Raw genomic sequence first — 72,089 nt, 5'->3', positions numbered from 1 at the left:
GAGTCCTTTTAGGATATGATTAAAGAGTCTTACTTGGGGACCAAGTTAGATTTCTCTTATAAATAAAGTGTTCCTCTTCATTGTAAATTAATTCATCAAGAGAAATAACAAGTCTTCTCTTCTTTTCTCTCTAGTTTCTTCTTCTTATTCTATAATTTTATAACAGGTAATCAGCACGAGACTCTAATTTCTCAAAAGTGAAGGTTAGATTTGAAGAATTAATAAAGGTATTATTTATTCTTTTGTTTTTAAATTTAATGGCCAATCTTACAAAACTAGAGTTCACTGCCCTTCAAAGTTCGGGCAGGAACTACCTCTCATGGGTGTTGGATGATGAAATCCACCTTGATGCAATGGGTCTTGGAGACACCATAAAAGAAGAAAATAAGGCATCAAATCAAAAATGTGCATGAGCAATGATATTCTTGCGTCATCATCTTGACAAGATTCTGAAAATCGAATATCTGACAGTTAAGGATCCACTTGTTTTGTGGAAAAACCTAAAAGAAAGATTTGACCACTTGAAGATGGTCATACATCCAAAGGCACGATATGATTGGATGCATCTAAGGCTACAAGACTTTAAGTCTATACATAAGTATAATTCTGTCATGTTCAGAATCACTTCTCAATTGAAATTATGTGGAGAAACGGTTAGTGAGATTGATATGATGGAAAAGACATTCTCCACTTTTCATGCCTCGAATTTGCTCTTGCAGCAACAATATCGAGAGAAAGGTTTCAAAAAGTATTCTGAACTAATTTCTCATCTTCTTGTGGCCGAGTAAAATAATGATTTATTATTGAAAAATCATGAGAATCGACCTACTGGATCTGAACCACTTCCTGAAGTGAATGAGGCGTACGCCCACCATGATAGGCGTGGAAAAGGTCGCGGTCCTAATCATGGTCGTGGACGTGGTCGTGGTCGTGATTATGGTCAAGAACGTAATTCTATTCCTGGCATTAATCATTCATCAAATAAAAGAAAAAAAAAGAAAGGATGAGAAACGTGAAGCAACTAGGGAAGGTTGTTTTCGATGTGGTGGAAGAGGTCATTATGCACGTGATTGTCGTACTCCCAAACACTTGGTTGAGCTTTATCAAGAATCACTAAAGAAGAAAGAGAAAAATCATGAGGCAAATTTTATCTCTGAAAATCAAGTTGACATCAGGCACTTGGATGTAGCAGATTTCTTCGCACATCCTGAAGGAAAATAGATCACTTAATTGGTGATGGTTCTGTGAACATGGAAGAGTAATATTTTTTTGGTAGTTGTTTGCATGAGTATTAGTATTTTAAATTAGTTTAGTCGTTCATTAGCTTGTTCCTTAATTCTTAATAAAATAATATATATTTTTCATTGATTTATTTATATGATTTCAATATGATAGAGCTAGTCAAATACTAAAATTTATCACGTGTTTGTATTATATTAGGTCTTTAACTTGGTCTAATGTTAAAAACATAAATTCTGATATTAACTAGGATTTATCACGTGTTTGTATTATATTAGGTCTTTAATTTGATCTAATGTTAAAAACATGCAGTCTATTACTAACTGGGATTAAATAATGATTTTATTTTATTTTTCTAACAAGTCGTTTTTGACTTAGAGGAAACAATAAATTAAGGCTTAATTTCTAATATTTAATTATTAAGTTATTCCTTTGAATATATTGTACCCTTTTGACAACACTAATATTTAATATATATTTATTTTGTGTATGTCATTTCATGTGAAGATACGTATAATTCTAAGAACATATTATCGAAATATGAAGATATTTGTTTGATTGATTCTGGTACAACACATACGATATTCAAAAATAAGAAATCTTTTTCTCGTTTAAGTATGGGTAAAATAAATGTTACTATAATTTTTGGTAGTACTAATATGATTGAGAGTTTTGTAAGAGTCATTGTAATTTTGCCCAAGGGAACTAAACTCATCATTAATAATGCTATGTTTTCTTCAAAATCTAAGAGAAACTTGTTGAGTTTTAAAGATATCCGTGAAAATGGTTATCATATCCAATCAATGGATGAAATAAATCTTGAATATCTTGGTATCACCGAGTATGTCTCTGGGCAAACATATGTTATAGAAAAGTTTCCTACTTTATCTTTTGGCTTGTATTGGAAAAAAATTAGTGCAATTGAGAAACATTTTATAGTAAATAAGAAGTTTACTGATTCCAATACATTTGTACTTTGGCATGATCGTCTAGGACATCCTGGTTCAATAATGATGAGACGAACTATAGAAAATTCGAATGGACATCGACTAAAAGACCTAAAAGTTCTTTTAAATGGTGAATTTTCTTGTACTGCTTGTTATCAAGGCAAGTTAATTGTGAGACCATCACCAATGAAAGTTAAGATTGAGTCCCCTGCGTTCTTGGAACGTATACATGGGGATATTTGTGGACCTATTCACCCACCTAGTGGGTCATTTAGATATTTTATGGTTCTAATAGATGTTTCTTCTAGATGGTCTCATGTGTGCCTATTGTCATCTCGTAACTTGGCATTTGCAAAATTATTGGCACAAATAATAAGGTTAAGGGCACACTTTCCTAATAATCAGATTAAGTCCATTCGTCTTGATAATGCTGCAGAGTTTTCATCCCAATCATTTCATGATTATTGTTTAGCGACTGGTATAAGAGTTGAACACTCTGTTGCTCATGTTCATACTCAGAATGGTCTCGCAGAGTCATTAATTAAACGTTTGAAATTAATAGCAAGACCATTGCTTATGAAAACGAAGTTGCCCACTTCTGTGTGGGGACATGCAATTTTGCATGCTGTAACACTTATTCGTCTCAGACCGCCAAGTTATCATAAGGTTTCTCTATTGCAATTGGTTATGGGTCAAGAACCTAATATATACCATCTAAGAATTTTTGGAAGTATTGTACATGTGCCTGTGGCACCACCAAACCGCACTAAGATGGGCTCTCAAAGAAGGTTAGGAATATATGTTGGGTTTGAGTCACCCTCCATTATTCGCTATCTTGAACCATTGACTGGAGACATGTTTACTGCTAGATTTGCAGATTATCGGTTTGATGAGACAGTTTTCCCAAAATTAGGGGGAGAGAATAGTGAAATAAAACGAGAAATTTTGTGGAAAAATTTATCACTGTCTCATCTTGATCCATATTCTTCCACATGCAAACAAGAAGTACAAAAGATTATTCATCTGCAGAAAATTGCAAATCAAATGCCAGACACATTTACAGATTTGAAAAGAATTACTAAATCACATATTCCTACAGAGAATGTCCCAATTCGAATTGATGTCCCTAAAGGACCATCGACTAGTGTCATAGCTAATGAGTCAAAAACACACCTAAAGCGTGGTAGACCATTGGGGTCTAAGGATCAAAATCCTAGAAAAAGAAAGATTAAATGTCAAGATGACACTATCTGATATTCATGAAAGAATCAAGAACTTGAAACTCAAGGAAATAATGAACTATCCATAAATTTAAGAGATGTTGAAACTAATATGGATCGATTAGAAATAGTGGTTGATTATGTCTTTGCATATAATATTGCAACAAATATCATGCAAGATAATGAGGATCATGAACCTCAATATGTTATAGAATGTCGACAACGAAATGATTGGCCAAAATGGCAAGAAGCAATTCAATCAGAGTTGAATTCACTTGGCAAGCATGAAGTTTTTGGACCTATAGTTCAAACACCTAATGGTATTAAACCTGTTGGTTACAAATGGATTTTTGTGCAAAAAAGAAATGAGAAAAATGAAATACAAAGGTTTAAAGCACGCCTTGTGGCACAAGGATTTTCTCAAAGGCCTGGCGTCGAATATGAAGAGACATACTCACCCGTTATGGATGCAATAACATTGGTTTATCTCATTAGTTTCACAGTCCATGAGCAACTTGAAATGCATTTGATGGATGTGGTTACAACCTACCTTTATGGATCATTTAATAATGAGATATACATGAAAATTCCTGAAGGATTTGCGATTGCCTAAATCATGTAATTCAAAATCTCGAGAAATGTATTCAATTAAATTGCAAAGATCATTATATGGTTTGAAGCAATCTGAGCCCATGTGGTATAACCGTCTTAGTGAGTATTTAATTAAGGAAGGTTATACAAATGATGCAATTTGTCCATGTGTCTTTATAAAGAAAACAATATCGGAATTTGTTGTACTTCCTATTTATGTTGATGACATAAATCTTATTGGAACTCCAATAGAGCTTCAAAAGGTAATTGATTATTTAAAGAATGAATTTGAGATGAAAGATCTAGGAAGGACAAAATTATGTTTTGGTTTGCAAATTGAGCATTTGACAAATGATACTTTTGTTTGTCAATCTGCCTACACAGAAAAAATGTTGAAAAGATGTTGTATGGATGAAGCGCATCCATTAAGTACTCCGATGGTTGTTCGGTTACTTGATGTGAATAAGGATCCATTCCGACCTCAAGAAAAGGATGAAGAAATCTTGGTTCTGAAGTACCATATCTTAGTGCAATTGGTGCACTAATGTATCTTGCTAATACTACTTAGCAAGGTATAGTTCTGCTCCTACTAGGAGACATTGGAATGGGATCAAACATATTTTGCGATATCTTAAAGGGACAACTAATATGGGCTTATTTTATTCTGTTAATTGTAGCCCAAATCTTGTTGGTTATGCTGATGCGGGATATTTATCTAATCCACACAAAGCTCGATCCCAAACAGCCTATGTGTTTATATGTGGGGGGCTGCCATATCTTGGAGATCTACAAAGCAGTCCATCGTAGCCACTTCATCTAATCATGCTGAAATAATAGTTATTCATTAAGCAAGTAGAGAATGTGTGTGGTTAAGGTCTATGATACATCTCATTCGAGAGAAATGTGGTTTGAAATGTGATAAAGTACCCACCACTCTATATGAAGATAATGCAGCATGCATAACACAACTTAAGGGAGGATTCATAAAAGGAGATAGAACAAAGCACATTTCACCGAAGCTTTTCTATACACATGAACTTCAAAAGAATGGTGATATAAATGTGCAACAGATTCGTTCAAGTAACAATGTGGCTGATCTATTCACCAAGTCTCTACCAACTGCAACTTTCAAGAAGATTGTGCACAAGCTTGGAATGCGAAGATTCAAGTCTCTGGATTGATGTTTCATTAGGGGGGAGTGAGTACGCGTTGTACTCTTTTTCCCTTACCAGGTTTTGTCCCACTGGGTTTTCCTTGTAAGGTTTTTAATGAGGCAGCCTAGATGCATATTAATAGATATGTGTACTCTTTTCATTTACTAGAGTTTTTATTTTCTTAAAGTTTTTTTTAGTAAGGTTTTTGATGAGGCACATCATCTATGAATTAGACATTCAAGGGGAGTGTTATAAAGTATTTGTATGATAGTAAATGTCTATCATGTGGAGTCCTTTTTAGGATATGATTAAAGAGTCTTACTTGGGGACCAAGTTAGATTTCTCCTATAAATAGAGTGCTCCTCTTCATTGTAAATTAATTCATCAAGAGAAATAACAACTCTTCTCTTCTTTTCTCTCTAGTTTCTTCTTCTTATTCTATAGTTTTATAACAGAATTCAAATTGGTATAAGAAATTATTATTCTAAGCCTATTTGCTTTTAAAAAAGTATAATTTTACATATTTGTATAAAATGTAATTAAAATTGTATTTGGGCGAATACTTCATATAGAACATAAATAACAGAAAAAGTTAACAAAAATGATATTAGAAAACGATTCAATACTGTTGTTGGACAAAATTGAACATATTCTTGCCCTTTCTCAATCTTTTCTATTATTTTTCCCTTCGATCTACTCCTCTTTTTTCCTATCAGTTCATTGATTTTGTTGTATTTTTTTTCGTCCTCATTATGACAGTTCATTGTTACTTCTGTGGACTCTATGCTACACTTAAAAACATCATCGCCACCAACTAATCTTTGAAGAATGTTTTGGGATTGCCAAAAAATGTGTATGTGGTAATGAATGTGGATTTTTTCGATGGACCGATGCAAATTATTGATGGACAAATGATTCAACATGACAAGAACAATACAATATGAATAATCCATCAAATTCAGAGTAAGGAAGACATGAAAGACAGGGGGAATTAAGGACTAGTATTGATATCACTTGTGATTTGGTTTATCGTTGTTATGTTACACATGTATTGATTTGTATTATCAATGTACAATGAAAATGAAATGGCATAATCAATAGTTAACTACATTGGCTTCAAACACAAATTTATAAACAAAAAAACAATAATGAAGTGTACAGAATAAGAACTTTACACAAATTTGAATAGCAACTTAACAAAGACATTGAGTTCAATGGTTGATTGCATTGATTTCAAATACAAATTCAAATATTGATCAGTTTGTGGTTGTTTTTATAGATGATATCTTAATATATCCCAGAAATAGTGAAGACCATGATAAACACCTCCATATTATTTTTTTGCAGATTTTGAGGGAGAAAAAACTTTATGCTAAACTTTTTAAGTGTGAATTTTGGCTTGATGAGGTGTTTTTTCTGGGACATGTTGTATCAAGTGAAGGCTTGAAGGTGAATCCTAATAAGATACAAGCAGCTGTTGAATGGAGACCTCCCCAAATTTCGACTGAGGTAGGAAGTTTCTTAGGCTTAGCATGATACTATAGGAGATTTGTGAAAGGCTTATCCATTATTGTCTCCCCTTTGACTAAATATTGCAGAAGGAAGTAAAGTTTATTTGGAATGAAAAATGCCAAGAGAGGTTGTATATACTCGTGAACAAGTTGAGGACCTTCATATGTTAGTTGGTCTACGGTTTGAACTCTTGAAGTCGTGTTGGACTGTTTCTTTGCTAAAGCGTCGAGGTTTGTGTATAAACTTGTACTTGTACTATTTTTACCTGTTGGTATATCTGAAATATTATCTTGGTACCTTGGTTACCTCTTGTCACTTTGCATTGTCGTGTTGTTGTCATTTGTGACGTTAAAGACTCTTGTGTAACTCGTCCACTTGTACATATTGTTTGATTACTTGACATTCTTGTTGGGACCTTGTCCTTCTTGTGGATGTGACTTTGTCAGTATTGGCATGCCTCTTGATTCAGATTATTTGTCATCTTGACTCTGAATTTTTAGTTCGTCTTAAGTATGAGAGTTGTCCATTTTAAGTACGAACCAGAAAGCCATTTTTAAAATGGTTCTTGGTTCTCTTGATTATTGGGCTTTGACCCTTCTTAATACAGGGCTTCAACTTGATTTTGTTCGTGCTTGGTGTGACAACATGATGTATATATTGGGCGAGTCTTGTTATTGGAACTCTTGAAAGATGGTGCTATGAACGTTATTGACATTTGGAGCTTTAAATATCCAACTTGATACTCTTTGTATATTGTTTACTTGATTTACTGATTATGTTTCAATTTTTGTTGCCCTTGTCTTGAGAATGATGACTTGGTGAATCTAAGGACTCCAGATCTATAGTTTTTACACCACTTAGCTATATGTTTGGCGATAGTTTTTTCTATCATAGGGAATGTTCGAGAGGACGCTTGAAGTTGGCCATTGAAGATGGAGATTTTTGAAAGTCTTAAGGAAGATCACACTTGCATATAGCCACATATATATTTTGTATAAACCTTGGGACTTGTGCACGATCTATATGTTGTATATTTATATGAGATTTTGAAGGCTGATTTGGTCATGTTACCATGAGTTGTAATATAAGTATGGCTATACGTTTTTATCTTTTTTGAGGGGGTGTGTAAACCCAAGTCTTGTAATATAATAATTTACTATATGTTTTGTAAGTTGTGTGAGGAATGAACAGGCTGATTTTTACTACACGGAAGTTGGTAATATTATTGTGATTTCGTCATTAAATGTGAGGACAATATATGCATGAAAGCTTGTCAGTTATTTGCTTAACAGATTTTGAAAGGCTTTTTCGTCATTAGTTAAAATTTCGTGCCATATAAATTTTGACATCAAATAAATATTTAAAGTGGGCAAGATGCACATCCTTAACTAAATTATTCGTTATTAACCTAATCCCTTAACTAGATAAAAATCAATATGCTTTAGTTGATCTCTTTTAAATGTCGCAAGTATTAAATTAGGTTTCTTGTCAAGTTATTGTATTTCTCGAAAAGGGGATCTACAACTAGATCTAACAAACCAACATGAATGCATTCACATAAATGGACATATTTGAGGAGGAAACATCAACTTCAAGCTAAATAATGTTTAAAATATCATTTCATAAGGTATATATGCAACTCATATTCAAATGCACATATATATAATTAAATAAATCAAGTTAACTCATTTCCTCAAAATTTAAGCTTGTCATGAGTATGCATGAATGAGAAATCTTGGGAATATTCAAGACACATGAAACCAAAAGAGTGAACCACGAGGAACTTATACTTCAAGCAGAACTAATGAAAATAGATGAGTATATCATGATATCATTTCGGTTTCAACCTCCCAAGTAGCACCATCATTTAACTAATTCCTCAAAAAAACCTTTACGAAAACAACTTCTTTAACGTTTCTCAACTTCCAAACTTGTCGGTCCAAAATCTCAATCGGAACTTCTTTATAAGTAAGACTATCCTTTACCCTAAGGCTCTCCAATAGTACCATAGATGTCGCATCAACAACACATTTATTTAATAAGGAGACATTGAAAACTGGATGCACCGAGTTCATAAGCAACTTTATCAATACGCCTCAAAATCTGATATGGGCCCACATAACGGGGACTAAGCTTTCATTTCTTCCCAAATCTCATTACACTTTTCATGGGTGAAAATTTTAAATAAACCCAATCATTCGCATCAAACTCAAGATCTCTTCTTCTAACATCAACATATGGATTTTGTCGACTTTGAGCCGTTTTCAGCTTTCTCTAATAAGCCAAACTTTCTCCATAACCTCATGTACCAGCTCAGGACCTATGAAAACAACTTCACCAATTTCAAACGAACCTATAGGATATGTACACCTCCTACCATATAGAGAGACATACCAACACTTGAATGATAACTATTATTATATGCAAATTCAATCAAAGGCAAATGATCATCCCAACTACCCGTGAAGTCAAGTAGACAAGATCTCATATATCTCCCAAAATTTGAATAGTACACTCCACTTACTCATCATTTTGATAATGAACGGTTGTACTAAGATTAACACGAGTATCACACCCTTTTTAATCGATAACCCAATCCGACCTTTTATATATAATTTCTATTTTCCAGAGTGACGAGCTCCCGAGGTAAAATAACAACGGACACTTCACACCATTTAATCGATAACCTTTATACATGAGTGGCTCACCAATATCCCATCCCTCTTTAACACAACCACTATACACACATCAAAACACCTCAAAACAATACAACAACTAGGTTGCCCGCAGCCAAGATACTCAAATGCTGCCTCGTGATTCAAAATCAACAAAACAAAAAAATATAAAAACATGAGGGAGGTGATTGGAGAAAACCTACATTGGTAAAAAGATTCTATTTATCGAGCACAACAATCTAACTCAAGGGTCCAACACCATCCCAACTCTTCAACTTTAAGAAAATACACCAAAACAAATCCTATATAGTAGGAATTGGTTTCCAACTTAAAGCATTAGATTCTAAGTAGGTGGTAGTTACATACCTCAAAGTAGCTCAACTATATACTTAACTTAATAAAAATTTCTTCAATCACAATGAAAAAATGACATAAATTGAGATGAGGAGACCTTTCCTTGGAACATGATTCGAGGAAGAATCAAGCTAGAAGGAGGTGTTTTCTTACCTCAAATATCTCGTAGCTCTCTTCAATGGTTGACTGACATATTTCCTTTAAGAAAATGTAAACGTTTTTTAAAAGTTAAAATCACCTTATAAAGGCGATCAAACCCAATTCGTATCTGTGACTCAATTTTGTCAGAACAATCTGTGCTAAAATGGTCATGACTCTTTACTCTGATGTCAGATTGATGAACAATTTTATACTTTGAAGCTAGACTCATAGTCCTTCGATTTGATATTTAATATCTTTTTAAATTCTATATATTTATTGGGAGATATACTCCCCCAAATTAGTACATTAAGAAGATCATGTCAAGACTTCATTTTAATAATTTTGTCTTTTAAGATTTTTGTTTCAAGGCACCCCTTGGCCTCTAACTTTTGTTTAAGAATTTCAAGTGACTTTATATACTTGGTATAACCACCTAATTTCTATTATTCTTCCAACATCTCAATGAAGGTTGGCGTAAAATATGATAAATTAATTTTTTGAACCTAAGCTTGTATTTTTAAATGTTACAAACTTATGGAGCGTTATAGAGGGTGTGAATAACCGCATAATTTAATAGAAGAAAATCTTAGCTATTAAATCAAAATTTAAGAATATTTTTTATATTTTTCCTTTGTTTTATGCAAAATTTACCATTGATGCTGTCTAAAAATACTACTATGCCACTAAAATGGAGATAATTGGAATATGTTCGTTTTCGTTTGATCACAAAGATTTTTGTACATATATCTTAAAAAGTTGCAATATAGTTGAGCGTATTTAAGCTTAGATTATCTGTATATCTACTTTTCTTTTACTTCATCAAGTGTTGAGAGGGACATTTTAAAGTGAAATAATAAATGATGCTATAGAATCCTTTGAATGTTATCACCTTCAACAATAGTAGGCATTTTGGAGAAAAAAACAACAACTAAGGACTACTCCTTTTAAGTGAATTATTAAGATTTTTTTAATAATATTTAAAATAAATATTTTTTTTAAAGTCCAAAATGATTACTAAAACTCTGAGTGATTACCCATAGTCACCATGTTTGAGAAATTACCTAGGAATATCACTTATATTTGTTTTAGGACTACAATATCACTCAACTTTGTCTATTTTTCTCAAAATATATTTGAAAAAATACATTATTTCTCTTCTTCTAGGGTGTCATGTCACATTTTTTAACTTATTATTAATATTTTTCTAATTCTTTTAAAGAACCGGAGGAGCCCACATATTTTCTTGAAAAAGCGGAGGAACTCATATTACAGTTCATAATGTAATTTTTTTATTGGGTATAATATGTGGGTTTATCCATTTTTTTAAAAAAATATATCTATATATAATTAAAGAAGTAAAAAGTGTCACATGTCAGCACCACCAATATTCAATTTTTTTTTTAATTTTTCAAAAAGCATTTTAAATATGCTCTAAAAAAACAATTAAAAAAACAAAAATTTTAATATAGCTATTTTAAATAGAAAATAAAAGTTCTTTTGTTAAAAAAAAACCGTAAAGGCGAAAAATGAATAATTTTTAAATGCCTCTAATTTCAATTTTAAAGGAAAAAATGAAATTGAACTATTCTTTTTATAAAAACAGTAATGACTATTACAGGGAAAAAAAAGACAAAGAAAGATCTTTAAATGCTTCAAATTACAATTTTTAAGGTTAAAAAATGAAAACAAAAAATTGAATTATTTTATAAAAAAAACTGTAATGTCTATTTATATTTATCACATTTTGAGTAATTTTAGGAAATGCTCCAACAAAATAGAATGTCGAAATATATATCTAAATAGGAGAAGAAAAAGTGCACCATAAAAAAACTACAATTATTATTTAAAAAATTAATTAAAAAACTTATTAACAATATTAATTATCATTAAAAAATCAAAAACTTTTTTTTAAAAAATAGTTAAAACAGTCCATTCTTAGTTAGTTGTAGAAATATAATACTTTTTTCATTCATTTTTAAAATTTATCTTTATATATCTAAAGACAAAATATTTTTTTAAAAAATATTAATAGAAAACAATATTAAAAAAAACATACTGCAATCTAACGTTTAAATAGGTTCAAAACGTATTTTTTTAATAATAAAAAAATAAATAATGTGACATGACATCCTAATTGGAGAGAATGATATATTTTTTGTGTCAACTGTCAAGTATAATTTAAGGAAAATAAGTAAAATTGAATGATATTATAGTCCTAAAACAAACATAGATGATATTTCTAGATAATTTTCCAAACATGAATGACTATTTAGGAAAATTACTCCTAAAACTCTTTTCTTCTTATATATAACTTTTTAAAAATGAGTTTTTTCAAAAAAGTATCCGACATAAATTAGGAGGATAGTTTAAAAATAACCTTTCCTTTTTACATTCTTAAAATATCAATAATTCACATGAACTAGGTGTATATATATAAAAAAAATGTAGATTTAATTTTCTAATATTTTTATGGTCCACAATATGGTGATACGTGCTCCTACCCTCAAAAAATAAATTGTGGTTTCCATCAATTTGGGTATAGCTAGATCTGTATTAAATTTAAATATTAATACTCTTTTATGTCAATAATAACAAAATAAATTAAAAAAAAGACTCGGAAAAAAAAAATACACAACATCATCATCATTATTTTTTTTAATCATATAATCGCCATCAGAGACAGATATAGGTCTCAAGCTCTCCAATTTTCTCTCTCTGTTGATTTTCAGCTTTTCCTAGAACATCCCACATTTCCCCTTTTTCCCTTCTTCTTCTCCTCTCCTTTCCTTGTTGTTGCATTTAACTTACTCTACAACCCTTTTTTTTTTAATTTCTTTGTTTCATCAAGATTTGACCCTTTTCGTTTTTGATCCATGATCATACCTTAATTTGAGATTTAAACGCAATTTGGGGTTCCAAGATTGAGTTTTTTTGGTTGCTAAAGCTGAAAGAAGAATTGGGTATTTTGTTTGTGGGTTAATTATTGTGAGAAGACAAAAAAGAAATGCTATATTTGGAGCAACTCAAGTGTGTGGTGAAGTTTGTTGGTATGAGTATATGTATCGTTCGATAATTGGATTTGGGTTTTCCTTCTTTTTGGGATTTGAATGCTGGAATAGTTGGTTCCCGAGCCAGGGGCTCGGGTGTTGATTGTATCATATTGGGGGTTATCAGTTTAGTTATCAATGGCAGCGTGTGATATGGAGAAACAACAACATCAACAGGAGCAAGACCTCTTTTCCTCTCCTGCTCAGCCCTCACCAATTCAGAAAGGGTTTATGCAGAAATTCAGGCTCTATCAAACTCTGTCGGTAATAATGTATCCCTTTTATTTTAGGCATAATTAAGAAAGTGAACTATGTAGATGAGGGTAAGAGGGATTTTGGGTAGTTAAAACTGTGTTGCTAGACATGAAAGATGGTTCAAAAGTTGACAGCTCTCAGTGGTGAAGAGATTGCATTTTCTTCTTCATCTCGTTACTTCGAATCTTAGTGGCCTTATGGTCAAGCTAAAAGAAGGCTGATTGATCACTTGATTTTGCGAATTGGATCAAGATCTTATGATATTTTTAACCTACCTCAGGGATAAAAATATTTGATGATGGTAATTAGTATTGATTCATAGGATATGTTATTAAGCTGGAAATTTTATGGAGTTCATTTGCTAATTTGAAATGCTAGATTTAATAAGCATGTTAAATCTCCAATATTTATTTGATAAGATAAATCACGTTGTACTGCTGCACAGTTCGATAAAGATGTATTCGGGTGTATCTGGCAGAAAGTAGTTGCCATTGCTTTCTATGATCAAAATTATTGAGTATTATCGAACAATGGCACCTTGTGTGTGTATAATACGATTGGGGTCCATTGCTGCAGTGTCCTCTAGTTCTCTTGTTTCATTTCAACTTTGCTTTTGGAGGAGTACTGGCCTCTTATGTTTTGTATTGTTTCCCTTTTCTCTCATTAAGTTTTCTCAATTGACATACTTTTCTTCATTGGTGAAAAACTGTCACAGAAGTTTTACATGATAGGAAGGGACAAGAGTAGAACATACTGGAGAGTGTTGAAAATTGACAGGACGGAGCCTTCTGAGCTGCACATGCGTGAAGATTCAACTACCTATACTGAGCGCGAATGCACTGATTTGTTGAGAAGGATACATGAAGGGAACAGGTCTACAGGAGGTCTGAAATTTGTCACTACCTGTTACGGCATTGTCGGTATGTGGATTCTTGAGTGTAACTTTTCTTATGCAAGAAACTCATTTTTCTGATTTCAGTTTTCCCTATGCTATATGTTAGGGTTCATCAAATTTCTGGGGCCTTATTATATGCTGCTTATCACTAAAAGGAGGCAGATTGGTGCTATTTGTGGTCATACTGTGTATGCTATAACTAAGAGTGAAATGATCCCACTTCCAAATGCTGCAACAAGGTCAAAGATAGTTAATTTCAGGAGTGAAAACAGGTTTGTCTTTTTTATGTTTGGCGTCTCTTTCTCTGATATGAATGTTGTGTATGGTGGTGCATCACTTTAAATTGTGTGAAGTCATCTATATGTTCTGTTTGTTTTTGGCACCCAATTATGTGGTCTAGTGGTCAATGAAATGAGTTGAGAACCTCGACGGGTCAGGTTCAATCCCAACTACGAAAAATTATTGGCTGATTTCTTCCTGTCTTCCTAGCCTTGGTTGACAAAGTTATCTAGTACCTGTTGTTTGTGGGAGGTGACAGGTTTCCGAGGTATTAGTTGAAGTGTGTGTAGTCAGCCTGGACACAATGGCTATAATTTTTTTTTTTAGTTGTTTTTATTTGATTTGTAACTAGTGGAAATTGGCATTTTTACTCCAATGATAGAAGATTGGGCTGCAAAATAATGTTGAAATGAGTTTGAAAGTTCTCACTTCATGCAAGTGAAGCTGGAGGTTAGGCACCATCTACCTTCTCAGTTCCCTTGCATTGGTAGTAAAGAGTTTGAAAGTTCTCATTCTTGTAAGTGAGGCTGTAGGTTAGGCACCATCTACCTCTCTCAGTTTCCCTGCATTGGTGGTATACCTAGGTTAATTGTATTTTTTTTTTTTTTAAAAACAACAATTTGTATATATTTATCAGGTTGTACTGAAACCATATTTACAAGTGAAAAAGAAGATCACACTGCTTCATCAGCCTAACAAAAAACAAGGGTGTCTATCATTGAAGCAGTATCTTCTATGTATCTCTGATTAACCCAAAAACAGAATAGTCTAAAGCAGTTCAACTTAATCCTCTGAACTGAACTGCTAACGTCTTGAAAAACATTTGGAATTTCTCTCTTTCCAGATTGTCAACCAAATGCAAGCGGGGACAATCCTCCATCTATCTCTGTATGTCAATCCTCTACCTGCTTCTTCCCAGCTGAGCAAGACCCCAGTAATCTTTTTGCCATTGCCCAAAAAATACTCTGAGCCTAATGAAGATCTCCATAGCATGTCTGTGATCCTATAATTTAGGAATAGATGATTGACTGTCTCAGTTTCTTCACCACACATGTAGCACTTTGAGCCAAGGTTGCAACTTCTCTTGCTAAGGTTGTCGTGTGTCAATACCTCTTCTCAGCCTAACAACCAGTTGCTATATAGGATATTTTAACTTTCCATATGTTCTTCCAAGGCCAGTTGGCAGTTGTCTATCTATTGAAGGTCTCTATTGAGAAGCTTATAAGCTGAACCAACTCTGAAGCACTCTCTACTGTCCATTTCCACCGAAGTCTATCAGGACCTTCCTTTGTGCCGTTGAATTCTTCTAAGGTTCTGAACAATTCAACTACTGTATCCACTTCCCAATCATTTAGCTTTCCTCTGAATCTGAAGTTCCATCCATGTGTCGACCATGCTCCTTCTACTGTTTCCTCTGGCTGTGGATCCAGGCCGTAGATGTTAGAAAAGAGATCTTTCAAACAAGAATTAGCAAGAATCAGGTCAATTGCATACAACCCAGTGCACATTACACATTCTCGATATTTCTTGCCTAGCGCACAATTATGAGATTCGGTCGACATGAACCTAAATTAAATATCATTGGTTCAGCTGTTAATGCAAGATCATGTTTATTATCTTGACAATGAGCTTGGCGTTGTTTGAATTTTATAAGGCATAAATTTTTCTTAGCGTAGGTGTTTACATCTCCAGCTGTTCTTGCTTATTTGACAGCTGGAATATGGAGTTTCTGTTTTGTGCCTCTTGAGTAATTATGCCATTTTCAGTGTTGAAAGAGTTCATGCATTAAGGGATTATTTGGTTATTGGGATCAGAAAAATAATGTCACATACAATTTGGCAGTTTGTATTGTGTTTGGTTGGTGCTTTGTTTCTGGTATAATTCTACTGCAATGCTGACATTTTTTTGATTGAGAAAATCGTTTTTGGAGCAAACTCTTTGGGACAACCGCATCTTTTGAAACTCGGGTCCTTCCTCTACCCTCCTTTTTTCATGACCGCGGTGTCTGAGCCAACTTGCGCGTGCCACAAGGCCCACAACTAGTTCTTTACCTGCACATGTATCGGTTAACGGGTAACTCTTCCACCAAGGCTTGGACAAAGAAGAAATCACCTACTATTTTTGTCTCCGCTTGGATTTGAACAAGAGACCTATATGGCTCTCAATCTACTTGTGACCACGAGATCACACTCTCCCCTCTACTTTTCTCCTCTTAAATATTGAAATTAGTTCGCTTAGCACAAAGCCCAAACTTGTGATTTAAGACACAAGTTCCTTATTAATTGAGCCAACCCATTTTAATTTTATTTTATATAACGAATTCAATACGAGATGACTTATATGAGGATGAGCTTTATGACGATATAGAACTTAAAAGACCAATCAAATTTGTTTTGTCCTTTTACTTTTTATTTAATTTAAAAGGATAACATTTTAAACTTCTGCGCTATGCACCGGACATCCTTTTTAACTCAATGAATCAAGTGTCTACCAAAAATCATATGCACTAAGGGGCGTTTGGTTTGAAGAGAAGTTATACATGAATTAGTTGTACAAGGATTAGCAATACAAAGATTATTTGTTGTGGGGTGTTTGGTTCATTGCACTAAATTATGATATGAGATATCATTTAAAATATTTATGTAATTTTTAAACTAAAAGGTAATGAGTTTACAATTATACCCTTGAATATTTGACCTTCATTGGTTTCTAGGAAAAAGATAAAAGGTGGTTTTGTCCTTTTGCTATATTATTCATGTATAAGTTATACATGGATTATTTATTCCATGTTGTTGGTGGTATAAAGTACCAATTGATGTTAAATTATACATGATTCAAATGACGATCAAACATTGGATAAAATACCAATTTTTTTTTTTGAAACAGATAACTTGTATTCCTCAGCATTAAGGGCTATGTTGGCCATCTCCAAAAAGTATTAACAGAGAAGAGAAAAAATTATACCAAATTATATACCATGATTATTTTCCTCATACATAATATGAATGACCTCTAAGTGGTTATTAATCTTTGTACTACAATCCCTACATTATAAACATCGTGTAACTTTGTCCGTGAACCAAAAAAACTTTAGAGGTCTGTTTGGGAACTTAGAGCCTATTCTAATTTCACTAATCTATTAGTGAAAGTTAAGGTTTAGAAATAAAGTTTATTGCGCTGCTGCTGCACCCTTGCTTCTTGCTTTCGAGCTAGAGCTTGTTGGGTAGTGAACCTCGATGAAGGTTAAATTAGACTTGTGTTAAACAAGCAGAGTAGTCAAGCCAAATTTTTGGATCTAATTATATCTTTTAGTCTAATCTATTCAGTTTAAAGTAGATATTGATCTGGATTTACTCCAATTATCTTTAATCTTTGATAAAGTTGATTTTTAATAGTTATGTGGGGAGGTCGGAGTTAACAACCTACGTATACCTAACAAAATAATTGAAGTGTGTGCAATATCCCGTATCCCGCAAACCATTGGCATATAAAAAAGTTGTGTTGTTCCACAAGCATTTGGGCAATAAAGGAAGAGAAAAAGAGAACGCTTTTGAAGGGATGCAAAATGATTTTGTATATTTTCGAGGAATTCCCTTTTTTTCTTTGAGTGTACTAATGAGGTTCAACTTTGTTTAAATGACAAGGTGTCTTTCTTAGAGAATCATATTTCTTTGTAGTTCTTTCTTTTTGGTATACCACTTATATACAAGAGATTTTCTTTCCGTTGTCAGTAAAAGTTATTTTTCCATACAAAAATAAGTTAATAAGGAATTTTCCCAGTAACAACAACATACCCAGTGTACTCTCACAAGTTGGGTATAGAAGGATATAATGTATGCGAACCTTACCTCTATCTCGTATAGACTGAGATGTTGTTTTGAATAGACCCTTAACTTAAAATAAAGCATTTCCAAGCAGGTTGAAAAGAGAATATAGAAAAATAAGCAGTAACAATACATAACATACAATAGAAAGAACAATAAAGCCAACAAATTAATGCGATGACGGAAGCACAAAAAAATAGGTGATATCCAAACCAAATATCAAGATACTATGAGAATAGTGCTAATACCACTGTCAAGAAAGAAGCTCCAATTATTAGCAATCCTATCCCCTAGAAAAGCGAGAGAACACTCAATTGCCAATTACTAACCTTGTAACTTAATTGGCAACCTCCAAAGTCCAAACCCTCCTTTTTAAGGTCATGTCCTTGGTACGCTCAAGATGCACCATGTCTTGTCTAATCACCTCCTCCAATACTTCCTTGATTTTTCTCTACCTCTCTTGATGCCCGCCATGCCAACTTTTCACCTTCTGAGGCATCTACACTCTTCCTCTTCACATGCCCAAACCATTTCAGTATCGGGTTTCTCATCTTATATATCGTGGAGGCTGTAACTACTTCGTTCTGGATATCTTTATTTCTTATCCTTTTTATCTACCTTAACATTCTCATCTCCACAACTTTCATTTTATGAACATATGATATCTTGATCGGCCAACACTCCGTCCAAACAACATAGTCAATTCCACTGTCACTCATATAACATTATAACTTACCTTTTGAGTTTTGGCGGTACACAAGACTTGGAGATGAGCCTCATTTCACCCATTTCACCCCTCCCACCCCAATATGATGTGTGACATCGTTGTCGATCTCCCTATTACTAATAGAATTTGAAACATCCTCTCTTGGGATGACCTATGCATCAAGCTTCACTTCCACACCTTTATGCGTAGCATCACAAAACTGGCACTCTTAAGTATCTAGTCTTGGTCTTGCTCTACCTAAACCCATTAGACTTAAGAGTTTGCCTCCAATCTCCAGCCTATCGTTAACTTGCAATAAGTCTCATCAATTAGTACTATATCATTTGCAAATAACATACCATGAAACTCACCTTGGATATGTCGTGTCAGTTCATCCACAACCAATACATATAGATGTGCCAAGAGATGTTCCCTGGTGGAACACCATCATGGTCGGAAGTGCTTTGAGTCTCCTCCCTATGTCCTCGCCTTGATCTTGGCTCTAGTGGGAAATATAGGAAAAGAATATTGTTAAATTTTTGTCTCTACATTATTAGAGAGACCTTATTTATTGACACTACAATACACACTTTACAATACAATCCTTTTCTAAGAAGGACATTATGTACTATTCCTATTCCTAGTCTAAGTAGGATTGTATATACCTATTACTATTCTAACACTCCCTCAAGCTAGTGCATATAAATCATATGTATTTAGCTTGTTACAAATATAATTAATACGAGGACATGAGGAGCTTGGTGAGATATTTGCAAGTTGAACACTTGACTTCACAAAATTGACAATCAATCTCAATATGCTTAATCTTCTCCTGAAATACTGGATTTGATGCATAATGAAATACTGGATTTGATGTATAATGTCGATAATACACAGAGTGATAAAATTTCAGTGTTGAACTTCCCTAACCAAGCTTACACAAATTGTTTTCGACCATAGAGTGACTTACACAATCGACATACAAGACTACTGATATTCCCTTCAACAACAAAATTGGGTGGTTGCTCCATATAGACTTCTTCCCAATGCAACGACCGCCATAAAGTGCTTAAAATCTAGTATAAAGTATATGATCATGTTGGAATCAATAGAAGAGTCGATATTAAACAAGAAAATCACTGAAGAACTGGTCGGAACATGCTCATATGCTCGAGTATTGGATTTGATGGCTAAAAGTGGTCATAATCTACAAATAAATTTATATGGGTAGGGTCAAAATGGTGGCACGACAAACTAGAAAATAGAAATTATATAGTAAATCGAATTGACTGCATGATCCTATTGAAAAAAGAGTTTTAATATGGGTAAGGTAGGAATGATGGCACAACCCTACTGAAAGAGAGAAATTATATGGGTAGATTAGATTGATGTTACAACCCTATGCAAATCTGATTTGAGGAGTCACCGGAAAGATGAATGAAACTATGCAAAATCAAATATGAGGAGTCACCAAAAAGACACATGGTGCTATGATCTTAGATATGAGAAAGTAGTTCGAAAAAATTCACGATACTTTAAATATGAAAAGTAGTTAGAAGAGATGCATGGTGCTACACAAACAAGATATGCAAGAAAAAGAAAGTAGTCGCCGGAAGGATGACACTGTGCTACACAAATTAAATATGAAAAAGTAGTCATGGAAAAGATGTTAAGGTGCTAAACAAATTAGATATGAGAAAGTAGTCACCCGAATGATGGAACGATACTACACAAATTAGATATGAAAAAATAGCCACATGAAAGATATATTGTGACGCAACTTTTGCTAAATAATCATTCGCCAGATGGGCAACATATATCGGTAATAGCCATCCGCCGGTAGCTGAAACTCTTTGATTTTCTACCAAGATCATAGAGGCGCTGATACCATGTGAGAAATATAGGAAAATAATATTATTGAATTGTTGTCTCTACATTATTACGGAGAAACCCTATTTATAGACACTACAATAGACACCTAGGACACTACAATACAATCATTTTCTAAGTAGGACACTATATACTATTCCTATTCTTATTCTAAGTAGGAATGTATATACTATTACTTCGAAGAGCCTCCTTGGGACTTTGTCATAAGCAACCTTCTCTAGTTTGATGGACACCATATGAAAATCCCTATTCCTTTCCCTACGTTGCCTCACCAATTTTCTCACAAGATGGATGACTTATGTTGTAGCTCGCCCTGATATGAATCTTAATTGGTTCTTGGAAATAGACCCCCTCCTTACCCTCAGCTCCACCATCTCCCATACTATCATAATGTGGCTTAGTAGCTTGATACCCTTAGTTGTTGCAATTTTTTATTTTGCCCTTGTTCTTGAACAACGTAATCATCATACTACTCCATTAGGAATTATGCCTCACCAACGTAATCATCATACTACTCCATTAGGAATTATGCATCTTTGTTTTGTCTTAAAATGACAAACAAATCAGTCAGCCAGTCCAAGCCTGCCTTGTGTATGTCAGAACTCCACTAGAATCTCATTGGACCCAGTTGCGCTCTTCCCCTGCTCATTCTACGAATAAAACCCTTAAGCTCTTTAACCTTTAAAGACTTGCAATACCCAAGAAGTGCTCCATTTCTCCCAGCATAATGTCCTTGTCCTCTCTTATTTAAGAGTATGGATTTTTCTCAGTACCGTATGCAAATTATTGTTTTTGATAGGCTTGCAATTTGTTAATATGGTACATCTTGCTATATTATTTTAGCATATGATGGAGATGGTATATGCATGCACATCCATTGCCTTTCAATTATATAGAGCATGTGATGTAACAAAACTGTTTGTCTAACTCAACTCCAAAAGCTAGCTTAATACATGAGGATTGCCCAAGCCACATAAAGAGGCACCCATCCCTTTGACCTTTGATGTGGGACTCTCACACCTCTCCATACGTTCAAAACTAGACATATGAAGCGTGGCTAAATTAATATGGTGCCCAACGTTAGAAAATTCTAATTGAGATGAGTTTGGCTCTGAAACCATGTTAAAGAGATGGATCTTATGTCTAACTTAATCTAAAGAGCTAGCTTAACATCAAGAAACAAGAAAAATGGGATAAGTATTACTCAGTACCGTGTTATGTTAAGAAATGAATCTTGGACTTAACTCAATTCTGAAAGTTAGCTCCACTGGTGAGGATTGCCCAAGACCATATAAAGAGATTGAATTATCTTCACCCCACTGATGTGGGACTCAATAGCCCCTTATGCGGCTAGGCCCCCAACATTGGTAAACCATGAATTGGGATGAGCATGGCTATGATTATCATATGAAAAAGGGACTTTGGACCTTACTCTACATCTCAAAAACTAGTTCAAGAGGGGAAAATTGCCCAAGATCATACAAGGAAACCATCTCTCTTTTTTGTCCTGTGAAACTCTTCAACACCTCACCTCACACCAAGAATAGGAGAGTTGGACATCTGGAGCATGTAGCATGAACAATGTACTATAGGGACCCAACATCACGAAACCATGAATTGGGATGAGCCCGACTCATGTTTTAACCCCTTGGGCCTAACTAACACCCAAAATTAGGTCGACTTTGAGAATTTCCCAAGCCATACAAAGAGGCCGCCTATCCTTTTGACCCACGATGTTGGACTCTTCACAGGAGCATCAAAACTGAGTAAAATAAGACTCACTTTTGGGAAGACTCAATCTGGATTTAAGCTCCGATTGAGATTCCCGCTTGCATGCGCGAGCACACACTCAGAAAAAGGAAAAATAAATCAGACTTTCTGATGTTTACTTTCACTTAATTTAATTTGGGAGGTTCCTAGTCATCTTGTTTTTCGTTATGCCTTCCTTTTGTTTACTATATGCGTTTGACTGCTAAATTTTGGCTATATGGATTGATGATGATGGTTTGAACAATAAAAACAAAAAGAGTACCATGTTGGTTCTGCTCTCTCTCTCTCTTTATGATTAGGGCAGGATTGATGGGTTTCCACAAGACTAAACCTTCGTACATTTCTGTTCATTTCAACTTATATTAGTTTTATGATTGTTTAGTCTTGATGTGCTCATGGTATAGGTACAGGAAACTCCTTTGCATGGTGGACCTTACGAAGGACTTCTTCTTCAGTTACTCATACCATGTTATGAGGAGTCTACAGAAGAATATGTGCGATTATGATACTGGACCAGACCTGTACGACTCCATGTTTGTCTGGAACGAATATATGACACGGGGAACAAGAAATCTCCTTCAGAACACTATTTGGACTGTGGCATTGGTTTACGGATTCTTCAAACAGGTGATTTATCTGGTATTTAAAATTAATTTACATTGATTCTTACTCTTGTGGAATGTATAACAGGGAATCAAGAAAAGGCCTACTGATCTAGCCTATGGAGTGCAAGGAGAACCATATGATTCAACAAGCGTTCTTTTTCTCTTTTCTGTTGGCTTGGGGGTTGATATTAAGGATACGATCAAACTCGTTTGACCATTGTTTTCTCTTCCAGCTGGTGAATTATCATGTAGATAGTGCTCCTGTTATTTAGGCAAGCTGGGGCGTCTTTTTCGTGCTAACATATCTGAAAATGTTATTTCTCGATTTTGGTTTATGGGGCTTAATATTGCGACAAAAATAGAAGGAAAATTTAGGGTTCACTGTGGTGGTTTTGGAATTGGAATGGCGTTGAGTAGTAGCATAAAATAATAACAGGCAGCCATAAACAGAAGGCTGTTCTCTCCTGGTGAATAGTGAGGGAAATGATGCATGAATATGAGAAACAAGTTTCTTTTAAAAATGAGTCCAGGAATTTCATCCGGAACTCCATAGGGCTGATATTCAAAGAACTTAAGTACCTGACCTCAAGATCCGTTGTATGAACCTGGCTACCTGCCACACAATTTGCTATTTAAGAATGTTTATGGGTGAAATGTGAGGCTGTTTTGTTTCAAGCATAATACATTATTTGTTTTTACTTTTTTTTTTTGTGTTAAGTTATTCTTACTATTACTTTGATGCCTGATACATTGTCTGACTTACTTTATTTGCAACTTGAGATGTCCCATTAATGTAGTTGTTCTGATGAATCCAGGAAACTCTGTCACTCTCTGGGCGGGACTTCAAGTTGACTTTGATAGCAAGACGTTCACGTCATTATGCTGGTACCAGGTAAACAGTTGAATATATTAAAGATGGGTGTAACTTGTTATTTTTGTTATTATTATTATTTTCTTTAAGAAAGTCGAGATTCATTTCATTGATTTACCAACGCAATGTCAAAAGTACATATTGGTGAGCAGTTTTTTTTTTTTTTGAATTTTCAACTTTGATCATTGATATGGCAAATGTACAACTTTGAGTCTGGCCATGATTAAGGGATAGTAGCAGTGTAGGACTGTTCTACTAAGTATCACCAGAAAAGAAAAAGGGGTGTGTTTGTGTGTCCATATTAGCTCAAAAGCTAACTGAACACGTCATACAATTTAGGGGGGCTCGTAAATAATATTGGAGGGCTCATTGGCTTAGTTCTAAAGGTTGAGAAATTCAATCTATCCATACCTGGTGAGCAGGTATGCTACTCTTCTAACCAGTCTACCCAACTATGATAATTCTTTCTTTGACCCAAAAGTATAAATGAATTTGTTAATCTTTTGTCATCTTAAATTTTCTTTCATGTGCAACATTCTCCCAGTCCTTTCATTCTAATGTGTCCACACAGAAGGTTAGCTTTTCATGTTGTTTTCCTCTCAGGACTGAACCTTATCTCCACCACTAACATCTCTAACACTTTCAAGAAACACATATTGATACTGAATAGGGTTATTACTTGGTCCATTATTGTGAACCACTGAATAATGCAAAATTAAGTGATTTATATCTTCTCCATCATATTTGTTCATTTTAACGCGAACTCACAGCTGTTCGTTTCCTTCTAAGATTGTCAGCGTGTATTCACGCTGAACACTGTCCATTTGGACAGTACTTGGTTGAAGGTGAAAGAAAGTATTTTAAAGCTTCAGCTGTGTTTGGATATATAATTCACTTGGATGAAAGGAAAAGGAAGGCTATGAATAGACTTGAGGAAATTGATCACGGTAGGCTACATGAGGCGAAAGATAGCAATGTAACTGCTGAAAGGGATTAACTTTTCAGCGTGAGTTAGAAGAGACTCCAAAGGCAGAGGAGGCGTCATGGAGATAGAAATAAAGGGAGATATGGATAAATCAAGGAGATAACAATACAATGTTTTTTCACTGGAAACTAACGCACATAAGAGATTTAATTGTATTGATAAAATAAAAATCGCGGAGAAGCTGGATGAAGATGAGGGAACTATTAGAATTACATAGTTGGTTATTGTAAATTTGAGGCCCATGTGGCGTGATGAAAAGGTGGCCAAATTAACTGATGAGGACATGGAATGACTCCAAAGGCCCATCACTAGTGAAGAGGTTGAAGAAGTTAAATCGTGCAGTGGTGTCAAGGCTGTGGACTAGATGTATTTAATTTACCTTTCTTGCAGAGGTGTTGGAGTATAGTAAAGGAAGATGTATTGACAACAATGGATTTAATTTTTCTTTTTGATCAAGTTAAAGTATTACTTTGAGAGAGGTATATATTTTATATATTAAAAGGTATAATATACCAACTGGATAGTCTCCCAAACAGACATCTATAAATAGGAAGCTTTCTATCTATGTTCCTCTTACATGTTGTCAAAAACCTCAAAAATATCTTTTGTTTCTTCTAAACATTCTTGTTCACACCAAAATAAAGGCCCAAGCAGTCCATTTTCAACTTCTGAATATTGCTCTTCTTGTTCAAACCACCTTTGATTTCTCTCTTTCCATATTTTCCACCAGATGCATGCAGGCTAATCCTCCGTCTCTCCTTCTGTTTGAACAAAATTCCTTCTCTGTCCCAGCTGTCTAATACCTCCTTTGCCCTCGCTGGCATTACTCACTTGATTCCCCTCAAGTAGAAGTATTTCATTCATAAACATGACAAAACGGCCGTATACAAAGGCTATACCAAAGTCCAAAAGTTCAAAACTCTACAATATATGATTCTCTGCAACTGATTTTTTTTTCAATAATGAGGGTTATTTTGTAACAAAGTTTAATGCAACTCTTACTGCATTTAATACTAAAAAGAAGGGGGCTGAAAGACTTTAAGACCTATCAGTTTGTTGCGTAGTGTTTATAAAATTATAACTAAACTAGGTAAATTACCCATGCTTCGCACGGGATTGGACTATTTTATTAAACTTACATATGATTATTCGGTAATATGACTTGCAGTAAATGATTAAGTTTCATGGAAAATGAAGAATGAAAAAGGTTCATAAGAAGTTTAATTAGTGTATTTCAATTCGATTCCTCTATAGCAAAAAAACAACTATAATAGTGGTAGAAATAATAGTTTTGTTTACTAAAAAACCAAATGTAATAATTTCAACCATTTCAACAACGTTATGAGTTGTGGAATTAAAGGTGTAAGAGTATTAACGTGACATTGCAATCAAAATCAATTTTCTTTGTTTATATGAAGAAACCTGTAGAAAGGGACAAAAGAGAAGATCAATCTTCAATCATCTTCTGTGTGACTTTTAACAAAGTTAAAAGAAAAAAGTCACAAAAATAGAAAAAAGAGTTGTCATACTTACATGAATCAGTACGACTTGTAGTAAAGATTAAGCTCCATGAAATAGGAGGATGAAACTTTTAGGAATGAAACAAACTTCATAAGAAGCTTAATCAATGTAATTGAATTCAACTACCCAACAGAAAGAACCTTCAAATAATAGTGGCAGTAAATACCCTCTATTTATAGATAACAGAGGGTAGCGTGAAATAAATATTTATTGTGCCTTATCGGAAAGGTCACAACTCTTTGGAAAAGTTGCAACCATTTGGAAAGGTCACAACCTTTCATAAAAGTCACAATTTTCATAAAAATTCAAACTCTTCATAAAAGTCACAACTTTTCAGAAAAGTTACAACTTTTGATATAAAAGTTGCAACTCTTCATAAAAGTCGCAACTTTTCATAAAAGTCACAATTCTTCATAAAAGTTGTAACTATTCATAAAAGTCACAACTTTTCATAAAAGTCACAAGTCTTCATTAAAGTCGCAACTCTTCATAAAAGTCACAGTTTTTCTTTAAAGGGGAAGGCTAGTTTTGAAATTAAATAAATTTAAAAGGGAATTCTGGTTTGTGGTGGTGCCACGTTGGCGAGCCTAAGGTTTTCTTATATATATATATATATATATATATATATATGATTGCTGGCAGAAATGTTGAAAAAAATGATCGGGAAGTTTGTGGATGGTAATCGAAATGCATTCAATAAGGATAGACAAATTAGTGATGCTGCATCTGTGACTAATGAGTTTGAATTATTTAAACAATAAAAGGCATGAAAGGTGTTACCTGCAAATTAGAACTTGAAATTGCTTATAATCTCATGAATTAGGACCGTGTTTGCTCAATATGTTAAAGATGATTTGGTGAGAGATGGATTTAAGCCTGTAATTCAACAGGAAGTTTTCTGGTTTTGTTAATGGAAAGCTTTCATTTTTCAGTAACTAATCCCCGTTGGACAAGTCTGTCTCTTGTGTTTAGTGTTTCAAGTATAGCCATCCATAACATAAACATCCATTTAGGAGAGCCGTTATTATTGCCTATCAATCTTCTCCTATTCACCTTTTGAAACTCACCTTCCAGATTCTTGTACATCCCTTTAATAAAGAATCTTTCCATTTGTTGCACATCATTCATTGTAAAGCCTTCTTCCCCAAAGTTTTTTTTTAGCCGAAAAGTCTGCACCATCTATGAGGCCTTGATCCCCCCCCCCCTCCCCCCCAAACATACTATGTATCCACCCATACAACCCATAACTTCTCTTATTTTTGCATATATTGCACAGTAGCTTGCATACAACAGTCTTATTCCTCAGTAATACACCGATTTTAAGACAACTTGCTGTTTGTTTGAGGACCACATAACTTTTCCCATGACAGTAGTGCCTTTTTTGATGTCTCGGTTGCTTCAGTTCATAGAAATATTCAGTAGATCCAGAGAGGATTGAGACAGCGAATCCCTCCTCTTATCTCTTTCTTCTGATAATGGAAATTCTTAGTTCCATGTTGAAAAAACCCGAGAAGCTAGGAGGGTTGGGGGCTGTAAAATGTAGTGTCAAGGGAAGAGGTGAAAGGAATATCTCACACGTCTTATTTGCAGATGATACATTTCTGTTCTGTGAAAACTAAGAGGGAACAATTACTTTATCTTGGGGGATTCGTTGGCCTTTGAGGCAGTTTCAGGTTTGAAAATAAATCTGACTAAGAGTTACATTTTCAATATTAATGCATATAATATGATTGATGAACTAGGAGATAGTATGGGTGCAAAGTTGAAAAGTTCCCAACCATTTATTTAGTCTTCCACTTGGTGGAAAAGGAATGTCAAGAGAATGTGGTAGGGATATGATGTAGGGATATGATAGAAACATGCACAAAGAAGATGTCCATGTGGAATGAACAATATTTATCCTTTATAGGGAGATTCATTTTGGTTAATAGTGTATCACATGATATACCAACTTATTTAATATCATTATTACCTATACCTTTTTTTTTGACATTGCTAACTGTTTCTATTTCTGTAACACAGTACATGGGTTGTACTGAAACCATACTTACAAAAGATCTCAAATCTACCGTCCTATCCTTATAATGAGTCTAAGACATAATTGATAGAGAGAATATCATTAGAGTATATCTGGTTGCACCAAAAACTTTAAGTCAAAATACAATTCATCTTGACTTCTTGTATATTATTCTCCATATTCTCAAAAACTTGTAAGCTTCCTCTCCTTCCATATTGTCTACCATATAGATGCAGGTACAATTCCCCAGTTGTTTCTGCTCTTAGCGTGTACTCCTGCTTCTTCCCAACTGTGTAATGTTTCTGCTATTTTCCCTGGCATGGACTCAGGTATGGTTTTGAGACATAGGAATAATCTCCATAGTTGACTTTTGTGACCTTGCAATGTATAAATAGACGGACCATTGTTTCTGCAGTTTCTCCACAGAGAAAACATCTGGAACATAGAGGGATCCTCTTTTTCATCAAGTTATCTTGTGTCAGCTCTACTTCTTAGCCGATAACCAGACAAAGCAAGCTAAGCAAGCTACTTTCTGTGGGATTTTGGCTTTCCAAGGCCATCGGAGTATCTGCTGGTTTGGTTGATTCATCTTCCTATAGGCTGCATTTAGTTTAGAAGTCCCGTTACTGTTTCCTGCCACTGTAGAATGTCTTGTCCAGCCTTCAAATCACTGAATTGGTCGCGATGGTGTTGAGTAATTCTATTACTGTTGGTATTTCCCAATCATTGAGGTGTCTCAAACACAAAATTACACCCTTGAGGTGTCAACAATTCTGCTATTGTGCTCTGTTGATGTAAAACTAAGTTATAATTATCGAGGAATAATGTTTCCATGTTGCCTGCTTCATGCTAATCATCCTTCCAGATGACAGTTTTAACTCCATCTACCACACTTTGAAAGTGGTATTAACTTTGAATTCATTCCACAAAATTCTAATAGATTTCCGTAAGCTAACATCATAGGGAGTAGTGACCTCCTTTATCATCCAATTATCATTCTTCTCATCTTTTGCTATAAGGACTGTGACCCATAGACTTCGATTTTCATTTGAATTACTGTTGACTCTTCAGATTCTTGATCCCCAATCCCTCAAATCTTTTCTCATTGATCACTGCATTCCATTTGACTAGTCAATAGGTTGGATAGCATTAGATTCTTGATCTTAATCTCTCAGATTCTTGATCCCCAATCCCTCAAATCTTTCTCATAGAAATTCCTCCGGATGATATCCAATCTATTGATGATTCCTGGTGGGATAGGAAATAAGGACATCATATACGTTGGAAGTGCATCAAGCACAGAGTTTATCAAAGTCAATCTTTCACCCATGGAGAGATATTGGGACTTCCACCTTGCTAACTTCTTCTCACATTTCTCAATCACCCCATTCCAGATTTCCATAGACATAGACTTGGCCCCCAAAGGCAATCCAAGGTAGATAGTTGATAGAGCACCCACTTCATACCAAAAGCTTGGCATTCCTTCAAATATTACCTATACCTTAAGCAGTGAAAAGAAAATAAACTCCATTAGGAGTCATTTTCTCTGGGAGGATATGCAGAGAAAAACAAAAGATGCAAATTGACAGAAAGAAATGAGATGGAAGCTGGAGCGCATGTGGTAATAACAAGATTCTACTGTGCAAATGACTATAGAAATTTAACGAGGAAGAAAGTGAACCTTGGAACAAGCTGATTACTTTTATATATGATAAAAGATATTTCTGGGATTTTATTCCAATGATTTCATAAAGAGGAGCCAGGTTGTGAAGTTGTATTTGTCATTATGGCCTATCTTACAAAATTCCCTCATTTATATAATGGTGGAGGTTGGAAATTGGTGCAAAACTAGATTTTGGACAGGTGTTCAGGTAGGAGTCTCATGGTCTTGGAAGCTTTGGAAGACCAAAGTACCAATTGAAGTTGCTGGTTTTGTATGGATTGCTGCCCAACCTGCAGCATAACTTTAAAACTTATTGTAGAAAGATGCCCAGTCTTGCTATATTTGTTAAGTTACCTATTAATTGGGTGATTGTGTAATACTTTCTTAGCATGGTTTATTATGCAACTTTGTAGGTTTCAGGTTTTTGTTCTACTACATGGGCTTTTTTTATCAGTCTTCATTAATTATATTTCTCATCTGGACATCATGCCTTTCTTCTTTGTGCTAACTGTTCTTTTTGCCTTTCTAGATATCTGAAGCGAGGCGTAAATGAAAATGGTAAAGTTGCGAACGACGTTGAGACTGAGCAAATTCTATTTGAGGATGTCCCTGAAGATTTCCCAGTGCAAATAAGTTCTGTTGTTCAAAATCGTGGGTCAATCCCGCTCTTTTGGTTTCAGGAAACTTCACGACTAAATCTGAAGCCTGATATTATATGTATGTTCAAGCTAACTCATGCTACCTTTGTAAGAGTTTAATAATTGCTGTTCGGTTAACTTTAATGTTTGTCATTTAGTGTCAAAGAGGGATCAGACATATGAAGCAACGAGACTTCATTTCGAGAATCTTGCTGAGAGATATGGGAACCCCATTATTATATTGGATCTGATTAAGGTGAGGGATGCTTTTTTTGGTCTGTTGTTTCTCTGTAAAGGATCAGAACTATGCTGTTTTAATATCTTAAGACTTAAAGAGGCAAGTAAAACAGTGTTTCTTCTTAGGAGCAGAGAGCCTTCTTTCTTGAACACCCTGATTCCCTTATCCCTAGATCACTAGGCATGCTAATATGCTAAAAGAAGAGGGAAAAAAAAGGAAAAAAAGCATCTCACAACTGTGAAATTCTTCAATTGACAGACCCAAGAAAAAAAGCCTCGGGAGTCTATCCTTCGCACTGAATTTGCTAATGCAATTGAGTTCATCAACAAGGATCTATCTGAAGAAAATCGACTTAGATTTCTCCACTGGGATTTGAATAAGCATTCACGAAGGTATTTGGCTTGTATATTTCTGTTTCTCTAACTTCTTATTGAAAGATCTGATTTGCTATAACTTTTGCCTTTTCTTTTCCCCTTTTTCAGCAAAGCTACAAATGTCTTGTTTTCTCTGGGAAAAGTGGCTACATATGCATTGAATTTGACAGGTTTCTTCTATTGCCAAGTTACATCAGCTATAAGATCCGAGGGATGTTTGAAATTGCCCACTATTGAGTAAGTTATTCATTTCTTTACTAAATCTGCAAACACTTGAAAGGCTTTTTTTCTATACAAGTAATCTGTTTTCAGTTTTCATGTGGTAGTGCATATAGAGTTCTGTTCAATTTCTTTGATTGTTACTTCATGTCCAACTGGTCATTCCTCATCGAAGTCTTATCTTTTTATGGTACTCCATTATTTTTGATGTTTCACCTTATTCCCTCTTTTTTTTATAAATTAATTGTATTACATATCATAAACAAGGTCATAAAAAAATACCATATACAAGTGTTATACCAAAAGGTAAAGAACCTAGCCAATCAACTGATTTTCTATAAGCTCCACCCAATCATCTATACAAAAGGGGACTTTCTGAGTGCACCAAAAGAAAATAAGGAATGCTTTAACTGGGGTAAACTTGGCTCTACACCTTCAAAAACTCTTCTATTCCTCACTCCAGAGAAGCCACATTAATGCAAATGGCACCACATTCCTGCCCTTCATCTTCTCGTTTTCCCCCCGCTCGTCCAACTGAACATCAGCTCTTCCATTCTTCTTGTATAGTTGCTTTTTTTATAGTTATTCCTCTACACAGATGTCAGAAAAACGATCAATTTTGTATTGTTTCTTTACACTCATAGTCTTGGATATCTAGGATTGTTTTTTCCTCCTTGGCATAGATGCATTAAGTATCCTCCTCCAAGTTGTGATTCCTTTTTTTGTCCCTTCTGAAAAGCTTTTGAAAATTTTATGAACATGTGAATCTTGCCAAATTGCATCATAGGGATGGTAATTGTTGAAGAGTGACCATCTCTTCCAAAATTTTAAGCTAATAGAGTGAGCATACTTTAAATAATTTCTTAATTGTGTCTTTACACACACCTCTTCACCTGCGGGCTTCATTCTTTTTCATGTGTGCGATGAGACTTGAACCTAGTACCTTTACCTGCTTTGATATTATGTCGAAGTGAGTAACCAACAAATTTGAATGCTTAAGCTATTAGAGAGAGCCTATTTTTAATTACTTTATAACCTTAAGCTATTAGAGAGAGCCTATTTTTAATTACTTTAAAAGCTTAAGCTATTAGAGAGAGCCTATTTTTAATTCCTTTAATATGTTTTCAACAATTATGATCATCTTTTCTTGAGCTTCATGTATCTTGAAGTTTGGATCAGTTATTGGTTACTACATCCTAACACTCCAATAAATTAAGGACAAAGTCATATACTCTGAATTATGAAGGAACTGTAGTCTGTAGTTATGCTGTGCCTGTCATCTCAGTTGATTGGCTGGGTATATAATTGTCGTTGCGACAGCGAAAGGCTATAACTATAACTTTTGAGACATCTCGTTTTTGGTGTTTGACTTGGGGTTTTCATATTTGAAGTTCTAAGTGATCAGACCTCAAACTCGGCAATCTAGACAGGTGAAGAGGTTCACTAGACATATGGGGCTGTAGAAGGGAAACCTTGTGCTGATTTAGATTTGAATTTGTGCAGATGTGCTGCAAAAATAATTAGGTTTTAGTCCATTGTCAGATTTCATGAGGATGTGCTTATACTTGAAGAAGTTAGCTTGATATACATGAATAATTAGTTCTAAAACAAAATTACAAGTTTGATACAAGAACTATGCATATGATTTGTGGTTTCTTTTTAGATCTAATTATTCATCATCAATTAAGATCCGATTTATATTGTTTCCTTGGGATCAAATTTGATCCTATGAGGTGGGACAAAGGGGACAGATGTTTCTACATAAGTAGGTCCAGATGTCGTAGAAAAGCCGAGCTGAATGCAAAGGTGTAGAAGAACCTTTACACTATTAGTTTCTGGACACAACGTGACTTCCAATATTTTCTAATGGAGGCCCTGTCAACTATCCTCGTGCATTGATTCTTGTTCCTTTTAGGGGATTTGAATGTATCTGTTCCGAAATGATGAATACTACATGCCTCTTGCCCAGAACCCTACTGGCTCCTCTGTTTATCCATTCTTTAGTACTGTAAATAACATATTTTCTCGACCTATACTAACCGTTAGTAATTCTTGATTAAAAATAACATAGTATCTCATAGTATTCTTTCCAGTTCTACCTATCAAGAGTCTGTGGTTTTAACTCTCTTCAATGTGAAGAGATTTTCTCTGTTATTCCTTCAGGAAGCTTTTGGTCTAGTCCTACTCTTTTCCTATTTTATGATATCACTCTCTTCTCTGCGGTCCCTTTCCATTAGAAATAATACAATCGTCTGGCTGATTGGCTTCCTTATACATTCCTTGCTATAATATCTTTTGACGCTATGGAACATCTTCTACCTTTCAAGTCATTACGACGAGTAAAAGGCTCTTCCAGTTTCAGTGATGCAGCTTAGAAATTCTCACTTCAGAGTTCTCCAAAGATGATAGGAAAAGTATTTCTCTTTATACGTTGATGCGAGCTACCACTTGAAGTAGGTCAGTGAAAAGTGATAAAATTGAATTGCATGCATACATTAGCTTTTTTGTTGGGTATTTGAGCTGCTTAGAATTGTATTTTAAAAATAGTTGCAATGATGTGGCTCAGATGTACTGCTGCTAGTAATGTGGATCCTTTGAGACGTTTTGACCCTGCTGTTGAGAAACAATATAATAATGACAATGGTGAGTCAGATAACTCGGAGGGGAAAACCAATGGATGTAACTACGTTAGTGATGACTATCTTAAACCAACAATGTTCCAAAAGGGGGTGCTAAGGACAAATTGCATAGATTGCTTGGATCGTACAAATGTGGCACAGTATGCATATGGATTGGCTGCTTTGGGTTATCAACTCAATGCATTAGGAGTTACAAATTCAACAAAGATAGACCTTGATGATCCTTTGGCAGAAGAATTAATGGGATTCTATGAGAGGATGGGTGATACACTTGCTCATCAATATGGTGGCTCTGCAGCTCACAACAAGGTAATGCTAGTACTTAAAATTTCCCTTTTTCTTCTTTGCACATTATTTATGAATCAATTATTTCATTTTAAAAAAGGACCTCACCAGCAGAGGCAGATTTACATGGAGTGGGGTGGTTCATGTGTACCCATGCTCCCCTCCGAGACGGGGTATAGCAGTAGTATTTTAAATTTTTGCTCGTTAAATACTTGAATAACAGTATGTGAACCCATGCTCAAGTGAGTTCTTTGGTTCGGCGGTTGATGGGTGCAGCCTAGTCATCAGGGTCGGGGTTTGATTCCAGACTGTAACTCTTTCTTTATTGTTTCCTTTTCTTTCTTGCTTTTGTGCCTTAGTCATTCTTTTGACTTATCAATTAATTGGTTACCGTGTCTTTAGTCATTCTCCCAGTTGTCCCTTCTTTCTTATACTTCTTTTCATCTCTTTATTTGAGACATTCTTCTTATTTCAGTTCCAAACTTTCCAGAAATAAAAATACTTCCTCTGTACCTTTGTACTTGCCATACCTTCTTTTGCACATTTCCTGAAAAATTATAAATAAAAGTGTAATCTTTGACTAATTTATCCGTATTTCTTTACAAAATATGCGTGAATTTATGTGTTTAATGATATGCAGTCAATATTGTCTACTTTCAAGAACAACTAATAGTAAATGAGAAAAAAGTTTTTTTTATTTTCCTTAAATTATAATATTTGGGACCAAATATATTCTTAATAACCATTACAAACACTCTCGTGAAAATCATCATAAATAAAGAAATTAAGTAATTTTTTCAACGCATAAAGAACTTCAAAATAGATAGAGAATTTTTTAATGGTTGCTTATTTTGCGCTATAAAATAAAAGATATTTAATTGACAATGCTATAAATAGTTTTTAAACTATGAAAACTCGTCCAGGAAAACATTAAAGTTACTGATGATTTCTTGTAATGATAGTCTTGATTACAGTTTGCTCTTTGACTTTGTGTCACCTTAAAAAAGTTCTACAATCAAATCAAATAGTTATCTTAAAAGTAGTGGTGCACCCGTCCTGTAGAAATCCTGGATTTGCCTCTGCTCATCGGTGTGACATTTATGTTAAGTTGAAAACATGACATAACCCGAGTCATTTACAGACATCCATCAAGTTTGTCCAACTATCATGGCTCTGTACTTGGACCAAAAATACAAATGAAATAAGAGAACTTTTAAGGGTTTCTTTATCATTCATCAAATATGGAACAATCTTCCATCTGTAATTTTCTTTCTGCAAATTATTAGGGTTGCTAGACTGTAATGAGAACTATTTGTGATAATTTTTAATGAGGTAGATGATAAATAAGTCTTTCGGTTTTCCTCTTTGATATTTGAAATGACTGTACTCCCAAGGCAGATAAAAGTATAATAGAAGTTTTGTTTTCACAAAGAAGTAGAAGAATAAAACTATCATAGAGATTGTTACAACCAGCTTCTTTATTGTGTTTTCTGGGGTACGTGGTGGCGACTCAATGTGTTTTGTACTCCCAATTCTATTTTTTCCTTTTCTTTTCTTTTCATCCTAATAATTAAAGGTGTAATTAGTTTCTTGCATATTGAGAAAGGAAAGAACCTTTTGACTTGTAGCTAGAGCCAGTAACATAGTAGGCCTAATTCTTTTGTGAGATACAATCCAGCGATCAGAAAATGGAACTTAAGGAGCTAGAATGGTAGGACCCAAAATACAGTCATTCTTGCCTCATTTTTATTTGCTGTTGCCTGTTATCCCATATGCCTTCTTGATACTAATGGAAACAAAGGACATACACATGTATGTTCTATATTTTCTAAATTAATGTTAATAGTTTTGATCTTGGGCTAGTTGATATTGTGGGAATGTCTCCTGTAGATATTTTCAGAGAGGAGGGGCCAGTGGAAAGCTGCAATTCAATCACAGGAGTTCTTTAGGACTCTTCAGAGATATTACAGCAATGCTTACATGGATGCAGAAAAACAAAATGCTATTAATGTGTAAGCTCATTTTTTCTTTATTCCTGTGTGCCAATGCAGTTTTAGTGAGTGCTTTAGTTTATGCAAATCCTTTAAGTTCAACTTCTTTCCTTCTGATATCTGTTTGCCAATTTACCCAAGATTTCAGATAATTTGAAAAATGGCTGAGCCTGATACTTGAATTTTGATGACATTCTGTGAGCAGGTTTTTGGGTTACTTTCAACCGCTTGAGGGTAGACCTGATATATGGGAATTGGACTCCTATCAGCATTACTATGTGGGTAGGAATGGGGAAAGCTATGTTGACGACAGTGGAAGGTATAATTGTCAATGCTGTGGTGTTTTGCCTCTTTAACTTTATTTTTTATTATTATTTTTTATTATTTTTGAAACTAGTAACATTGTATACCTCAGCATTAAGGGCTATGCTGGCCACCTCCAAAAGTTTTAGTTACATAGAAAAACCAAAAAAAAAAACAGGACTACTTACAAAGCTCCTATGAAATCCACTAGTTGAATTTCTTCTTCTATGTTCATTTCTTTACACCAAAAACCTAAAGTAGTAATTACTTTCCACTTAATCTTCTCTATAGTGCATTCTTTCCCTACAAAAGTTCTCTGATTTCTCTCCTTCCAAATGCTCAACCAGATACAAGCAGGTATGGTTCTCCACCACCTCCTCTAGCATTTACCACCTCCCCTTCTGACCCAGCAACTTAGTAGGTCTGCTGTATGTTCTGGCATAATCCAGTTTAGACTCATTATATTGGTAAATAGAGCCCATACTTGTGTTGTTACTTTGCAGTGGAGAAACAGATGATTGTTGGTTTCTAGGGCCTCTTTACGAAGATAACATCTTGAGGCAATAATTTTTCCCCTCTTTTGAAGTTTATCATGTGTCAGGCAAGCTCTCCTAGTTACCAACCACGTGAAACACTTCACCTTAGTAGGGGCTACACTCTTCCATATAGCACTCCATGGCCCTGATTTCTTTCCCGCAGTTGTGGCTAGATCCCTTTTATACATTCTGTTCACAAAGAATTGACCATCAGTATGATGCCTCCATAACAATTTATCTGTTTCCAGATTTGTGCCAGGAAAATCTCCAATCAAAGCTAGCATATCCATTACCCACTCTATTTCCCAATCATTAAGAGATCTCCTAAAGAGCAAATTCCATCCATGTGGGGACCAAACCTCTTGTATTTTTCTGTCAGGATTCAGGCAAATGGAAAACAAACCAGGGAATAAATTTTCCAAGGACCCTTGACCAGTCCCAGTCTTCCTTCCAGAGCAGAGCCTTATTTCCTCGACCAACCTTTATCCTTACATTGTCTCTGAAAACCAGCCATAGGTTTCTTATAGTCCTCCATACTCCTACACCATATGTTTCTGTCACTTCCTCTGAACACCATTGATCTTCCTGACCATACTTGTTTTGAATGAGTTCCTTCCATAGAGCTTGATCTTCCAAATTGTATCTCCACATCCATTTGGTGAGTAAGCTGTTGTTGTGTACCTTTAGATTTCTTACTCCCAAACCCCCATATCTTTGGCACTGTTGAACCGCCATCCATTTAACTAAGTTGTAGCTCTTCTCAATCTTGTTACCTTGCCAAAGGAAGTGTCTTCTCAATGAGTCTATAGCTTTGACTTCCTTGCCGGGAATCAGAAAAAGTGACATCACATATGTTGGCAAAGAGTCTAAAACAGAATTAATCAAAGTGACTCTTCCCCCCAAGGATAGATATTGAGATTTCCAAAGTGCCAGTCTCTCTGATTTTTCTAGTACATCATCCCAGATGCTCACTGCTTTATGCTTAGCACCTAATGGCATACCTAGATAAACGGTAGGCAAACTCTCTATCTTGCACTTCAATATATTAGCCAAAGCTTGAATCTGTTGGACCTCTTTAATAGGAAAAATGCTACTTTTCCTCCAATTCACCTGAAGTCCAGAGCATGCCTCAAAAATTACCAGAATAATTCTGATGTGACAGAGTTGTTTCTGCTCTGCTTCACAAAAGATTATTGTGTAATCCGCATACAGTAAATGAGTCATATTCATCACCTCATTAATCCTGTTTTTGATTCTGAAACCCCTAATCCAGTTGTTTAGAGAAGCTCTCCTCACTTATCCCTTCTAGCACCTCATCCTCACTGAATTCTCTAGATAACCAGTTCTACTCCTCCATTGTTATTCTCTGTACGTTAAGAATATTTAGCGAGGGTCTCCAGTTTTCTACCTTCTTATACAAATGGTGGTAAAAATCCACAATAGAGTTCTTGATTTCCGCCGGCTCAGAGGATAACTCTCCATTAATCTTTAATTACTCAATGGTGTTGATTCTCTTGTGTGTTGTTGCCATTCTGTGGAAATACTTCGTATTTTTCTCACCATTCTTGATCCAAATTCTGGACCTCTGTCTCCAAAAAATTTCTTCATTTTTTGCCACCTCCTCGTATTCCATGCCCAAGTGTACCTTTAGAAGCTGTTCATCACCAGTAAGAGATCTAGTCCCTTGAGTAACTTCCATGTCCCTTACCTGACTCAAAATTTGCTCCTTCCTTGCCTTCCAGTTCCCCCTATTCTCTCTCCTTCCTTGACTCAAAACTTTCTTGCTTTCTATAGATTAGATATTTATCATCTTAATTAGGATGAGACAGATATAGAAGACAAAGACTTTGATATTCTGTAGCATTTTCAAGGTTTAATTAATTTACTTTGAAATATGTGTTACACCAGAGATGCAGAAATGTGCTCCTACCGACTTGATCTTTTCCTGTAAATTCTTTTTTTGGTATGTAAGGATAACTGTATATTCTTATGGTGATAAACAGGTCGCTCTTTCAAAGATCATTCTCGGATGGGAACATTCTTCATGAAAGTCAATTTCCCTTTTCAACTCGTAGTATTGGGAAGGGGCTTTCTAAGTCGAACCTGTCTAACCAGTCAAAAGAAGGAAGCAAAGTGCTCTCCGAATCAACACCAGAAATGTCAACTTGTCAAAGTGATTTGACATATTCAAGGTACACAAAATTTATATGATTGATGGAAGTCTATTAGGTGTCAAGATCACCATCTAAAAATATGTAAATCACTATGCGAGCTGATAAGACCACCGTGATATTTAAAAGCAAATAAAGCATGTATGCAAAATAGCAACCCCACATGTAACCCGTATGTAACTGTACCTCTTCTGTACCGTACTATAAAGTCACGATCGACCCATCCATCACTAAATCTGATAACCATGACAATATATACACCACCTCCTACTCCCTAATTTGACTCTGGACCAGCATCACCGTATAGAAGCTTTTAACAAAATGTAAGACTCATACCAATTTAGAGATTGACAAGGACTCTTCGCTAGCATGATAGACCCAAAAAATCATAAATTTTACTGAATCATGTCAAAAGAAAGAAAGGAATAGCCTTCGTGTATCTTGAAATTGAGCTTGAATTCTCGATATAGATAATCAATTTTCTTTCGAGGAACGAACATAGCATCAAATATTCTTGTTAGAAAATATGTCCTCATTCTATAAGCTACAACAACTACATAAACCTTCCTTCATATATATATATATATACAATGAATGTATTACATATAGTGAATGAATGAATGTCTATAAATAGATTTTTCTATTTAATTGCTGAAACACATTTATGCCACCTTTTACTAAGGATCTGTTGTACATTCCCTCCATTTCCACGTGAAAACGGAGGTGGCACACCCAAAATATTTTTATCCCATTTCGTACGCGTTTGATCATGTAAAATATACATAATGTTTTACATATAATACAAATAATGGAAAATTATTTTGAATGAAGGCTACATCATATAATAATAGTCTTTCATACCATACTTGCTATCTCTACTAAAACATCAATAAATTATTAAAATCTAATAAATATGTGCATAAAAAAATCATAAATATTTGAGGCATTTTAGGAAGAAACTGGTCTTTGGATCCAGCCTTGTGGTGCTCAAATCATTGAAGCTGATCTGCCTCTCTTGGGAAGTGAATATCCACCAATTTCTGTCCTCTCCCGTTTCCCCATACATTTTACACATCAGGGCCTTATGCCAACATTTCTTACTTGTAGCTTTTGAGCATCTCGTATATCATCGATTTAAGCTTAGCCAAAACATTTCTTTTGGAAAGCATAATCATGTATCCGTAAAACATACTTATAATACATAGCTTTTCAAACATGTCATATTCATAATCCATGAGCCTTAAGCCAACCATATCATATACGCAACTTTGGAAAGTGTAAACATGATTTCATGAATCACTTGAAACATATGTAACTTTTGTTATGTATTGATCAATGCTATTGAGACTACGTTGCACCTATAAGTGTTGAACATACCATTCAGACCCAAAAATACTTGTATAAGCTTGTGAACAATGCATTGCTCATCTCCTCATATGTATAACCTCGAGTCTACTTGAAAACCATTTATGCATTTTTCATTAAACAGATAAGATGCAAAATATTTGGTAGTAAACACTTGGCCTCCTCTTACCTTTTTTCCTTAGCTAGCACCACAAGCTCAACCAAAGCTCCGTAACTTTCATTCTACCTCAATTGTACTTACAAAGTCATAACTAACTCATGCAACTATCCTTCACATTTGGGTGAATTGTCTTTACACATCTCAATTACATATTCTCGCATCTTTATTTCTCACTGAACCAAATGACCTCGAACATATCAGTTTGATAGGGGTGCGCATAAGGCAGGTTGAAAACAATGATCAGTAAGCAAATGCACAGTTAGCCTTAATAAACGAAAGACTAATTTAAAAATGTTTGTACTGATTGTCTTCCCTCGAGGAGAGGGCCGGGAAGCTGATATTTTTGTGAATTTGGATATAAAAAGCCTACAAACATGTGGACTGGGGATTAATCATTAATATGGTATAAGATGAGTTTTGGAAGCACCAACTGCATTAAGTGGGATCTTCCGTGATGAGTAATTGTGAATCAATAGTGAACTAGGAGGATTCTTTCCCTTCGAAAGAGGTTCAAGACATTGAAATCATTTTTCACCCCTTTTCCATAACTTGGCTGTGGATAGTGTATCAAAGGTTCATAATTGGAATAAAAGGACATGGCGAATATATCATATCTTCTACATGTAGATGATAAAACTTGTAATGTATGGGGTAGGGAAAGAGCAGGTGTTATGCTTGAGAACTATTTTATTGATAATGCATCCAAAGGTATGGCTTAATAATCAATTAAGTGGATGAATACGGTAGGAAATTAGGGTTCAAATCCAACCATGGAAAAATTAATTAGGTAATTTCTTTCTGTTTACCCCAAAACTTGTTGTGTAAAGTTACTCTATAAATGTGCTAGTGGGAAGTAGCAGGTATCCGGTGGAATAGTCGAGTTGTGCTCAGCATGGTGCGGACACCTCTGTTTCCCAAAAACAAGTACTTTATTGATAATTATAGATGTAAAATGTTTCCACATTAATTTCAAGAAGCTGGTTGTCTTGCTACTGAGGTCAGTCACTCTACAATGTTAGAAAGGCTGGCTAAAAGTATCTTGTGTGCCAACAGGGGCAAGACTAAATCAGATTACATAGGGGAGGGACGTTGGAACAATCAGAAAGTTGGCTTAGTAGAAGGATGATACTTGTCACTAGGTGGCAGATTGGTCCTCAATGCATTTTGTGTATATACTATATCCCTACTTTAAGTCTCCAAAAAGTAGTAAAATAACTGAATAAGTTAAGAAAGGATTTTCTACAACTGGAACAGAGAGAAGAACTTCCAATTTTGTCAAATGAGATGGAAGTCCAAACAGAAAAAGTGGCATGGAATTAGGAAATTCAAAAACCATAATGATAATCATTGTTAAGGGGTTGTGGAGAATCTATGACAAAGAAAATGCACTTTGTAGACAGGTGATTAGAGCAAATTATGGTGTGGAGGTCTGGAAAGCTAAATCATCCACTTGTCATGGTGTATGCAGTATGCACCTGGAAAGACATTAGACTATTATGGAGAGCTTTATAGAGAATACCATTTTCAATGAGAGAGATGGCACAGCAAACTTTTTTCCTGGCTTGATGCTTGGAACTTAGTAGCAACTTCAGTGATGGGAAGATGGACGACATGTTCCAAATGTTACAGCAATTAGAGCTAGCTTCACAGCCCTTCGTACAAGCCATGACACTTGTTATGGAATGACTGAGTAATGAGAAATTCTTTTTTATGGGATGACCGAGTAATGAGAGGTTCTTTGTTAAACCTACTATAAAATCCTTTGCATATCAAAAATTTTCCAGTCTTGGTGGACATGAAAACATTGAAGAATTGAGCACCCTATAAAGTGGAAAAGTTTCACGTGGTTAGTGGAATAAGATGTATGTTTGATACAACATAAACTGCAATATAAGGAAATGCAATTTCATATGAAATACAAATGTATTTTTCCAAGCTTTGTGTTGTAAGATGATCAGTTACAGGGAGTTGACGACTTGATAAATTTCCTCAGCTCATTATGTGCAGTAATGGACCAGAGTTTTGCTTGTAATGTATACACGCATCATCCTCTTTGTTGAAGTGTATACTGTATATATATAATATAGATGGTGAAGCTTTTAGGGAGAGCATGCTCTTGTCTACTTGTCAGCCACATACTCTAGTTGCTCGATCTAATCATCCTTGAGAAGTGAGAAATTCTGCACATTTTGACCAATTTATGGTGAAAATGGGGTTGCTCCCTTGGCAAAACTGGATAGTTTGTAAGGTAACTGCTCAGGTGTGGCTCTGTTTACAGGCATAGCCAATGAGTATTGAACTATGCCGCGGAACACACCTCTGACCTCCTTGGTTGCTGGATCGAAAGGGGAGGCAGCAAAAGTCAGAAAGATGGTGGAACAGTTCCAGCAAAAGTCAGCAAAACGCATTCATAGGGATCACTCAGAATGGATGCATGGTTTGTGATTGCGACATAATTCAGGCAGATTCTCTGTCAGCCCCTATCAGATGCTTAATGAGACAATACAATGATGAATTTCGGATATAAAGCATATTTGGAAAGTAAAGATCTCCTGTAATGTGACATGTTTTGTTTGTCTTGTAGCTAGAAGAGCCTGCTTAACTCAGAATAGTTTGATATATAGGGGTGTACTACTCTGCACTAGATGTCACTTGTGTGGAAGAGAGCCAGAAACTAATTGTCACGTGTTTTACATGGTTAAGTGACTGTACGAGTTTGGAATATGTTTCTAGCATAAGCAGGGAAACCTTTGGGCCATGCCAAATAACACCAAGGATATGTAGTCTTGCTGGAACAAAGGGAGAAGACACTCTGCTAAGTAGAATAGCTTTGATTTGATTCCTGCATGGATATGGGGGCGGGGCTGTATGGAAAGGAAGGAACGCAAGGTGCTTTGAAGATAGGGAAAGCTCATTCCAGAAGATAAAATGAATTGTCTGCTATTCTATTTTTGGTGTAGCAGGTATTTATAGAAGATTCAGAAGTTATTTAGATGTTCTAAGATCCTTGTAAGAAGATAGAAATTTCAGATTGTATATTTTGGTACATTCCCCTGTATTATGGCCAACACAGCTTTTTGCTCCTTTGAATACAAAATATTGTTACCATCTCTTAACAAAATAGCTCTGTTGCCTTACACCATTATTCTGTGGTTAGTTGAAGTACGGTCTATTGATTCTATTTCTCACTGGATGAAAGTGAATGTTCTACTTCTGAGAATTTAAGTGAATTCAGATTTAGCATGAAATCTACTTTAAGTTTATATTATCGTAGAAAGGAAAAATCTTCATACACATCAGTTTCTTCTCACCTTCTGCTCTGCTTATTTTTCTTTATGCAGGTATGCTCAAACAGTTCCTACAAGACAACTTTTTGTAGAAATGCAAAGAGATCGATCCCTTGAACAACAAAATGCAGATACATATGACTGCTCCAACTTCCTTGACTTAGATTGGTTGTCTTCTTCTGGGAATTCCTGTGAGGAAGAGTTTTTGGACAGGTAATTGATTGAAGACACTAAGACTTGTGACATATTTTGTTTAGGTTTACATTCTGTCAGGTTCTGTTGGCTTTAGGGGTCGTTACTCGATAGGTAGGGTGTAGAAGAATAATGCTAAATAGAGTGTATTTAGTAATTTTTGTATTAGTAATGCTTTGTTTTACATACACAGAGATTATTTTATATTAAATATAGTATGCATTGCATAATTTTTTAAAAAGTATTATTTACAAAGATACCCTCCCACAAATATGGCGGAAAAGATGTAAAAAGGGTTTTGAGGGGCAATTGGGTCTTTAACCATACTAATGCATGCATAAAATCCTCTTGCATTACTAATACCATAGATTTTCATCTATTAGTAACATACTCCTCGGTACAAAATAGAGTGTATAACTAATGCAAGCAGCATTAGCAGAATAAGTATACCAAAAAAGGTACTACTAATACACAAAGCTAATACATGCATTATATCTTCTAATACACTCTACCAACCTTGGAGTCTTGGAGGAACTAAGCAGCTGCTTAGGCCATTTTAAGAATCTGATTCCTTTAATAAAGCGAAGTTTGTTTACGTATTTATCTCCCAACAACCCAATTACTAAGATCGTGAGGCACTTTTCACTTGGGTCCTTCCCGTTTCCGAAATGTTTGGTACTCTTCCATGCAACTTTGCTAGATGGTAGGGAATAAACTATTCATGTATAAAATTAGTACGACGTGGGTTGACAATTTAGAAACCTGCATAACTAATACATGTACAAGTTACAAGAGGATCTATACATTATTTTATGCAGAATAGAAGGTGGAATAGAATTTGTTTCCTTTAATAAAGCGAAGTTCGTTTACGTATTTATCTCCCATCAACCCAATTACTAAGATCGTGAGGCACGTTGCACTTGGGTCCTTCCCGTTTCCGAAATGTTTGGTACTCTTCCATGCAACTTTGGTAGATGGTAGGGAATAAACTATTCATGTATAAACTTAGTACGACGTGGGTTGACAATTTAGAAACCCGCATAACTAATACCTGTATAAGTTACAAGAGGATCTATACATAATTTTATGCAGAATAGAAGGTGGAATAACTTATACATGAATATCTAATCCCTGCATAAATAATACATAGATTTACTCATTACGAATCACTAGATTACTAGTACCTCCATAACTCTAATCAACAACCAAACAACCTCTTAGGTATTGAGAATCTAAGTCATCTGTTAATTGATATTCCAAATGTTTTTAGTATGCTTTTATATGACAAAGTAATCCATTGGGGCCAACCACAACCTTCAAGACTAAGGGATAGGACCCATTGCTCTACCCTTCTCTACTTAAATTACCAGACTTAGTTCGCATGGCGCAGGACCCTATCATGTGACATTAGTCACACGTCCCTCAACCTTTGCCACTTGACTTAAGCTTTCGGGTAAAATGCTTTATCATAATTTCCTTTTCATTTTAACTTTTGTTTGTTCTGGTAGTCAATTTTGTATGACTTTGGTGTTATGCAGTGAAATTAGTTTCTTGTAAAATAGGAAATCAAATTGCTTTTAAGATCTTAAACATGCTATAACTTTTAGTACTCTGTAGCGTTCATTTTCTTTATGCCTTTAATCTTCTTGGGGTTTTGTGTAGTGTATGGCTGGTCATGCGCTGTCAGTTGGCTATTTGGGACCAGTATTCCTGTCCAAACTGTTTCCATTTTTTGGTTTCAAAGGATAGGTTCAAATGAATATTCTGGTGATATCTGTTTTTTATAAAGGTGGTTTTACTCTGGATGGTTGTATAGACTAGGCAGACGTTGAAAGAAAGTTGAGGCTTGACAGTGGACACTTCCTTTGTGTTCTATGTTCCTTATTTCTCATATGATGCCGTCAAGTTTCTGTTTCTGTAATCCTGAATTGCAGGAAGAATAATTGTTGAGTTCTTCCATCTAGAACTGATTGAATTGAAGAAACAATGTCATTTATGCTTTCTATTGGTGCAGGTCTTTGTTTACAAACTCCCCAATAGGTGGACTATCATCAGAGAATGTTGTCAGTGACATAGTGGGGGAAACAACCCCACTCTCCAGTGAAGGTGGCTGTAGCATGAATGTTGGTATTTCAGTTACTTCACAAGTAAGGCTTTTACCACCTTTTAATTAGTAAATTTTTTTGTCAAACCGCTCAAGTGATGCCTTTTGGTGCAATGTCATATCACCGAAAAAATATATATACATAAGGGGGTGCTTATAGAAGCCTTTTGTCTCCTATGTTGAATAGAAGAACGAATAAACTTCCCCTGTGCAAAAAGTTTATATAACTAAATGAGGAGGACTTCTACTTTACAAGATGTATGCATTTGAGCTTTAAAAAAAGATCTAACTAAATGTTAGAACCTATCTGTTGACAGAAGTAACATTCAAGCAGGTTCAAAAGAAAATTTACCTTTCTTCACACGAATCCTGAAATTTGGCAATCCATTTCCATCATTCTTCAATGTGGCTATAACTTGTCTGGGAAAATTTATATCCTCAGTGAAGAATGAACTCAAAATTGTTGTGTTCAAAATTGTTGTGTTCAAAAGTAACATTTTGAGTATTTATATAGACATCATTACTAAAATGTGCAATGGATTGTTACAGCATCCTTGCTCTTCTTATCCTAATACCTTAACGATTTCCTCGTGATCATCAATGTACTCAGACTTGCACCAAAAACCGAAAAAAGAGAATACAGTTTGATTTAATTTTCTGTAAATTACTACTTGTATCTTCAAGACATCTAAAGTTTCTCTCCGCTAAATGCTTGATGGGAAAATTTCCCATCTATCTTTGTGGCTGTTGCAGTTCCTCCCTTCATTCCAGCTTGCTAGAACTTCATTAGTTATTCTGGATTTCCACCAGATTCCTCCTAGATTAATGAACATATCCCACAGCTGGCTAGTAATTCTACAGTGTTAAAACAGATGATTGATTGTTTCTTTTTCCGTCCACACAGATAGCATCTTGAGCTCAGTTGTATCCCCCTATTCCTCAGGTTTTCCTGAGTCAAAACAGCTTCCTTGCATCCTCATTTGTTGTACCTCCCGGAAGTCTTGTATCTGCCATGAAGCTTTTGTTTTTATGATGGATATAATATGTTACCATTTTTTTTAAAAAAAAAAGTGAATCAGATTCCACTCTTACCCTGTGACAGCTATTATGAAGAACCACTGTTGTCCAATCTTCAGGGCTTGGACCTCAGCTTTATTGTTACTGTAGTAGCCGTTATGGGCAGTGAATACCATCACCATGTGTCCACTGTGATTTCTCAGTACACCACCACTCCCTGCACTCCCTGGATTTCCCTTAATACAGCTATCAGCATTCACGTTGGATTCATTTTAGCTTGTTTTAGTCCATCTACCCAGCGAGGGACGGCAATGGGCCGGGGAGGGTTGCGGTTTTCTAATAGATGCATATATAAGAAGCCACAAACCTTGCTCACATCCAAAATAACATTGCATCAGACAAAGTAATCGATGCATAATTTATTAGGTAAGTGTATAATTATGGGTAATTAATGGAAGTGTATTCAGTTTAAATAATTTTTTCCCTGAAGACTACCACTTTGCTGTGGTAATTTTTTTCTACAAATTCAATTCACTTTCCAGTTCAATTAAGTATACACATCATGACAGAAATGAGAACAACTTTCGTATGATTGTACAACAATGGAGTATTAAAATTCCCTGCAAAGAGTATGATTATGACAATCAAGATATTAATTAGCGGAAATGTGTTAAAAATATTATGAATTTCACTTTTAGTATCAAACTTAATTTTAAAAGAAAAAAATAAAAAAATTATGCGGGGTGGGGCAGGTTGCAAATAGATTTTTTTCTTATGAGGGGTGGGACAGAGCGGGTTGAAGTCTTTGTGAGGTTATGCGGGTTTGCCCTGCAACCACCCACCCCACCCCGTCCTGTTTGCCGTCCTCATACCCGACTTGATATCACTTATAGGTCTATTTTCTTCCTTCTGTGAACTAGAGATTTAAAGAAGGCAAGTGTGAGCTGAGCAAAAGTTTCATCATATTGGGACAACTTCTGATCTAAACTCTTACTTGTTCAACTTCTGATTCCATCATACTTAAAGGCACATATGTGCTTGACTGCTTTCCTTTTTCTCATACTAAAATTGATAGTAAACATTGCAAAAATAGCTCATCAACTTTGTTGTCAAGTTTTGTCAGGCACCTCCTCATTACATTAGTTCTGAGATTTCCACCTGAAAAGACAATACCACAAGAATTTGAAAAATAATTCCAGGTAGATGTGGCCATTTTCCCTTCACTGAAAGATGGTTGATAGTCAGGCTTCTACACAGTAGAAGTTTTTATTATGGTTCTATGATTAGATGGAGGACATTATTTGGCAATTGACGGTTCATTGTAGACACTTTCCGTCTTTCCTGGTTTGCCAGAAAAGTACATGGCTGACAAGTGACGACCATCGAAAGTTGTCTTTGTTTCTCGAAGCTCTTGAGGAATGGATAAATGGTGGACATCTTTGTTTCTCGAAGCTCTTGAGGAAATGGATAAATGGTGGACCATATCTTCTCTATAAAAGAGAGAAAAGATTTATATTGCTATAAACTAAACTGAGGAAAACATACATATGTACTTGTTGCATGTATAGTGTATTGTTTGTTGGACCATGAACCAGATCAAGTAGATTCTTAATCTAGAATTTCACTTTCAAGGTTGTCACTACCACCTATAATTGAAGTATCATGATAGGTTTCAAATTGACAATTATGTAACTATTAATGTGATCATTCTAATAAAGTTGGAGTATTGTAACTTGTGTCATAATTGTAGCAGGGATCATTGGTCTAGGGAAAGAAGGGATATGAGATACATTCCCAAAGCTCAACCTTTTAAGAAAAAAAGTTCACCTTACTTGCCTTTTTTGGACAGAAAAGATCAAATTTATAAAGTTATTTGTCAAACTGCGAGTCTTGAATTTCCATAGCTAATTTAAATATAAAGGTGATGTCATTGGTTGAAATAGTCCGCATGCTTTAAGTGAATTTGGGTTCTGTCGGTGGGGTGTGGGGATCATTGTAACTGGGCGCAACTACTAATGGAGAAGTTGTCGAAGAATGTCTTTCTAAGTGGAGAGTACTTTTTGTAGTGTCATAGATACTTCCGCCAAGACTTTCTCAACTCCCTGAAGTATTGAAAGGAACGGTTTTCTGTGATCCTCCCTGTACATGTCCAGCATTCTCTTGGTGCTATTTTCATTAAAAGACAGAAACTGAATGTATTTGATTGTAGATTCTAAGTTTGTTCATCTCAAAGAAGAAGATTCTCTGAACAATATTAGCAGCTTTCCTTTGTGTTGATTTATTAGTCACCTAACACATGATTGTAGTGCTTCTGAATTGAGTCCATATTTGACTGACTCAGTCTTTGTTTCTGGTAAAGTTGACTACGCACTGTAGTATCAATTAATGCTAAGTTACTGAATAACGCTGTGTACCTTCTATTTGCTTGATATTCAACTATAGAATTCACTATCTGCAGGAAACAGCAAACACTGGAGCAGAGGCATCCTACAGTGATGCCCAGAGTTGTGTAGTTGCCGAGGAACTTTCAGATAGCTTTGTACGTTGGGTAAACTATGGAGAGACCCTGTGTCATTGAGCTGTTGAAATATTGTACTTTATATCTTTCCAGTGAGTCGTGTTGGTAAATGGTGGCGCCTTCAGCTCATTCTACTACTGGAGAAGTGAGTTCTATGGTAAATGGCTCATGTTTGGAGAAGTGTCGCGTGGGAATCCTAGGATGAAACGCAACATCTGTTTTATCAGCATTCTTTTTACAATATTACCCGGCTAAGAAAACCATCTAGACCTGCATTTATATGATTGTGAATCTAGTCGGATACCATTAGTACATAGTCAACAGTGATAAGATTCTTTCTGGAACTCTTTTTCACAGATTGTAGGTTCCAATGTTGTAAATAGACAGGTTTGACTTGCTAGCATTTCCATTCTGACTTAATTTTAGGTCAATTTTTCATTTCAAACACATACTTGTATTGGAAGTAACATCTATAATTGTGCAATAAGTTGTTGAAACAAATTTGCTACTTGTATTGGCAATTAACAATCATCAGTGAAGGGGCACTTGGCTTCGAGTCTTGATAAAGATGCTAAAATCATCTAGCTGATGGATTTTCGATTGTAACGACGAAAAGCGTAATTATACTAAGCTAGCTGCCTCACCTAATTGGTGAGTTAATATCTTAGGTGGTCACTCAACTATGTACTCTTCTCTCAGAAAGTCATTTAACTTTCAATTTTCACTCAAAAGTCACTTTAACTATGCACTCTTTCTCAGAAAGTCACTCAACTTAGAATTTTAATTTAAAAATCATTCAATTCACTTTTTTCCTCAAAAATTCGCTCAATCTAATCAATTGGTTTTTTTAATTAAAATTTATTGATATTAATTGTTTATATAACAACCTAAATTTTTTAAAAAATAAAAAATATATTTCAATTAGTGATCCACCCACCTAATCCGACCCATTAAAAAATATAATATGATTCATTTTATTTTGTCTTTCATCCTTGATAATTCCCTCTCTTTCTCCTCTTATGTTGTTGGCTTAATCGGCTCTAAACCCTCCCACCGGATAAAGAAATGGAATTTCAAGTACAAGTAGTCGTCTACACTTAAAAGCTTTCTTGTCTTCACTGATCAACATTTAGTTTGGCCTAAGATTTTCTAAGTCCGATGCATCACTTACATTTTTTTCTCATTCTCCGTTGTTGGTGCCTCTCCAAAAAGAAAGTTGAATGGAGAATGAAAAAGAAAAATGTAAAGAATAAATAGAGCGAATAATTTAGGATGAAAGGCGAAATAAAATGGATCATATTATATTTTTAAATGGGTCGGATGAAGTGGGTGTATAACTAAAAAGAAATTGTGTTGTAATATAAACACAATTGGTAAATTTTAGTTAAAAAAACAATTAAACAGATTGAGTGACTTTTGATGAAAGAGTGGATAATTGAGTAACTTTTGAGTTAAACTTCAAAGTTGAGTGACTTTCTAAGAAAGAAGTGCACAATTGAGTGAATTTATGAGAGAAGAGTGCGTAGTTGAGTGACCGTCTGAGATATTAACAATACAATTCTCACAAGGACAAACAAACAAAACACATCTTCATAAGTTAAAAGAGGTTAATGTGTAAATAATAGTTGAAAGAAAAGGACTCAACACTTCTCTTAATATCAACTAACTCCACCCTATTGAGTACTATTCACAGTTTTTTAATCTGCATCATTTGGGTCAAAGTCGTGACAAAAATTGCTTCTAGGATTTTTATGACAGTGAACTTACTCAATTGACTTGAAGTTTTGTTTTGTAAGCACTTAGGTGTGTTGTCCATCAGATATAAGTTAAAATTTTTTGTCTATGAGACAGGATAATTTAAGATAGTAAACCTACTTAATTAATTACAAGTTTTACCTTATAAGCAAAAGGGAAAACTTAGATATGTCCAAGATATTTTTAATATAGTGGACCTGTTCAATTGACCATAAACTTGGTCTTATAAGCAAAAGTAAAAACTTATGCCTAGGCAACCATAAATTCCTCCTAGCAAAATTTTGAAGTTGTAATCATTTAAAAAAAAAAATTAGGATATAATGTCATCCCTTAAAAGCCTTAATTTTCAAAGAAGGTAGGAAGTTTGGTCTTCATCACCTAATATTCTTTCTTTAAGCATATGTCCGTTCATTGGTGCAAAAACTTGAGGAGTCGCAAGCGGGCGAGTTATATTGAAACGGGCTAGTTATATTGGAATGAGTTAGGTAAAAATAATAAAATTTTCTACCCATCCATATTGATATAGATCTCTTTAAGAAAGAAAAAATGAGTAGTGTAGTGTAGTGTACGACAAATTAATTTAATTGGGTATCCATCCATATTTTATGATCGATAATATATTGGGAAAATAACTTGTGCGTCTACTTTTTAAAAAATAATTACCATATATGTCAGTATTATTTTTTTAACGATAAATGTCAATTTAATTGAATATTCAACTTCATATTTTTTTCTCTCGCGCCCAAAATTTTTTCACGCCCGCAATTGCAATTTTTTTCTCTCGCGCGATTGTAATTTTTTTCCGGCGACTTCAATTTTCTCTCGCCATTGCAATTTAAAGGTTAGTGTTGAGTAAGCTCTGTTAGTTTAGGTTACTTGCACTGCAATCTGCAATTTTTGTTGGTTTCCTTTGCACTTAACTGATCCTTTAATGTGAGCTTGCAATTGTGGTCTTAAAAGTTTAATTTCTTCTTTTTGTGTGGATTTATGTTGAGATTTCGTTTGATTTACGTTTACGTTATTTGTGTGCCTTTTTGTTTGATTATTTATGTTGAGATTTCGTTTGATTCAAATTCCTGTGAGTGTCTGGTATTCAGTTTTCTTCTCTAATAAGTATGATCTCTTGTTAGCATCTATGTAATACAACTCTAATTCAGGTTTAATTCACTTGTTAGCATTTGTGTAATACAACTTCAATTCAGTTTTAGTTCACTTGTTAGCATTTGTGTAATACAGCTTTAATTCATGTTTAATTCACTTGTTAGTATTTGTGTAATACAACTTCAATTCAGTTTTAGTTCACTTGTTAGCATCCGTGTAATACAGCTTTAATTCCGATTTAATTCATTTGTTAGCATCTGTGTAATACAACTTTAATTCAAGTTTAATTCACTTGTTAGCATCTGTGTAATACAACTTCAATTCGGTTTTAGTTCACTTGCTAGCATCTGTGTAATACAATTTTAATTCAAGTTTAATTCACTTGTTAGCATCTGTGTAATACAACTTCAATTCAGTTTTAGTTCACTTGCTAGCATCTGTGCAATACAACTTCAATTCAGGTTTAATTCACTTGTTAGCATTTGTGTAATACAGTTTTAATTCATGTTTAATTCACTTGTTAGCATTTGTGTAATACAACTTCAATTCACTTTTAGTTCACTTGTTAGCATCCGTGTAATACAACTTTAATTACGGTTTAATTCACTTGTTAACATCTGTATGATACAACTTTAATTCAAGTTTAATTCACTTGTTATCATCTGTGTAATACAACTTCAATTCAATTTTAATTCACTTGTTAGCATCTGTGCAATACAACTTCAATTCAGTTTTAATTCACTTGTTAGCATTTGTGTAATACAACTTCAATTCAGTTTTAGTTCACTTGTTAGCATCCGTGTAATACAGCTTTAATTCAGGTTTAATTCACTTGTTAGCATTTGTGTAATACAGTTTAATTCACTTGTTAGCATCTGTGTAATACATCTTCAATTCAGTTTTAGTTCACTTGTTAGCATTTGTGTAATACAACTTTGATTAATGTGTAATTCACTTGTTAGCATCTGTGTAATACAACTTTAATTAATGTGTAATTCACTTGTTAGCATCTGTGTAATACAACTTCAATTCAGTTTTAGTTCACTTGTTAGCATCTGTGTAGTACAACTTTATTCCGGTTTAATTCACTTGTTAGCATCTGTATAATACAACTTTAATTAATGTGTAATTCACTTGTTAGCATCTGTGTAATTCAACTTCAATTCAGGTTTAGTTCACTTGTTAGCATCTGTGTAATACAACTTTAATTCAGGTTTAATTCACTTGTTAGCATATGTGTAATTCAACTTCAATTCAGTTTTAGTTCGCTTGTTAGCATCTGTGTAATACAACTTTTTTCATGTTTGATTCACTTGTTAGCATTTGTGTAATTCAATTTCTGACTTATTTATATGCAAGCCATGATCACAATAGATACAGATTTAATTCACCTGTTAGAGACCTCCGGGAAGGCCAAAAAATAAAAGACATACTCAACTGAGAGAAGAGGGATTCAAGAAGGCAAAAATTACATGCAACAATTGTGGACAACATGATCACAACAGGAAGGCTTGCAAAAATATCAGGCCTTATGATCAAGAATAAAAAAATAATTTATTTTAGTAGTTTGTTTTAGAAGCTCATTGACTCTACGAATTTGGATCATGTTCGGTTATATGGTTTATATTTTTAGTTCCGCAATCTCGTATTATTCAGTTTAATAGAATGCTTTCTTAGTTGTGCAATCTCATGTTATTCAGTTTACTGGAATGTTTCTATGTGTATAGTTACATTTTATATGATATATAGATGAAATGATATAGTTTACTGGAATAACCCAGTTGAGCTTGAGGCTTGGAAATGTCTTGATGAGTATTTGTCAGGTAGGGGAATTTGGGTGATGCTTGGTATGTTTTTGGTTTGTTAGTATTTGTGTAATATAGCTTTAATTCAAAGTTTAATTCACTTGTTAATATTTGTGTAATACAACTTTAGCTTAGGTTTAATTCCCTTGTTAGCATTTGTATAAATACAACTTTAATTCAGGTTTAATTCACTTGTTACCATTTGTGTAATATAGATTTAATTCAAGTTTAATTCAGGTTTAGTTAACTTGTGGAAATTTTAAGGTTAGTGTTGAGTATGCTCTGTTCACTTGAAAATCCTGAAACAATTACCATGACAACATCAATAAGGACACAAAGAAGGAACAACTTCAAATAGAAGACTTACATATAAACAACACAGTTAGATATATAATATCAAGACTTACAAAATAGACCAATACAGTTTTTCATAGCCATAGTAACTACAAATTGTTTTACATTATATAGTTTTCATAGTCATATTAACTAATATAAATATATTTCTTTATCTAACTGGTCTTTCGTCTTCACTTTGAAGGTCACTCGCTTGCTTCCTTCTTGCATATTCCCATAATATAGCTCCAAATTTCTTTCGGAGAATGTCTGCCTTTACTTGTTGATTTAGAATATGTTGGCCATTACTTACAAACTCCGCAAATGCAGCAACGAAAACTCCACAATCCCTACAAAATTCAATATAAAATTATTATCAAAAAATAAATTTAATACAAAAAAAAATACATATTTGACTTAAGCTCATGCCTCACAGAATCAGACAACTTTTTGCAGACATCTAAACCCCACGGATATGAATTAAATTTTCCACTTTCCACATGGTGAAAAGGAAAAATTACATAAACAAAGACCTTTTATTTTATAATTACCAATTTTAAGTATACTTTTTATTTATTACCATTTTTGTCAACTTTTAGCTATATTAACTTAAAAACAATTTTAGAACCCATTTATTCCTTTTTTTATACAATTTTTAAACAAAGTAAAATGTATTCGGTCAAGTCATATCCTCTCTCGCTCTTTGCTTTTTCTTTCTCCTTCTCCTCGTCTCGTCTGTTCAAAAAATTAGGGTTTTTGTTTTTTTTTCTATTTTTCTACACGAATTTTAATGGAAGAAGGTCTTAGAAGAAGTCCTCGTCTAGTGAGGGGTATTGATACTTCGAGTCCGAAAGTTTATCGAAGAAGTCGAAAGAAGTTTCAAGTTTCGTCTTCTACTTCTATGGATGAAGTTTCAAGTTTTAGTTTGGAAATCTCACAAATATCGGGGGAAGTGAACAATGAGGAACAAAACAAGAAGCAAAAGAAAGGTAAAAAACGAGTTAAAGAGGTTAAAACAATGAAGAAATCGAAAAAATATGTGTTACTTTGGAATCTACATCGAAGAAACTCGTTGACAGTGATGATGATTTTGAGGATTTACCTCCTCAATTTCAGTCAAAAAGTTTGAAAAATAAAGATGGATTGGAGAAGAAAAAGGCGGTGAATGATGGAAAAACACGAAATCGTTTTCCCAAAAGTGTCATTCTACCAAAGAGTAGATATCCGATATGTGCTAGTACTTCTTAGTTATTTGTTGTTTAGCAATGGTAGTATGTTGATTGCTGCTTGTTTTTTAGATGTAGTATGTGAAATTCAACTTTAATTCATCTTTAATTCTTCAACTTTAATTCACCTTTTATTCAAGATTATTCTTCAACACGTTGTATGTGAAATTCATCTTCATTCATCTTTAGTATGTAGTAACACATTATTAATTCATGTTTAATGCTTATGCAGGATCGTAAATTCTGGAAACATCGTGATGTTGTTTATATTTCGAGTAGGTGGTCATGTTACACTAATCATAGTGTCATTGAACAAATCAAACTATCTTTATTTGATAAACGACTTGAGTTGTTTAGGAATACATGTTTTTGGTACTTTCTTGACCTTCCAAAATCAGCACACAACTACAACTTATTCATTGTCTTATAAATAGAGAGTTAAACACATACTGGATGATGTGTTTGCTATTGAAATAAATAACAAAAAATTATTTTTTGATCTTAGAGAATTTGGGATAGTTACGGGCTTAAATTGTGTTAGTGATGGCACTTCTATCAATGTTCCCAATTCTAGATGTAGTTTGATGAGTAGTTATTTTTCGGAAAAAATCACAGTTCCAAAGAGTCATCTACGTGCACTGTTTTTAGCTAAAAAATTCATAGATGATGACTCAGCTGTTTCATTGGCTGTTCTATACTTTATTAATGGTTTTTTATTTTCATATGAGGACAACCAATACCAAATTAGCAATAGAGATTTTTACCAGGGAAAATAACTTGTGTGTCTACTTTTTAAAAAATAATTACCATATTTGTCAGTATTATTTTTTCAATTAAATTGACATTTATCGTTAAAAAAATGATACTGACAAATATGATAATTATTTTTTAAAAAGTAGACACACAAGTTATTTTCCCTGGTAAAAATCTCTATTGCTAATTTGGTATTCGTTGTCCTCATATGAAAATAAAAAATCATTAATGAAGTATAGAACATCTAATAAAACAGCTGAGTCATCATCTATGAATATTTTAGCTAAAAACAGTGCACGTAGATGACTCTTTGGAACTGTGATTTTTTCCGAAAAATAACTACTCATCAAACTACATCTAGAATTGGGAACATTGATAGAAGTGTCATCACTAACACAATTTAAGCCCGTAACTATCCCAAATTCTCTAAGATCAAAAAATAATTTTTTGTTATTTATTTCAATAGCAAACACATCATCCAGTGTGTGTTTAACTCTCTATTTATAAGACAATGAATAAGTTGTAGTTGTGTGCTGATTTTGGAAGGTCAAGAAAGTACCAAAAACATGTATTCCTAAACTACTCAAGTTGTTTATCAGATAAAGATAGTTTGATTTGTTCAATGACACTATGATTAGTGTAACATGACCACCTACTCGAAATATAAACAACATCAGGATGTTTCTAGAATTTACGATCCTGCATAAGCATTAAACATGAATTAATAATGTGTTACTACATATTAAAGATGAATGAAGATGAATTTCACATACAATGTGTTGAAGAATAATCTTGAATAAAAGGTGAATTAAAGTTGAATTAAAGTTGAATTAAAGATGAATTAAAGTTGAATTTCACATACTACATCTAAAAAACAAGCAGCAATCAACATACAACCATTGCTAAACAACAAATAACTAAGAAGTACTAGCACATACCGGATATCTACTCTTTGGTAGAATGACACTTTTGGGTAAACGATTTCGTGTTTTTCCATCATTCACCGCCTTTTTCTTCTCCAATCCATCTTTATTTTTCAAACTTTTTGACTGAAATTGAGGAGGTAAATCCTCAAAATCATCATCACTGTCAACGAGTTTCTTCGATGTAGATGCCAAAGTAACACATATTTTTTTCGATTTTTTCATTGTTTTAACCTCTTTAACTCGTTTTTTACCTTTCTTTTGCTTCTTGTTTTGTTCCTCATTGTTCTTCTCCTCATTGTTCACTTCCCCCGATATTTGTGAGATTTCCAAACTAAAACTTGAAACTTCATCCATAGAAGTAGAAGACGAAACTTGAAGCTTCTTTCGACTTCTTCGATAAACTTTCGGATTCGAAATATCAAATATCCCTCACTAGACGCGGACTTATTCTAAGACCTTCTTCCATTAAAATTCGTGCAAAGAAATGGAGAAAAGAAAACAAAAACCCTAATTTTTTGAACAGACGAGACGAGTAGAAGGAGAAAGAAAAAGAAAAGAGCGAGAGAGGATATGACTTGACCGAATATGTTTTATTTTGTTTAAAAATTGTATAAAAAAGGAATAAATGGGTTCTAAAATTGTTTTTAAGTTAATATAGCTAAAAGTTGACAAAAATGGTAATAAATAAAAAGTATACTTAAAATTGGTAATTATAAAATAAAAGGTCTTTGTTTATGTAATTATTGATAACTTTTAAAATGATGAAATGTCCAACCCGTTTTTAAATGGGTTGGGTCAGACAACTTTAACCGTTTTGTGAACATCCTTATTTTCCTTTTTTTTCACCAGCCTTCTCCCAAGAAAATACTCCACACAATAGGGAGTTGGCTATATTTGTTATGGGAGGATTGTTAAATGTATCTGTGACATAGCTTGAGCCTTGAGCTATGAAACAATGGTAGAAAGTAGAATAAATGGCCACATGAGGGGATAATACTTAGCTGACCATTTAGAAAAGATCAGCTGTCTAGCATAAGGCTAGTTAAAACCACATGCAATTTCCAAGTCACTCTCCTGTTTTTTGGTTGGCCAAAAAATGTAAACCAATATGCAAATGAAACCTGAGATTAGTTAAATAGCACCACTCAGCCAAGGGAAGATTAAGACACCAGTTCATGTTGACTGTTTTGAGTAATAACACACGGTTTTGTTTAGTATATGTCCATCTAATTGGGGATTGAACGCTGAAAAAGTGACTCTCTGTGATGCAAATGGCTCCTGCAAGTGTTTAAACAAGTCTGCCACAAAAGAAGCAGATTAATAGCAATGAAATGGTCAATCTATCTACAATCACCAACTTACTAGTTCTTCCGCTATCAATAAAATCTCAAACTGATTTACGAATAGCTATTAAACTGAGCACTTACTCATATAAGTGTTAGTATCATACCTTTAGTAGAGAAGAATTGAAACTCTATTGTAGGTGTTCTTCATTTCGGAATGGCCTCCACCTAGATAATCATGCCATAGATGAATACATCTTGCCTGGGTTGGTGATCACTTTTCAACCACTAATCTATTATACCTGCTTCACTGTTGGTTAATGAATGTTATACCTTTCAACCCCTTTTCCAGCTCTTTCTCGATAATTGCTGAATACAATCTTTGTATTACTCGTAATCATAACTAATTGTATAATTTGACCTCCGAGCTCCAATGCCATATCAACTATCACTACCTGTGAAACATACAAATATGGAAAATGGAAAAAATCCCATATACATTCGCTGCTGCCATTAGCCTAAACATGCTTAAAACTCAACACTGCTACTCGGCCTAACTTCTCTTGACCAAAAAGATACTGGGCAGAAATGGTGTTCGATGATGGAGAGAGGAATAGGAGAATAAGAGGAAAAGGGTCGTAGTGGCCATATGAAGAGAGGAGGAAAATGAAGATGAAGCTAACAGGCAAAAGCGGGTGGAAACTTTTGCAGATTAATCCCCCCACCCCCACCCCCCTGCCTGCCATGCCTAGAGCCCTAGACACAAAGAACCAGCCACAGGAGATAAAAAGAATTGAATGTGTAGAGAAGTAAAAGTAGGAAGCTTATAGATCATTGAAAGATACTTATATGCAAGTTGGTCATGTGCTACATCACATTATGAAATCTCCAAACATTCTCCAAGACCTGCAAATATTCATCATCGCATTTCTGGGACGAGAAACTCATAATAATGTGTAAGAAGAGAATGCATCTCTGTAACAATCAAGATAACCGCATCAACAAGTGATTCTACAACAATCATTGACTAAAACAAGGCACAACACATTGTCCATTGAATTAAGTTTGAGTAGTATGCCAAGGGTTTAGCTTCTTATAAGATCTATTACAAGCATGACAAAGTTTTACTATAACACCAGGCTGTCATCTAATATGGATGCATAAGAAGTTTTCTTTTGATAAAGCTGCATATAAGTTGTTAAAACTGCAAAAGATATAAGAAGAAACCTCTGAAAATATGGCACCAGATTAGAAGTTGGGTAGAAACCCGTAATCATTAAAACTGAGCGCTAGGATAACCTCCCTTGAAGGAAAAAGGCAATAAAAAGTACACAGAACTACTTCATCAAAAAAAAAAAAATACACTGAACTACTTAAATATTAATAAATGGAGTAACAAGATAAAAGAAACTGATATAACCAGAACAAAACTACACTTGCAAAGCTTGTGTATCATTGGCGATATTATTCGCTTACTTCCAACTTGAATCGGAATATGAACTCCAAGTCTACTACATAAACCAGCAGTGAAACGTTTTTCTAATACATGAGGAAAGGGTATCATAACATTATCAAGTAACAACACTTCGACAAAGGGTATGAGAAACATTACCAAGTATACCAACTTGGGCAAAAAGCAAAATGAAAAACTATTAGAAAAAAGACCATGGCCGTTTACCAGCCACCTCCACCTCTTCTGTCTTGCATCTCTGCTTGCCTCTCCTCTTTCAGTTTCTCCACAATTTTAAGAATATCTCGGTTATAGAAACGATCACGCACATACTTCCTTTCTTCAGCTTGTATCTCCTTGATAGCACTTGGATATGGATTAGGAGGTGGTTTCTTCCCCTGAAGTCGAGCAATCTGCTTCAATCGAGAATATGCCTTCTTTTTCGCTTTCTTTTCTACACGATATTCCATCTATAGCAACAAAACCACAAAGTTCTTAAAAGAGAGATCATATAAGAAGATTAATCCTCAATAATTTTAAATCAAGAAAGACGAGATACATACATCAGCAACAGCCACAGCTTCCTCTTCACTGACCCCCTGCTCCTTTAACTCAAGCACTCGCCACCCGTAAATTCGGGCAGGAGGAGGGTCAAATCCAGAAATTCTGTTAAAATTATAAAGAACATAATAATAAAGCCTCAATCCACAAAAACATTGAGAAATTTAAATTCCAATAGGAAAATAATGATAAAACACTGATTAATTCTAGAATGCACAATAGATGATGTGCTGAGACCTTAAATTTATTTTCAATTGCCAATATAGTATTAATCATGTTATGTAATTGCCTGCGTTTTTCACACTTCTTTCCCCGACATGTTGCGCATTATCCTTTTAAAATTAAAGTCTATGCAATCAAGCTGTTAAGTCTTTAAACTAAAGGATCAAAATACAACACGGCCTACACCTCAAGGATAGTTTACTAATAATGCTACTGTTAGACGATAATGAAGTCAAACAATACATACTAAGAATCATTAACAGGTTAAAAGGCCATACTTAATAGCATCCTCGTGTTTCGACTCTGGGTACTTCTGGAAGAACTTCTTGATGTAGACATCCTCAGGCAAACTGATGGGTACCAATTTGTTCTCGGCACGAGGAAATGTAGCAGGTGGAGCCCTAGAAATCAAAAATTCAAAGCAGCAACCAGCATTACAGGCATATTTTCATCTCGCAAACATACAAACTCTAAATTTATACATAAATGTATCATGTCAACATAGTATAGTTCAAGACTAGGTTTTTGAACAAATAAAGAGATAACTGAATGAAGAAAAGAAAAGGAGATACTAACTGCTCCATTGCTTTGAGCCATACAGGTTCAGCTTTGGCTAAACCTTTGACAAGCCTTCTAGTTCTACTTAGCAAATCACCTTTCATGAACGACATGGTACTACAGATCCAAAAATACTGCAAACCCAAAAAGAAAAAAAAAATCGTGAATATCGTCGGAACTGATGAAATTGAATATTAAATTTGATCGGAAAGAAAGCTAATTACCTCACCTTTGATTAGATCGGAAAAAATGGTGCCAAACCGGCCGACGTCGGAACGGCCGGAGGGAAGTTGGGTTCAGGGATGGTTTTGTGGGCTTACTGGGAAAAAAAAAGGTAAATTAGCCACTTTTAACACAAGACATAAATTATCATTTCAATTTGTTTGTATTTTTGAAATAAAAAGAAAATTCTTTTTTCCTGATTTGATAATCTTTGATGTTAATATAATATCTCATATGATATTTTTATGAGTAAAAAGTAATTAGCAAAAATCATATATATTTTTAAAACTAGTCCTCCCTTCGAGCACCAGTGAACTACCTTGGTAAGCTTATTTATGAGTATTCAATTATTTTATTTTTTTTTAGAGAAAAGACTCAAATATGTTATTAAACTTTCAGAAAATATTTATTTATGTTATTTGTTAAAATTTTTGTTAAAGAAATGGCTCATTCATGTCATTATTTTTTTAACAATACTTTTGCAAAATCATTTTTGACACATGACCAATTATAATTCGGTAACGTCATCAATTTTTTAATTAAATTAAAAAAAATAATTCAATTTTTATTAAGAATTTGATTTTTTAATTTTAAAAAATTGATGACGTAGCCAAGTATAATTCGGCCACGTCATCGATTTAAAAAAAAATTAATTCAATATTTTTTCAGAATTATAATTTTTTTATTTAAAAAATTGATGAAGTAGCCGAATTACAATTGGTCACGTGTCAAAAATAATTTTGCAAAAGCACTGTTAAAATATAATGGCATGAATGAGCCTTTTCTTGAACGGTAATAGCATAGATGAACCAAACTTTTAACGGATGACATAAATGAGCCTTTTCTGAAAGTTTAATGACATATTTGAGTATTTTCCCTTTGTTTTAAGTGAGTACACCGAATAGTCAAGAATATTTATCCATAAAAGAATTGTAATAAATTTATAATTCTATAATCACTACTAAAAAACAGCGAATAACGGACCTACAAATTTTGTTGGCTTTAGGGGTTGTTACTCGTTAAGTAGGGTGTAAAAGAATAATGTAAAATAAAGTGTATTGGTAATGTTTGCATTAGTAATGCTTCGTATTACTTATGCAAAGATCGTTTCTTATGCATTGTTTGGTTTGGTGTAATAAATATCGTATGCATTGCATAAATTTTTTAAAATATTTATTTACAAAGATACCCTCCCACAAAGGTGGAAAAGATATAAATAGGATTTTGCGGGATAATAACCATACCAAACAACTTTTTAACTCTAATTAGTTTTAAAAATTAATTCCAACAACTAAATCACATCATTTTAAATAATGAGTCAAACTAGCTAGGGGTTAATTAAACTTTATTTAACATATATCAACAACTAAACAACATTAACTATAAGTACTTTTGAATTAATTCCAACAACAAAATTCAACAACTAATAGAATCAACTAGTGTTGGTACTTGTGCTTATCAAAAACAGTATTCCAAAGTTAAAGTTTAGTATCAACACTAGATGAATACAAATCAATTTTGCAAAAAAATTAATTTTGTCATCAATAGGAAAAACTAGTGTTGGTACTTATGCTTCAAAAATACATTATTTGTAAAATTATAGTTTATTGTCAACACTAGATAGACACAAATTGATCTTGGAGGAAAATTAATTTTGTCATCAATAGGATCTACTAGTGTTGGGTACCTATGTTTAACAAACACATTATTCCAAAATTAAAGCTTAATGCCAACACTAGATAGACAAAAATCGATCTTGCAAGAAATTCAATTTTTTCATCAATAGGATCAACTAGCGTTGGTACTTATGCCTGACAAACACATTATTCCTAAATTAAAGCTTAGTATCAACACTAGATGGATACAAATACATTATCACCTAATTTAAAGCTAAGCCAACCCTCGATGGACACAACAAATTATCACAAAATTAAAGCTACTTATCAATACTAGATGGACACAAACACATTATAGAAAATAACTGTACTTGAACTTTAGAAATTCAAACACATTATAGCTAACTAATATTGTCTTATTGATTAAAGGTCTTTTTTTATGGAACATGCTAAAATTAGTTTCTAAGCCTCGTCAACAGAGTTTTCTGATGAGCTTTCTTTCAGGAGGCTTGATTTCGGAAAATGGCCTGATGGAAGAAGATTTGAAGGCTGGTGAATCAAGCAATCAGACCCAGGTTAAAGAATAAAGAAAATGAGCCAAAATGTTGTGTGCTCGAGGACGTAAGAAATGGACAGGAGCGACTGAATGTTTTTGTTTCTGCCTTGTTGACTTGAATGGTTATCCAATAGGACATTACTATTTATTTATACCTAAGCTCCACTTGTTAATTCAGAGGTTTCTTGTTTGCTTTATCCAGTGGTGTGTTGATATATTTTTCAAATAAAGAAGGTTTTTACGTAAAAATAAATACTGAAGAGTCCTTGCTAACTTCCATACAACTGATTCTTGTTTAATAAGACTGATGAATGTCACAAATTACTTGGAAATCAGTATGTTTTGCTGTTTCCATACAAAGATTATTGGAATGAACTTTATGTTAAATTTGACAAGATTCAAAAATGGATTAATGAGAAGATATGGTAGTTAGGAGGATAATTCTTCATTGGTAGAAAAGTCAAGATAGCAACTTTAGTAGGTGAAATTTAGGTGAACCATAAATTGATTTCACAAGGTAAATGTTGACATTTTGACATATTGTGATGTCATGGATGACATCAATAGGAAGAATTCTCTACTATAAATAGGTAGCTCCAAATTCATTTGTAACATACCTCTAACTTGCCTTCTCATCTCCTAAGACATTTGTTCTTCTTTCTCTCTTGTAGTATTTCACTTGTACTCTTTTGGAGTGAAATAAATATTGGTTGGTTGTGTCCGAGGAGTAGGCAAAAGAAAACAAAAGTTTACCGAACCTCGTTAATTCCTGGTGTTCTTTCTCTTGTTGTCTCATTTACTATTTATTAGCTACCTTTAGATATAGTAATTGTAATTCCATCACTCTCTATATATTCGGCTTCCGCAACAATTGGTATCAAAGCCAAGGTATTATCTGAGTATGCTCTGTGGTTGCAGCATAGTCTGAACTTCCACATCAGAAAGAGATTTACTTTGGTCTTTGCATTGTTAGCTAGTAAATAGTATTTGTAGTAAAATGGGAGAGAAGAACAATGATGAGTCCACATCAAGTGTCAATAATACGTCATCATTGGCATCTTCGCTTATGACAAGAATTGTGTCAAATGCAAAATTTGCAGTTGAAATTTTATACGGGTCAGGACATTTTGGAATGTGGCAAGGCGAGGTCCTTGATGTTCTTTTTCAACAAGGGCTAGATATTGCCATTGAAGAAAAGAAACCAGATGGTGTAGGAGAAGAAGATTGGAAGATTATCAACCGTTTTGCTTGCGGTACCATTCGATCTTACCTTGCAAGAGAACAAAAGTATCCATACACAAGGGAAACATCTGCAAATAAATTATGAAATTCATTGGAGGAGAAATTCTTGAAGAAAAACAGTCAAAATAAACTTTACATGAAAAGAAGATTGTTACGCTTCACTTATGTTCCCGGTAGCACAATGAATGATCATATCACCAGCTTTAATAAGTTGGCGACAGATTTGTGAAATATGGACGTGACTTTTACGGATGGAGATATGGCCTTAATGTTGTTAAGTTCACTTCCCGATGAGTTTGATCATCTTGAAACGACTCTACTGCATGGGAATGATGAAGTATCTCTCGAAGAAGTTTGTTCTGCCTTATACAGTTATGAACAAAGAAAGAGAGAAAAACAAAAAGGCGGAGAAGCAGAAGCACTAGTTGTGAGAGGTCGTTCTCAAAATAATATGAGAACGAAGAAAGGGAGATCCAAGTCAAGATGGAGACTCAGCAAAGATGAATGTGCCTTTTGCCGAGAAAAAGGGCATTGGAAGAAAGACTGCCCAAAGTTGAATAGCAAAGACAAACCAAATAATGGGAAGGCTGTCATGGATTCAGATGTGGCTGATTGTGATGATTCCGATTACTCACTAATTATAACAGATCCATCCAAATCATCTGATGTATGGTTGATGGATTCAGCTTGTAGTTATCATATGTGTCCTAATCGGGACTGGTTTATTGATTTACAAGAAGGAGAATGTGGAGTTATTCACACTGCAAACAATAATCCTCTTACTGCATATGGTGTTGGTTCAATCCGATTAAGGAACCATGATGGATTAAGAAGAACATTAGCAGATGTTCGATATGTACCAGATTTGAAGAAAAATCTCATTTCTGTAGGAGCCCTAGAATCAAAGGGGTTCAAAGTCATTGCAGATAATGGCGTGATGAGAATATGCTCTGGTGCACTGGTGGTAATGAAGGCAATTAGAAGAAATAATAACATGTACCACTATCAAGGTAGTACAGTTATTGGGACAGCGGCAACAACATCCAATGACGAGAAGGAGGCAGAAATGACCAAGCTGTGGCATATGCGCTTGGGGCATGCTGGAGGGAAATCCTTGAAAACTTTATCAGATCAAGGATTGCTAAAAGGAGTAAAAACTTGCAACTTGGAGTTTTGTGAGCATTGTATCAAGGGAAAACAAACAAGGGTTAAATTTGGAACAGTTATCCATAATACTAAAGGTATTTTGGATTATGTTCATTCGGATGTTTGGGGTGCTTCCAAAACACCTTCATTAGGTGGGAAACACTATTTTGTAACCTTTGTTGATGACTTTTCTTGAAGATTGTGGGTGTATATGATGAAAACAAAAGATGAAGTATTGGGAATTTTTCTCAAATGGAAGGCGATGATAGAAACTCAAAGTGGCAGAAAGATCAAGTGTCTTCGCACAGACAATGGTGGCGAATACAAAAATGATCTTTTCCAGAAAATTTGTGAGGAAAATGGCATCGTTAGACATTTCACCGTAAAAATACATCACAACAGAATGGAGTGGCAGAACGCATGAACCGAACTTTGCTGGAGAAAGTTCGATGTATGTTGTCCAATGCTGGCTTGGGCAAAGAATTTTGGGCTGAGACAATAACATATGCGTGCCACCTCATTAATCGTCTACCATCTGCTGCTATTGGTGGGAAGACACCATTTGAAAAATGGTATGGAAAACCTGTTGAAGATTATGGTTCTTTATATGTATTTGGCTCAATTGCATATTATCATGTAAGAGAGTCAAAATTGGACCCAAGAGCAAAGAAAGCTTTATTTATGGGAATTACTTCTGGAGTCAAAGGATACCGTTTATGGTGTCTAGAGACAAGAAAAGTCATTTTCAGCAGGGATGTTACCTTTGATGAATCTACCTTGACAAATAAGGTAACAGTTGAAGAAGTCAAACAAATTGATGGTGCTTCAAAGCAGGTGGAGTTTGAGGGAAAGATAATTTTCCCAACACAGGGATCAAACGAGGAAACTACAGAATATTTCCTCTTGAAGGAGAGACAGTCGAAGAAGAGGTTCCATCTCAAGAACCTCAACCACAACTTGAATCAATAGCAATCGGCAAGCCAAAAAGGACATTAAGAAAACCTGCTCGACTCATAGATATGGTGGCTTGTGCGGACTCAATTGTAGCTGATGACATTCCTACCACTTATAAAGACGCAGTCCAAAGTTCAGAAGAAGATAAGTGGAGGATTGCCATGGATGAAGAAATGCAGTCCCTTCATCAGAATCATACATGGAGATTGGCCAATCTCCCAGAGGGCAAGAAAGCAATTGGGTGCAAACGGGTATTTGCAAAGAAAGAAGGATTTCCTAACCAAGAAGATGTTCGCTACAAAGCAAGATTGGTGGCTAAAGGATATGCTCAAAAGGAGGGAATTGATTATAATGAGGTGTTTTCTCCAGTTGTGAAACACTCCTCCATTAGAGTTTTGTTGGCTTTGGTAGCACAGTTAAATTTGGAACTAGTTCAATTGGATGTAAAAACTGCATTTTTACATGGAGACTTGGAAGAGGAAATCTACATGACTCAGCCAGAAGGATTCAAAGTTGATGGAAAAGAAAATATGGTGCGCAAACTTGAAAAATCATTGTACGGATTGAAACAATCTTCTAGACAATGGTACAAACGATTTGACAAGTTTATGTTGCACCAAAGGTACATAAGAAGCAAATATGATCATTGTGTGTATTTGCGCAAGCTTGAAGATAATTCCTTTATATACCTTCTCCTATATGTTGATGATATGTTGATAGCTTCTAAGAGTCAAGAGGAAATTGAGAAGCGAAAGAATCAACTAAGAAAGGAGTTTGAGATGAAGGATTTGGGTGAGGCAAAGAAGATTCTTGGCGTGGAGATAAAAAGAGATAGACATTCAAAGAAACTCTATTTATCTCAAAAGGAATATTTGAAGAGAGTACTAAAGCGATTCGATATGAATAAAAAAACGAAGTCGGTTAGCACTCTGCTTGCTCCTCATTTTAAGCTTAGTGATGCTATATCCCCTAATAATGAAGCTGAACGAAAATATATGTCAAGAGTACCATGCTAATGCTATTGGTAGCTTGATGTATGCAATGGTTTGCACAAGGCCAGATATTTCACACGCTGTTGAAGTTGTAAGCAGGTACATGCACAATCCTGGAAAGGATCATTGGCAGGCTGTAAAATGGATTCTACGGTATATTCATAATATTGTAGATGTTGGCTGGTTTTCGAGCAGAAAGATAGTCAATATCTTGTTGGATATTGTGACTCAGATTATGCAGGTGATTTGGACAAACGAAGATCAACTACTGGTTATGTTTTCACTATTGCAAATGCACCAGTTAGTTGGAAGTCTACTTTGCAGTCAACAGTTGCTTTGTCTACCACTGAGGCAGAGTACATGGCAATTACAGAGGCTGCGAAGGAAGCGATTTGGCTTCAAGGATTGCTTAGAGAACTTGGTATTGGACAAAAAGAAATCACAATATTTTGTGATAGTCAGAGTGCTATTCAATTAGCAAAGAACCAAGTTTATCATGCAAGGACGAAGCACATTGACGTCTGATATCATTTCATACGAGAAATCATAGAAGATGGTGGAGTCATAATGTAGAAAATTCATTCTACAGATAATCCAGCCGATATGTTGACAAAAGTGGTGACTGCGGTCAAGTTTTAACATTGTTTGAACTTGATCAACATTGTTGAACATTGAAGATTAAGGTTGAAGACACAATCAAAATTGTTGTTGAGAGGAAGTTGAAAATGAAGAATCTTGCCAAGGTGGAGATTTGTTAAATTTGACAAGATTCAAAAATGGATTAATGAGAAGATATGGTAGTTAGGAGGATAATTCTTCATTGGTAGAAAAGTCAAGATAGCAACTTTAGTAGGTGAAATTTAGGTGAACCATAAATTGATTTCACAAGGTAAATGTTGACATTTTGACATATTGTGATGTCATGGATGACATCAATAAGAAGAATTCACTACTATAAATAGGTAGCTCCAAATTCATTTGTAACATACCTCTAACTTGCCTTCTCATCTCCTAAGACATTTGTTCTTCTTTCTCTCTTGTAGTATTTCACTTGTACTCTTTTGGAGTGAAATAAATATTGGTTGGTTGTGTCCGAGGAGTAGGCAAAAGAAAACAAAAGTTTGCCGAACCTCGTTAATTCCTGGTGTTCTTTCTCTTGTTGTCTCATTTACTATTTATTAGCTACCTTTAGATATAGTAGTTGTGATTCCATCACTCTCTATATATTCGGCTTCCGCAACACTTTATTGTTTCAGAGTGTCAGTTTCATATTGTAAAAAAAAATACTCAAGTGAGTCGAGAGTTAATTTTTCACTAGAGAGTCTAGATTCCTAATAAAACTACATTCAGGGACATTGTTTCTCCTTCCAACCTAGAGTTCGAATATTAGAGTTATTTACATACGTGTTTGAGAAATTGTTGGACCAGGTAGAAGTCCAGGTAAACTTCAATTTAGCTTTATTATAAGTACTGTTATGCATGAATGATGGTTAATCAAATACTTGGATTACAAGAACTTCGCTGAAGAGGAGAAGAATAGAGATGTGAGGGTTCGTTGTTGTTGTTGTCGTCTTCGATGGGGTTCGCCGGTGATTACCTTGTCGGCGCCGTTCGCTACTAGGAGAAGGAACAGTGGCGGATCTAGGAATTTAAGGTTGTGGGTGCTCTAAAGTGAAAATATAAAAAATATGTGTTAACAATGAGATTCGAACTTTGGTACAACAACTCACAAAAAGTCTTAAGTACCCATCTAGGAGCCATTGGCCAACTAAATTATTTACTCATTGGGTGCCCTGTGTTAATTTTATACAAATACTACATAGATATATATATATTCCGTAACGAAGTTAATGGGTGCTCGAGCACCCGGCGGACACCATGTGAGTCCGCCTCTGAGAAAGAAGAGATGAGAAGAAGATGAAGGAAGAAGGATGGCTTAGGGCTTTGGTTCTGTTGGTTAAAATAGATAATAATGAAGATCTGATCTCAACTTTTGGTTTGAATGATATGGACTATTAAGATTTATTTTTGTAGTTGATTTGGATGAACGAATGGGTAAGATGGTGAGATTAAAAGTTGGGGCTTTTGAAAATTAAGTTGAATCAGATAAGCTATAATTGAGAAGTGTCGTAACGCTATAATTGAAATAATCAAATGGTCATAATAGAATGAAATTGAATAGGAAAGGGGTTATGAATTGAACAAAAGAGGTTATGATTTAAATGATTTAAGAAGAGATTAAGAAAATGTATTCAATTAATAAAATACTATATATATTAAAGTATTTTCATATAAATTAAACGCACCTAAATTTAAAAATATTTAAATAAATTAGTTATTTTGAGTTTAGCTATGGATGAATATAATAATTTAATAATCATAAAAATAATTTTAATAATAATAATTGATAATTTTGTAAATTAGCGATACTATAATATATAATTTTAGAAAAAATTGTTTAAGATTTTAAAACTCGTAATATGTTTTAAAAATACGTATTTAATCAAATAAATCACGCGCGCGCGCACTTCTTCTAATTATATAAATTTAATTTTATTGATCAACGAAAGTTTATCAAATCGAATTTAATATATAAATCTCCTTATATTGATCATCGGTATTTCTCTAATTGATAATATATTTCATATATGAAACATTAAGATATATGACTTGATTTATTAAACTACTCGAAGAGTATATAATCAACATATTTCATACTCCGTTGAATTATCTTTTACATGTCAACGGTATGATCACTACACTTCACATCCGTTCAAGATCGAACGTAAAAAATCTTGATAGAAGTTGCTTTGTATAGTACTTTATGATGTTCTATTGTCTATTTTGTAAAATAAAAATTTAATATTATATTATGCAATAGCAAAATTATGATTAATAGAAATATTTTAAACAAATCGATTTTCGAATGTTGCTTTTATTAAAAGTAATTAGATAAAATAAAATATATTGACCTCATGAGGCCGGTATCACATTAAATGGTTAAATAAATAAAAGTACTCCTGTTAATTAAATAATACTGACATAAGAGAGTTGATATTTTATATTAATTTATTTTTGAATTTATATAAAACTGTTATTCGGAGGATGATTTATTAAATTTAATTAAAAACATTAATTTATTAAATTCCTGTAAGTCAATTATATAAATATTTTTATGAAAATTAATTTA

The 72,089-nt window shown here is 34.4% G+C and overlaps 2 protein-coding genes and 1 long non-coding RNA gene across 5 annotated transcripts; 1 reads left to right on the top strand and 2 right to left on the bottom strand.

Moving 5' to 3' along the window:
• Positions 1 to 12,423: 12,423 nt before the first annotated feature.
• Positions 12,424 to 50,699, top strand: LOC101259347 (phosphoinositide phosphatase SAC3-like). Of its 2 annotated transcripts, none has more exons than XM_004242848.5 (16): positions 12,424 to 13,144; positions 13,851 to 14,055; positions 14,137 to 14,302; positions 22,904 to 23,126; positions 23,920 to 23,996; positions 30,691 to 30,878; positions 30,958 to 31,055; positions 31,296 to 31,429; positions 31,520 to 31,648; positions 34,197 to 34,578; positions 36,445 to 36,566; positions 36,751 to 36,864; positions 39,388 to 39,576; positions 44,422 to 44,580; positions 46,574 to 46,706; positions 50,139 to 50,699. In XM_004242848.5, the coding sequence occupies exons 1-16, from the start codon at positions 13,019 to 13,021 to the stop codon at positions 50,256 to 50,258; spliced, it is 2,565 nt and encodes an 854-aa protein (XP_004242896.1). In that variant the 5' UTR covers positions 12,424 to 13,018; the 3' UTR covers positions 50,259 to 50,699. The 2 variants fall into 2 exon arrangements, with proteins under 2 accessions (XP_004242896.1, XP_019070399.1); XM_019214854.3 differs by lacking the exon at positions 50,139 to 50,699 and adding an exon at positions 48,795 to 49,426.
• Positions 50,700 to 55,202: 4,503 nt separating this feature from the next.
• Positions 55,203 to 59,685, bottom strand: LOC138337153 (uncharacterized). The gene is made up of 3 exons (XR_011210581.1): positions 59,548 to 59,685; positions 59,219 to 59,395; positions 55,203 to 55,542 (listed from the first exon to the last, which is right to left on the bottom strand). It is a non-coding gene; the product is annotated as an uncharacterized lncRNA (long non-coding RNA).
• A 1,088-nt stretch (positions 59,686 to 60,773) lies between these two features.
• Positions 60,774 to 62,704, bottom strand: LOC101258871 (uncharacterized). 2 transcript variants are annotated; one of them, XM_010325081.4, is made up of 5 exons: positions 62,396 to 62,704; positions 62,190 to 62,305; positions 61,892 to 62,014; positions 61,394 to 61,496; positions 60,774 to 61,300 (listed from the first exon to the last, which is right to left on the bottom strand). In XM_010325081.4, the coding sequence occupies exons 2-5, from the start codon at positions 62,282 to 62,284 to the stop codon at positions 61,055 to 61,057; spliced, it is 567 nt and encodes a 188-aa protein (XP_010323383.1). In that variant the 5' UTR covers positions 62,285 to 62,305; positions 62,396 to 62,704; the 3' UTR covers positions 60,774 to 61,054. The 2 variants fall into 2 exon arrangements, with proteins under 2 accessions (XP_010323383.1, XP_004242894.1); XM_004242846.5 differs by having other exon boundaries at positions 62,401 to 62,704.
• Between the last annotated feature and the right edge of the window lie 9,385 nt (positions 62,705 to 72,089).

Source organism: Solanum lycopersicum, chromosome 7 (assembly GCF_036512215.1).
Source record: "Solanum lycopersicum chromosome 7, SLM_r2.1".
Taxonomy (NCBI): Eukaryota; Viridiplantae; Streptophyta; class Magnoliopsida; order Solanales; family Solanaceae; genus Solanum; species Solanum lycopersicum.
Note: the sequence above shows the minus strand (reverse complement) of the source record. Positions and strands in the feature narration are given on the sequence as shown.

Bases quoted from the DNA above. Each gene is read 5' to 3' on its own strand.
- LOC101259347 (XM_004242848.5), top strand. From the start codon at position 13,019: ATGGCAGCGTGTGATATGGAGAAACAACAACATCAACAGGAGCAAGAC. The intron at 31,056-31,295 runs GTGAGGGATGCT...TTCAATTGACAG, and splicing joins TTATATTGGATCTGATTAAG to ACCCAAGAAAAAAAGCCTCG. The intron at 36,865-39,387 runs GTATAATTGTCA...GGTGATAAACAG, and splicing joins TATGTTGACGACAGTGGAAG to GTCGCTCTTTCAAAGATCAT.
- LOC101258871 (XM_010325081.4), bottom strand. From the start codon at position 62,284: ATGTCGTTCATGAAAGGTGATTTGCTAAGTAGAACTAGAAGGCTTGTC. The intron at 62,015-62,189 runs GTTAGTATCTCC...TTTGATTTCTAG, and splicing joins TGGCTCAAAGCAATGGAGCA to GGCTCCACCTGCTACATTTC. The intron at 61,301-61,393 runs GTATGTATCTCG...TTGTTGCTATAG, and splicing joins AAGCTGTGGCTGTTGCTGAT to ATGGAATATCGTGTAGAAAA.